We start from the raw sequence: 68381 nt of genomic DNA, 5'->3' as shown, positions 1-68381 counted from the left end.
GTCTTTCGAACACCATCCCTGTATGAAGCGTACATTCAAATATTCTTTAGCAGTGAGTGAGTTTAACCGTGGAACACTGTAAACAGATAGAGCCTTTAAATATTTTCTTCATCCTCTTTTCCCCCTCTATAGTGTATCTTTTGAAATTCGCTTTGGTTCTGCAGGGAAATATATATATATAATATAATATTTATCTTTTAAAATAATTCCAAATCACTCTTGATCTCTCGGAAGGTCGCAGGAAGCTTCCAAGCTCAGTTCTGGGGCATTGAAGGGCAGGGGGTGGCACCAGAACTGGGTGTTTTGGAGAACTTGGGCCCCTCATAGCTGGGGACCGCTGGCCAGGCCCGCTCCTCCCCTGAGCAACTCCAAGCTTCAATTAAGTGTGGCAGAGGCTTTGCCAAGCTGCCGCACTCCACAGGCATTTCCTGCAGAGATCCAGGGGCCAGCGGCCTGGGCGCAGCCTCTTTGCCGTTTGATGTCTTCCACCTTGGGGAATAGTCTACTCTGCAACCAGGCTTTAGGCTTGCCTGAGTGGCAGGCCGGGACGAAGCCCCTCAGTGACAGGATGAACTAGGTGGGCTGCAGGAGGCCACTGCTAAGCAGCTCGGGCCTGAGACAGTGCGGTGAGTGGCTCCGAGACGTGGAAAGCCACGAATGCCACCAGGAATAGTAGGTTTCTTTTTTGTTCTGCTTTTCCTTGGGGATCAGCAGCCCTCTCCCACCTCCTATCCATCCACCTCTCAGTCCAGTTGTCTTTCACATTGGCTCTGGAAAGCAGCCCCACTCCGGACACCTAGGAACCCTCCCCTGACCTCCCACTCCTGTCCCCAAATTGAACTGGGTTTGGAGGTTGAAAAGTTTCTTGGTGCAGGGGTCCTGGGGGTGGGGGAAGGCAGGCCCCGAGTGGAGGGTCCTGGGAGGTCGATCTCCACGGGGCCTGGCAGGGGAGACCCAGTCCCTCACGGAGACCACACCCAGCCTGAAGCGCCACAGTCTCCAAGACGGAACCACCAGGGGTCCCAAACCATTCTTCCCAGCTGCTGCACAACTCTCTGAATCCAATGATTGTGAGGAATCTTAACCACAGAGGCCCCCAGGGAGTCCCAGGCCACCTTCTTGGGGGCTCTCTCCCTGTAGCAGCCCCCTTCTCTTGCGCACCTCCTTCCTTCAAAAGTCACTGTGTGCCTTGACCTTGTCAAGGGCAAAATCTGCACGTAATCTCATGTGTACGAAGCCCCCCACCCAATTCCAACTGGCTGGAGCTTTAGAGGAGCGGGTTGGCCGAGTAATACTGTAACCGGTCCCTGTTAATTTTTTTTTCCTTCATTCTTCTGTTCTGAAACCAGATTTTGACTTGACGGTCGGTGAGGTTGAGCATGCGAGACAGCTGCAGGCGCTTCTCTTTGTTGATGTACACGCTGAAGAAGAACTCCCGCTCCAGCTCCCGGATCTGGTACTTGGTGTAGGGGCAGCGCTTTTTCCGGGTGCGTTGGCCACCTGCAGGGGAAGAGGCGGGGAGTAAGCCAGGTGTGGGGGCCGCAATGCATCCCTGAGCCCCGAGTGGAGGAAAGGGGCTGGGTCCAGGAGCTGAAGGCCCTGCCCAGGCCCCCTCGGGGTCCCTCCAGGCCCCTGCCTTCAGGCTTCTACTGTGGTTTGGGGACAGGCTGCAGGCGGAGGCTCAGCCCCAGATAAAAGTCAGCTCCCTAGACAGGCCCCCAGGGAGTCTGCTCCTGCTGCTTCCAGAGCAGAAAGGAGGGCTCCTCACAGCAAGGGAAGGGTTTGTGCCGGGGAGGCCCGCTTCCTAAGCAGCCGAGTGGGGGTTGCTGGCTGCCTCCAGCCTGGCCAGACTAAACAAACAGTCGCCCGGGGACATTTCACCTTCCAGCACCTGGGCGGCCGGTTCCTGAGGCAGTAAAGGCGGCCCCATCCCCCCAGCCCCCTGTCCCAGTCTTTCTCCTCCTTAACATGTGGGGCAGCTGCCGGGTCTTTTGTCAGCCTGAGTCCTGGCCACCAGCTCTGGCCTCCCTGGCCAGCCTCCTGGCTTCTGCGAGGTCAGGGGATGTCAGCGGAAGCCCCTACCCCAGGCCTTCTCCTCCTAGCACCGGGCCACACAGCTGCCCTGGTTCCCCCAGCGCAAGGCTGCTTTTTTAGATAGGGTGAGGGGGGAGAGGGGTTTCCCAAAACTTCGGGCAGGCTCCACTCACTCCCCCTTTGGATAAAACTCCACAAGACATAAAGGAAAAAAAAGCCCGATTTTGACAGATTGAATAACAATTGTGAGTAACATGCGGATGGACAGGAGGCGGCAAGTAATGGCCACAGTGCAGGAGGAAGAATGACTTCATTTGGACAACAACAAAAAAAATAGCCAACTTTGGGTTAATTTGTTTCTTTTAATATATTGCTCGAGCTAAGCGGGCTATTTTATCTGCTAAACACGCTTCTAGCGCCATCGTTAAACAGCGATGCCTTTGAATCCCGGCCGGGGCTGGAGACCCGGCGCAACACATGGTTTTTATAAAAATCTCCGGATTACCTCGCTATCAAAGGCTCCCGGAGCCCTTGCAGGGGGAATTTACAGGCGCCCACCTCCGGCTCCCCAGCCCCGAGCTGGCCCTGAGAGGGTCGAGCTGCCGGGCCTGGGAGCTGAGAAGGGGAAAAAAGGGAGGTGGTTTTTTTTTTTTCCTTTGGTTTTTTTTTTTTTTTTTTTTTTTTTTTTGCAGGCATGCCTTGGCCGGTGGGTATTTCACGGCCAATTTCAGCACTCGCCACGTGATCCCGCCTTTTATAACAAAGTTTTGTTGGGGGAAACCTAAAGGCCCTTCATAAACCTTATATGCTTATAAAACAGCATATAAAAATTTAACAGCGGTGCTGCGCTAGATTTCCAACTCCCCTTCCATAAAGCGCCGGGCCCGGCCTTTATACGTACTGGAGCCGCCGGCCTTGTCCTCAGTGTGGCCGGAAGAGGACTCGGGGCTGCTGCTGCTCTCGGGGCGCCGCCGCCGCTCCTTTTCCTCCGCCGCCGCCGCCGCCGCTGCCGCCTCCCGGCAGCCGCCGGCGCCGCCGTCCGAACTTGAAGTTGCCGGCGTGCCCGTGGCCGCCGCCGCCGCCGCTGCCGCCACCGCCGCTGCGGAGGTCGCCGCGGCCGCCGGGGGGCCCTTGTCCGCGGCGCTCTTGTCCCCGGGGTAGTCGGAGGAGGCGAGGCTTTCCGCGGTGCCGTAGGCCGTCTCGAAAAACTGGTCGAACGCCTGCGGCAGGACGCCGTTCCTGCCCACGGTGCTATAGAAATTGGACGAGACGGCGGGGGTGGGGTGGTGGTAGACGTTGGCCGAGCTCTTGGCCAGCACGTCGCCAGGCACGCCGGCCGCGCTGGGCGCCTGCAGGCAGTCTCTGTGCACGAGCTCCTCCGCGGAGTAGCAGTGGGCCAGATTGCCGCGGGGGTGCCATTTAGTGGCGGGCTCGATGGCGTACTCCCTGAAGGTCACCTCGCGCACGGGTTGGACCTGGGGCAGGTTGGAAGAGTAGGAGTATGTCATTGGGCGCGAAGACGGGGTCTGGGGCAGAAAAGAAGGGAGGCTGGAGAAATCTGGACCCGAGACGTAGTAAGTACAACTTGGCAAATACATGTTAGACGAGCAGGGACCACGCTCATCAAAATCCATCATTGGGCTACCTTGGGCTCTCCGCAGTAGCCGAGCTTAACATGATTCTCCACTGCAGCTGCCTCTTTGAAGCGGATCCGTGAAGTAGAAATTTGGAGACGTAAGCTGACGTGGAAATCTATCCCCATCCTTAGCAGGGAGGTGCTGGTCATGTGACCCGATGTTGAAATTGACAAGCTGCGAGCTAGTCGGGGCCTTTTTTTCCCCCCTTTCCTCTTTTTTTTTTTTTTTTTTTCCCTCCCCTCCCCTCCCTCCCGGATTTCTTTCTTTGTAGCTACCTCAGGGGAAGCAACAGATCGTCACTCGGTGTTCTCACCGAAAGCACGTAATCGCCGGTGTAACTCATGTTGGCTGGGGGGCCTCCCCGCGCGCGGTGAGGCTGGGGTGAGCCCGGCTTGCGCTCAGCCGCGCGGTCCTGGCCCTCCGGCGCGCCGTGGGCGGTGAGACAGCTCAGCTCCTGCCGCTCACCACTCCCCGGGCGAGGGGTGCCCCAGGCTGGGGGGGGGGGGTGTCCGGGTGGGAGCTCCTCGCTGCGTGGCCCATGCGTGGTCGTGGAATCAATTCACTGGGAGGATCGCGTTCGCGCCTCCTCCTTCGCTGTCTCGCTCGCACAGGTTTGCTCTGGGAGCCACCTCCGCCTCCGACCCTGGCCGGACCCTCTTCGGGGCCAGGGTTCGCAACTGCGGATGTGCCTGCCTCGGGGCTTGCCCGATTTGCACGGTGACTTGATTACACGCTCGCATTCACGGTCACTTCCGAACCGCTTTAGTGCCTTCCGTCCCCAAACCGCCAACGACCAGGCGGCGGCTTCCCCCGCGGTTTGTCAGGGATCCGCAGGTCCCGGAGGGCCTTCGTCCTACCCGGGATCCACCTCCTCTTCACCCTCCTGGGCGGCCTCCTCTCCCCACCCTCTCCTCCCCGCCGCCTGCGGGGGTTCGGGGTCACTCCGCAGAGCCCGAGGCGCGGGGGCTGCGCAGCTGCGCACTGGTCCGCCGGCCCGCCCGCCTGGTCTTCGGAAGCTGAGGACTCTCGAAACCAAGCAGTAGAGGCGAACCTGGGCTGCTTTAGAGGCGGTGACATTCGAGGAGTCTTCTCCTGGGTATGCTGCACCTTCAGGGACCCACCCGGCTCCTGGAGAACTCCAGTGCTGTGTGGATAGTGGGAGCAGTCAGAAGCGGGTGAGGGCCAGGGAGCGTGGCCGAGAAAGGGGTAAACATGCCTCCTCCCTTCCTTGCAAAACACGAGAGCCAGAGATGTGCAGGGCAGAAACGCAGAAGGTCCGGCGCCTTTCCTGCTCCTCTTCCCACAGGAGAAACACGATGCCAAGGAAGAGAGATGTATTTCCTAAACTCCCATCCCCTGGGGTGACAGGGCCGCCTTTAAAAGGCTCGGTTTGAGATAAATACAGAGACGGAGGCCGCAGCGGCTAGTGTGAGTCTAGTTTTCTTGGGGAGAGGAAGGGGGAAAAAAATGATGGTGAAAAATGCTCACCATCCTGCAAGACTGAATGAACAACGTTTGGGGGAACCGAAAGAAGAAGACGGAGGGCAGCCAGACAGAGCCGGGGGGCAGGGAGGGGTCCAGCCTGGAGGCCGCCCCTCACCTATCTTCTTGGAAGGAGCTGAATGTGTCTGCAGCAAAGTCGAAAATGAAAAAGAGTAACCTTTTCCCTTTCCCCATCCAGGAAATAGCTGAAGGTATTTATATATCTTGGGGAGATTTAGAGTATAAACGCTAACATCTTTGGTATTTAAGTGTCAACATCGATTTATTTATTTATTGCTGAGCTGACTGTAACGGACTCTATAACAAATCTAATCATGTATTGCACTGGAAAAGGAATATTCTCATTATGTATTTTCTCCAAGTGATGGCTCGCCATTGCATGTGAATGCCCACTGTAAATATCAATAATATCGAATAATTACTCTGCAGTGGAGTAAACTAATTTATCAGCGTTAATGTTTATGTGGTTCCTACTCCCCCCCCCCTTCACAGGGTAGCTTATCACAAATCACACTACTCCAACACACTGGTTTAATGAACTCTTTATTCAGGTTTTGCTGCAAGAACTTTCATGCCCTGTAATCCCTCAGAGCTGAACTCGAAATTATTTGTGCATCTTTAACGTGACAGATTTGTCCACTGTGGCCCGTGCAGAGGGCGGCAGCAGTGTGAAGGAAGGCTCTAGTGGGGAGAAAGATTGTCGGGGAAGGGTAGCTTGAGACCACCTCAAGCTGCGAATCACAATGATGGGATTTCCTTGCAGCGGAAAGAAAACAAACAAACAAACAAACTTCGATTTCCAGCAGCGCCCAACAAGGCGAAATATTTATTTCTCCACAGTATCTCTTTTTTTTTTTTTTTTTTTTTTTGGAGACAGAATTAAAAGGCGGAAGGAGAGGTTTTCAATGAGCAGTATTTGAGCCATTCCCTGGCTTGATTCTGGTTCTCCCAAACTCTCTCCCAAGAGCCCACCCAGTCCCCACCACCCCCCACCCTCAAACAAAAGGAATGCATGAGGGGCTTCGGTGACTGTGCTGTAACAAAGGCGCCACCACTGCGGGGCTTGCCCCGCCCCCGGGTGAAGGCAAACAAATTCTTGCACTTGTATTAGGGCTTTTAAGGCTATAATTGAACCCGGGGGCGTCTAGGGGAACCGAAAACAGTTCTAGACAGACCTGGGGTTTTATAGCACTTTTGGCAGTCAACTTCAGCTTGTGCCTGAGCAGACAGGCCGGGGTGGCCTGCCAGCGGGGGACGCCGGGCTGCCTCCCCCAGCCGTGCACAGCCCCTCTCCTCATTAGGTCGGTTATCCCTTGGTGCCAGGGAGAAGGGGTCCCCACAGAAAGGTTGGTATGGGGATGGGCTCTCCTCTGCATAACCCATGTCCTCCGTGTCCTTGCGAACCAAGCAGAGGGGGTGCCGGCAGGTCTGGATCCCATGGGTGTCTGCGGGAGACAAAGGCAAATTCCGGAGGAAAGGCTGGGGCAGAGGAGGGCGCTGGGGAGCGGCTGGCAGGGCAATTCAAAAGGCTGTACCGAGGTGGGGTGCCGGGCGGGCCTTGCAGCCTGGAAGGGGGTGTGTGGGGGCACAGCTGGGAAGATGGATGAGGCACAGGCTTCTGATGCCAGGAGAAGGGAAAACACCTAGGGCAGTGAATGCGTCAGTTCCCCAGCAGGGTGGGACAAGAGTGGGCTCTCAGATCCCCAAGGCTGTGGCACTGTTCCCAGCTTTGCCCATTCCTGCCCTTGTTGCCCAGAACACGCTGGCCGTGCGAATGTTTGGGGGAGGGAGTGTGAGTGAGGGTGGGCACAGCTCTGAGGATCAGACCAAATCTTGGGGAAGCAGGGGAGGCAGAGCCCGGGGTCCTTGGTTTTTGACTTTGCTCTGAGCCTAATTGACTCTTCCGCTTTGCAGGAGGCCCCACCGCGGAGCGGAGCCCACCCTGCTCAGGGCTCGGGAAGACCCGACGGGGACTAAGGCTAGCCCTGGAAGTCCAAGTCCGAGTCGCATTTCTTGAAGCGGCTGAGCCGGGCAACACTGTGACATTGGCCCTGGAGACGGGTTTCTCATGAGCTGTTCTTTCCCAAGACTTCCACGGCGCGGGGCCATCTCCAGAAAGCAATCTTCTGCATGCATTTCCTTCTATCGTCAACCCGGAGCCCCACAGCAGCGAATGCAAGAGGCCAAAAAATGTTTTGGAGGAAGAAAAACAAAGGCAGGAAGTGGCGGCGGACTGACGGTGCGTGCGTGTCTGCGGAGAAGGGAGGGAGCCCTTTCGATCTCTTCGTGTTGTTTTTCCAAACTTCTCTTCTTGTTGTTTTTCCAAACTTCAAGGTCTAGGCAGCCCTCGCAGGGCCGGCCCCATCGCTCCCCGCGCAGCGTTTGGAGATGGCCACCCGGAGCGGAGACGGCTGGCGCCCGCCCGCGCCAACCTCTTCAGGCGGAAATGGCTAACGAGGAGATTTGCTCAGCAAAGCAGACCTCGCCTTTCCAAGGCTTCGTTTGATTAGGCCCTAATGTTGGGGGGTTGCGGGGGCTTAGAGGTGTTCTGCAGCACCTCCGGACCCTTCTCCAGCGGGCTGAGTGCGCCTGGGCAGGGATGGGCTGGTTCCTGCGACCGCGCGCTCCCAGCGCTGTCCTAGGCAGGCTGTCGGAATAAAGTGTGTCCAGGTGCTTCTGCCCAGCACTGCCGCCTCCGCTTCTTCTTGCAGCCGATGGGTCTGGGCAGCAGCCGGAGAGCGGTTGTTGGCGGTGCCCGGGGTTGGGTAGCCTTGGCTGGTCCGTGCGCACCGGGGCAGCGTGAGGCCTTTCCCTGGGATTGTTGTGCTTGGGGATGTTTCCAGCACAGTCATTCGAGGGACGGGAGACTGAGCCCGAAAGAACTGTCACTTGATAGGCGGCTTAACACCTGCTCAGCAGCAAGGGAGGGTAGAGCTGGGGGCAGGGAACACCTCCAGACTCCGACGTTCCCGACCCCAGCGGGCCCTGGGGCGAGGCTGTGCACTCCTCTTTCTTTGGGGCTGGCTCGGGCTCCGGTGAGTGGCTCATGGTCCCCCCCACTGCCCGCACTTGCAACCCTTTGAGTGCTCGGCGTCGAGTCGGTAGTGCGATTCCAATACCAGACTGCCGGCTCACCCCATTTCCTCCCTAGCCAGGCCTGTCTCCCTGCAGCCACTCCCTGCCTGTCTCCTGCCCTGCCTCTCTGCAGCGGAGTCTCCCCGTCTTCGGCCTCCCGCCTCTGCAGATGCTTCTCATAGGCTGAGCCAGAACTGAGGTGCCACTGGAGGGCACCCCGTGGTCAAGCACAGAGAAGGGGGCCTGTTAGGTTCCTGGCTCTTCCTCCGTCCAGGCTTCCGCCAGGAATCAGAACTGGATTTATCCCCTTCTGCATACTCCATTCCAAGGCCCTACCGTGCCTTTTTTCTCCCCCTCCCTCTCTTCCCAGCACTTGCACCTTCTCTTCCAGCTTCTGCTTTTCTAGGCCCAGCAGCCCTGGGTGGCAGCTGCCTGGGAGGAGTCAGGCTCACTTGATAAATAAACTCCCTCCCAAAGATCTATGGTCATGCACCTATGGATCACTTGAGGCACCATTTTTTTTTCTTTTTCTTTTTTTTTTTTTTTGCCTCTCCTTGGTCCAAGCCTCTACCTTTCTTTGTTCTTAAATGTCACACCTGTTTCTAGAAAGCTACACAGAAAACTGTGTGACCACACTGCACACAGGTGCAACCGCCAGCTGGAGGGCACAGGGTGGAAACGGCCATACGGCCGGGCCACCACGGAGGGCTCTGTCCTTCCCAGTGGGAGGTGTTCTGGAGGTATATCTGCCCTCCCAGGTGAGCCTCGAATACGGATTGTCTGGAAAGGCCCAGGGCATCTAGCATTTGTCCTCAGGAAACTGGGAAATGGTCTGTCAGCAGATCAGTGCTGTTCAGAGGTGGCTTTGAGGCTGAGATGATATATCCAGGGACTCCTTTCCCTGCTAGGTAGAGGCAAGATCCACAAGCTCCTCTCCCCTTGCCGAAAGCATGGGGACAGGTAATGTCTTGAACTTGAACTTTGGGTTGGTTATGACCCACAGGCTCATCATCAGAGATCCCTCAATATCTGAAGAAGTCCACATTCTTTCCCTGGCCTCTGAGGGGTGGGGCATAGACCCCAACTGAAGGTCTCAGACACCCAAACCACCTGGTTATTATTTAGTTTAGTGGCTCCAAACTGGTGGGAGAAAAGGGGCTACTTTCTTTCAGAAGAACTATTACTTTTATTGTTGTGCATTCATTAGACACTTCCCCACCACCCACCACCGAAGGGGAACAAATGGGATGGGAGGAACTTTGAAGGGCAAATCCATGGTTTCCAGCATCTGCCTTCCATTCTCCCTGCAACTTCGGCCCAGACGGGTTTCCCCAGCCGATTATGTCTACAATAAAGGGGACCAATGAGGGCAGCCCAACCAGAAGGGGAGCTCTGGCCCTGGGGGCCTGGGTCCCCTCAGCTGTAGCTCACAGGAAACCCCCATGCCCACAGGGACAGTTCCCCAGCCTCCTCTCTTTCTACTCAGCCACAACTTGTGGCTCATGTTCCAGATTTGAGAAGGATGAGCCCCCGTGTACTCCAACCCTGCTCCATGCCCTGCAAGGCAGTTCTGCCATGGTACCCACCCACAGGCACTCTCTCCAGCCCCTAGTGTCCCCTCTAGGCCATGCCCCACTAGGGATAAAGCCCAGCTTTTCTGTGTTGGGGGGGATGGGGGGGCAGGGAAAGACAAAATCTTTGATTTACCTGGAACCACCAGCTCAGCAGCAAACCAGGCTTATGCTATTTGTTGACTGCTGGGCCTGGTGTGGTGACCTGCGGCCGGCAGGCCACAGGCAGAGGTAAGGGGCCCCCGCCCTTCCGGAACACAGTGCGGGCATTCTTGGGGCCGGGGATCACGGATATTTACCTTTGGAAGAATTCACCTCACTTCTTGGCCCAGACTTTAGGCAGGAAGAGGAAGAGCATCAAAGGTCTCACCAAAGGCCTGCCCCACACTGAGGGAGCTGCTGGGACTGAGACACCTCAGGAGAGGCTCCATTCAGGGTACTTGCTCCCTCAACCTACTCCTGGCCCAGTGGCCCGCTGGCCCTACCTGGTCCCTCCCTGGTCTCTTGTTTCTAAGGGGGTTAAGGACTCAGAACTCAGGCCCAGCCATCTCCATCATCTGTCTCTCCACCTTGCAGGCGTTGCTGCCTCTCACAGGGGATAGGCCTCACCCCGGCTCAAGTCTCCTGCACCCTGCTCTTCCAGGACTCCATGGTGGCACAGCCTGAGCCACCACTGGCTGCATTGGTGGCTGCTGGAACTTCAACAGGGCTGGGGGCGATGGAGTTAGAAACCGGGAAAGGACCCCTGCCCCAAGCCCTCAAGCCCACGCTATCAGAACCTGCTTGCCGCCGGCCAATTGTGTGTCCGGTTTTCCTTGGGCCGCCACTGCGCACCGGCCCTGACCGCGGAGACGGCCTTGGAGTGGAGGACTTGACCTTTGCGGCCGGAGGGGAGGTCGCTCTCTCAGCTGGAGGGAGGGGGATTCTGCCGTCTGCAGGCTCTCCCACCCAATAGCAGCCCGGACAATCCTCTCCTGCTGCAACCGTTCACCCCCATTCCCCATCCATTTTGCGCAGGGTCCGCAGACCCTCGGCCCGAACAAAGCACCCAGCAGTGCTCTCGCCACCGCCTTTTCGAGCTCTCGTCTTCACCTCCCCTAGGCCAAAAGGCTCAGAGATAAAGCCAAGCAGCCTAAGGCCCTCCCCGGGGCCCTCTTCTCTCGCTTGACCCCGGCCACCCTCAGCCAGCACCAGGCACTACTGTGTGTGCCAACCCGGCCCCTGGCCGTGCCAACTTCGTGCACTCGCGGGGACCTGGCCTCGGGCTGTGGACGGCGCCGGGGCCGAGCGTCTCGGAGGTGCGGGGCCTGGCGAGGCCGAGGCTGCCTCCCGGCCCAGGCGGAGACCCGTGGCCGCCCGGGCGACCGGACTGGGCCGCTCGGGTCCACAGCTTGGCCGTGCTTGCGGCTCGCTCTCCGCTCGGCTCCCTTGGATCTCATTCCGCCCCTGGGCCCGGGGCTCGGAAAACGGAAGTATTTGGTAGAGAAAAACACGATTTCTTTTCAGCCCGTCTCAGAACCCCTTTTAGAGAAAATGCTCCTGTCAAGTTTTATTTCCCGTTGCAAACCACCTTCCACGCTGCCAAGAATTAAAACCGGGAGAGATTAAATACTCAGTTCTTCTTTGGGGGAGGGAGGGGCGGGGCGCCGAAGGGGGCACCCGCACCGAACCTTCATTTCAATCGGCTTGTCCTCATCAAATAACGCCCGCGGGGCCCCGCTCGGGCGGCAGTGACGTCAGCCCGCAGCTGCGGGGAGGCTCCCAAGGCGGGTGCCCGGTGCCTCCGCGTCCACCGGGCGCAGGCCCGGGGTCCAGGGCCTCGAGTGCGGTCTGTGCGCCGCGCGGCGAGCCCCGAGCGGGGCGGGCTCCGCAGGGTTGGAGCCTCCATCTTGAGTCGAGGGTTCACGAACAAGCGTGGAGGGTTTTGGGCCTCGCTTCTGCCCCCAAGGGCATCAGGAGGCTCCGAGTCCGCAGCGGCGCTTCTCCGTGCACCCCTGCACCTGAGGAAGCCCCGCGCCGCCGCCGCCGCACAGCCACCCGCGGGCATGATTTGTGCCCCGTGGATCCGGCTCTTCAGCGGCGCGACGCGGCCGTGCAGAAATGAAACACGCAGCCTCGGCTGTACTAACCGAGGCCGTTTTCCGTGCCAGCGTCTATGCTCTTCTCTTTAAAATCCCATTAAAAACAGCAAACAGCTTTTAGGCCTCGGTGGACGCTGGCAGATGCCCGACGACGGAAGCAGTTGATCAGAAAGAGGGTGTTTTCATACAGAATGCAGTCACCTGTTATTTGCCCGGCGGCCTAGCAGATGAAAACTCAATTATTGGGTGCCTCTCCTGAAACCTAGGCAAAAAAAAACAAAAAAAAAAAAAACAAAAAAAAAACAAAAAAAAAAACCTCCGCAGGCCTCTTGGATAAGGCTACATTTTTTTTTTTTTTTTTGAAAAAATGGGATGTGAGCAGCTCGCTGCACGTTTCTCTGATTCTCCAGGTCCTGGGCAGCTGACACGCATTCTATCCACTTTAAAGGAATGCGCATAAATCAGCTCGCCCCCAGCGTCTCCTCCGTAGAGGTCCGCAGACCCGGAGAGGCGCCTCTGAACCCGCCGGGTCTAAAGCTGAGCGGTCCCGGGGCAGCCTTCCTCTCCCTGGAGCTTCCAGAAAGCGCCGGGAGCGCAGGAGAGGCCGCATCGTCGGCCAACGCACTCAGCAAGGTGTGAGCGGCACGCATAGTATCACGCGGTGAAATCTGTCACTACCTGCACGCGTCCTAGAATCACCCTCAGCTGAAATGCGCTGCCCCGTGAATTTTAAGAAAATATTTCAATTAGGTTTAAATTTAAAAAAATATTTTGTTTTCCCCTTTCTTTCTTAATTTTTTTCTTTTTGTTTTTTTTAAAAAACACACAATTTAAATGCATGACTTCAGCTCTGCATCAAGCATAAATAGTAATGACATTTTACAATCATCCACTTAAAATATCTTAATAAATTTGACAGAATTAAGAGCAGATGGAAAAAAATAGGGTTTTTCCCTCCCAAATTCCATATTTACAATTTTTTAAAATGGTAACATGACAGGCCATTACAGGATTTAAAATCTTTGCTAGTCTAATAAATGAAAAATGGTGTCTAGTTGTTTGCATATTTACAATGTCTTACTCAAAAAGCTTCCCTTTTAGAAAAAAAAATATGCTCGAATCAGCTATGCAACAACTCTATCCCAGTGTCTGGCATTATGTTTCCTAGATGGTGGCCGGCGTCCGCCTGGATGTCTTTTTCCCCTAAAGGTTTAGACTGGATGACTTGGGAGCATTCGGGAGCCACCATAATCCATGCTCCCTTCGGGCTGTCTGGCAGGTCCAGGGGAATTTTAAATAAGAGAGGAGTTAGGTAAGATCAACATTATTAACAACTATTTTAGAACAAGGAGGGAGTCATTTTAAAAAAAAACTCTTAAATATCTTCTGTCATTAGTTTCAAAAACCGTAGAAAGAGAGAGCAGGGGAAAAAAAAAAAAAGCTGACTACTTTACCCAGAGTTCCTGCAGTGAGGGTGGCTTGTGAAAGGGGCGGTATTCCTCCGCAGGGCTGCTCTTGGCCTCCTTCCTAGGCCTGAGGCTCAGCATAGTTCTTACATCTAAAGAAAAAAACATCTCCATCAACGGAAGAGTCCCCTTTGGAGCCGTTCGTAAACACGCCGTGCGATCCAGTTTTGAGGGGATTTTCCCACCACGTTAAACATCTGGGGTGAAGGCTGTTTGGTACTTTGGAACGATGGCAGCTCAGTCGGCAATGGAGTGCTGTGGCACCAGACTCGGGGAGGTGGGTCCGAGGCGTCGTGTCCATTGTGTTTCCACAGTGGAGTCGAGTCCCCGGGGCAGCGAGATTTGATTGCACGTCCCAAGGCCGCTCCACATGTGTATTTCAAGGCCGTGCTGTTTTTGAGACAGCCTCAGAGAGGCCTTCTATAATTCTCCATCGAGAAACAAGCTTTACGTCTTCGGGGTGGAGAGGTTTCCCGTCAGGTTTGAAACCAATCAATTATTTATTTTCCGTAAAATGATGAATACGTTTCTTCCGGTCGCAATGACTTTCCTCTAACATAAAGATAAAATTAACCTCATTTCAAAATTCTGCATTGTAAAAGGCTCCTGGTTCCACCAACATTGCAATACACATGTGCATAGCATGGGTCCCACAAAAACATTACCCTGTGTGTATATTAAATACATATCAACATACATATGTATTATTTATGACTCTAAACACAGCACCTGATGTGTTGTTAGGGGTCACAGCATATAGTAGAAACAATAATTACCATAGTTTCGATGGTGGTTATTAATATTAAATGTACACATATCTTCCACAAGTCAAATGGCAGCTTCGCGAACATCAGTGCGAGATTGCACACCACCCAGGAGCTGCACTCAGCTCTGAGCTGTCCCCAGATCACGCTCCTTCTGCGTCTATATTATGGTCATTTTGTAGATATGAGATCTTTAAGCTCTCCATACGAACCTCTTAAGAGGTGGGTTTCTTTGAATTTCTGAAATGTAACTCTAGAACCTTAGAGTCAGTGAGGCCTCTGAAGCTTTTTATTTGCTGTATAGACTCACCTATAGCTCTGATTAGGGTGGTAGACCCCCTTGGAGGGTGAGGGCCAGAAAAGACTGGTTATTTAAGAACACCTTTTAGACTGTGACAAGAAGGTACAGCTTTAAAGCAGATCTGCAGATATCTGATGCAGAATGAGTTGCTGTGAACACAAATTGACCTTGGCCATTAAAGAAGAGGAGCAAAACTTCATCATGTAAAGTACATTTTGTACCTCAACTCTGGAAATCACCTTAAATTACAACATCTCTGGTCATCAGTAATTAATGATACTATATCTGTACAGATTCTACAAATATATATATATATACACACACAAACACACACACACACTGATATGCATATATGTATACACATATATGATATATATTCACATATGTACAGGCACATGTATAAATTACATATATTGAAATTTGCTCCGTCTGGAGCCAAACAAATGAGTACTAAATCTCTAAGGAGTCAAGAAAGTTAAGACCTTTTGATTCCCTTGAAGCTGAAGAATTACAAGGAAGCTTGTCAACACGAGGTGGCGCCCTTGATCTACTAATCCAGCCCAGGCCAATTCATGAGCTGTCAAAAGTCAAGGTCACAAATTGTCTTTTTTTTCTCAAGGTCAAGGTTTAAGGCCTTTCCTAGTCCTGTCATTTCAACAAACATCAAAACCTGCCCTCTCAGACGCATGCAGATCCAACTGCAGATTTTAAAATACGACAGCCTGGGCATCGCTGATACTAGACAACTGGTTTTCATTTTCTACAGGGAGCCTGAGAACTTACACTATCTCTTCCTCTTTTCTTTTCTTTTTCTCGTTTTCAGAATGCCTGACATTTTAACCTTCTTGAAGCACTTTTATAAATTTTTAGGATTTTAGTTGTGAGGGATTTCTCCCTTTGCTTAAAAAATTTGGAGGAAAAAGAAAAAGCCCAACTAAATAATAAGAGAAAAGAATGGTCCTTGGTTTGTGTAGAACAAACCGGCTTCTTTTCTTTTTGTGCAGGGCACGTCCAGCATAGGAAAATAATGAGTATTTCTTGCAGCTTTTAATGGCAGTGACTATTTTATTAACATAGTTAACACCACTATAGCACTATCTACAGGGCTAAGGCTTTTGAATTATTATTTTTAGGAATATTTGGAAAGCAGGTGCACAAATACATTTTCACAGTGTGCTTAATGTCTTTATTTACAAGATAGCATTTTATAGTGAGCATGAACAAAATGAATGTGCTGGCTGAAGTAACTGCTGCATTAAAAATGTGCTGTGAAGATGAATTCCTACACTTTCTAATGCGGTCTTGTAACACAATAAACATGGAAAAATACGAATCCCTTAACAGAGCAAAATATAGAATGTAAACATCTAAATATTTCAGGGGAATGGATTTCCATTCTGAGTTTTCTAAAAGAAAGAAAAGAAAAGAAAAGAAAGGAAAGAAGGAAGGAAGGGAGAAAATTATTTCTCCAGCAATATGTTTAGTAAATATTGGAAAAAAGCAATGTAAATTTGAAAAATTAATTGTACTTAAACCAAAGTCCACCATGTTGGGGCGGTGCTTCTCTGGAGATCCGACAGAAAGTGAACTCTGTGAATGGGCTGATGCTTTGAATACTTTTTAAAAATTGTATCAAATACTTTGGAGAGTAAATGATGTCAGGGCAGAAAATACAGTCCCAATGCCACAGCAATATGAGTGCTGTAAGCACACACAAGTGATGATCAGAAGGACATTTCCCAGCCCGGGGCTCCCTTGCAGCCCCAGAGGCTCAGCGGGTTGCAGTGACTACCAAGACAAATGATCCTTGCACGGGCTTTCCCTCCCTGTCTCCCCCCCAACAGAAAACAGCCCCAAATCATTACTTCAGCACCGTCCCTTCTCCCATCTAAAGCTCTCCATGACCTGTGTTGCAGAACGCACAACAACGGTAGGGTTTTCACTAAGGTTTACCTGAGCAGTCACTCAACAACACGCCAAGGGGGTGGCGGTGGCGCAGGACACGCAGATGGTCACAGCGGCCTCTTGCTTTTGCCACCGGTGTTTGGATTCTTACCCTACACCATAATGTCCTAAAACACAACGGTCACATAAATACTTACAAGATCTCAGTAAATGCGTAACTTATCTGAAATGGCGTATTTGGGGGCTGACGTGTGACTCTAGAGTTTGTCATTTAGCGGTCTGGTGGGGCTGGCGGAAGAACTGGCAGTCTTTACCATGTCTTAAAGTTTTAAAATAGTCGATTCCACCAAGGAGAAAGAGATCCCCCCCTGGGAAAGCGAAATGCCAGTGTCTCTCTCTCTCTTTCCCATTCTTCAATTATTATTAAGCTTTAGAATCGTTATCTGGGTAAAGCAGTGAGTTCTGAAGCGTTCCTTCAAGTTGCCCTCTTCCTCCACTTTTAATCCATTAACTCGTGGTCTTCAGTTTGTTGATGACTTTTTTCTCTTTGACCCTCCTGTTCTGGAACCAGATTGTGACTTGCCGCTCCGAGAGGTTGGTGGTGGCTGATATACGCCTCCGTTTGTCCTTGGTAATGAATTTGTTTGTAGCATATTCCCGTTCAAGTTCTTTTAATTGCACCTTGGTGTAAGGGACGCGCTTCTTTCTCCCCCGCCTGTAGGAGCTGGCATCTGAGGGATGAGAGACCACGTCTGGAAGACAGGGAAGAAGGCAAGTTACACGGGGATCAGACCCAGGCCAGGACGCAGGCGGCAGCTCGATCGGAGCTAGCCGCTTTACCGCGCCCGCTACCCTTTGCCACGCTCCGCAAAACCCAGCCTTTAGCCCAAATCTGGAGGGTCAGTGGGGGAGAGTGGTTAGTTCTGCACTGGAGTGAAATTGCCCAGGGCTCCCATGCCCACCTCAGCCAGGCCTCCTGGGATCCCTTGATCGCCCGGCCTAGCGGCCCACACCTCGGCTCTGGGCTCAGGGGACAACAACAGTTCGACGCCTAGCTCCTGTCTGTATTTCCCAACCCCTAACACTTGATGCTTCCACACTGAAACCATTTCTGAGAGAACAAATACGGGCAATTTAGTAAACAGTTTCCAGGTCAATTTCCCAACCGTAAGTCGATGTCAAGGGCTAGGGAGGGCGGGGCACAGAAGGAGCAGGATGCCGACCAGGGTCCCAAGGAGCTTATTCCCAGCCATCCCTCACCCAAGGACAGCCAGCAGTCAGCCCGACCCCAGGGCAGTACGGGCAGCGCCGGTCAGCGGGGTCGGGCTCCCAGGGGTACGGCGCCGCTAGGGCAGGTCAGGAAGAACCAGCAAAGGGGCACCAGGGTGGCCCGGGAGCAAGCGGAGGAGAAGCTGGAGCAGAGCCGGAGGACCGGAGCTGAGAAGGGGGGCGCCATTTACCGGGCAGAGTGGACTTCCAGAGGTGGGGAGGCTGCGCCTGCTCTTTGGGGCAGTACATTTGGCCGTTCCAGCCGTTGGGCAGCGCCCAGGGCTGGTAGCTTTCCATGGGAAGACCCAGGGGCTCGTGGCGCGACTCGCCCGGGCCCCCGAGGCCAGGCACCACCGGCATATCCAGGTAGCCAGGCACGGGCTGATGGTGGTGGTAAGGCCCGGGCGCGTAGCCCTGGTGGTAGAAGGCGAACTCCTTAGCGCGTGAGCTGAACTCCTCGGCCGCCGGGCCGGCGGTCTCCATATACTTGTCCGCGAAGGCGGCGGCGGCGGCCGAGGCGGGCTGCGCGCACGACTTGATGGCGTTGGGGTGCGGGCCCATGCGGGCGCACGGGTAGTAGCCGCTGCCGAAATAGCCGTAGGGCAGCGCCGCGGGCCCCGACGAGCTCTGCGCCGCCGCGGAGCAGGGGCTGCACTGCTTGGCCGCCTCGGCTCCCGCGGGGCCCGCAGGGCCGGGCCCTCCGGAGGACGACGCCGCGGCGGCCGCGGCAGCTGCGGCGGCTGCAGCGGCGGCGGCAGCGGCGGCCGACGGGGGTGCCTCCCCCGGCGCGCTGCTGTACGCCGCCGCGGCCCCGGGCGCCAGGGGCGCCGGGTGCGCCATCAAGTTGCGGCACTGGTTGGCCGCCGCCGCCGCCGCCGCCGCGGCCGCCGCTGCAACGGAGAAGTTGCCCCCCGCGGCCGCGGCAGCTGGGTGGGGGAAGCCCCCGCCCCCAGCCCCGGCCGCCGCCGCCGCCGCTGCCGCCGCCGCCGCCGCCGCCCCTTCCATGTTCTTGTTGAGCTCGTCGGCCACGAGGCCGCCGTTGTCGTAGAGGAACATGACGGTGGGCTCGATCCAGCGGGGGTGAAGGAGCACGGAGGCTGTCATAGCCCGAGCCGCATGGAGAGACCCCAGTGGCGCTGTTTTAAAAAGCCCCCAAGAAGTGAAGAGCGCGCCGCGCGGGGCCGGGGCCCGAGCGAGGGGGGCGGATCGCGCCCCGCGGGGTCGCGCCAGGCGGCCGCCCATTGGCCCGGCCCCCCGCTCCGCCCACGGCGTATGCAAAGCGGGCGGCTCCGGCCCGGACTCTGTGCTGGGCACCCGCCGTCCGCCGCCGCCCCGCGAGGTCCCCCGCGCCGGCGCCCGCCGCGCGGCGCACACCCTCCACCCCAGGGAGAGGCAGGGGCCTGAGAGGGCGGCGCGGCAGGGAGGGCAGGACGCCTTCCTCACCGCTCCCCGTCCTTGCCCTGGTCCCAGTGGGGCTCCGAGCAGCGTCAGGCTGGGAGGGGACAGAAACGCGCTGTTGGGTTGCTACCTGAGGCGATGGGGACAGGGCAGGTAAATCTGCGGGCACCTGGGGATGGCCCAGTAGTGAGGCGGCAGGGTGTTCCTTGGGGCCTCGGCGCTGTTTTCTTTTCAGGTTTCTATCCACGCGTCTTTCTACAGCGAAACGCCACCGTGGACACCAGTGCTTTCCTCTTCTGTAGCGTCCCGGTTTGGCTCTCTTTCCAGGGGAACAGTGGCTGGGCGGTTTCGGATGCGCCTGGCTCATGGATCCCAGGACATTCCCTCGGGAAGCTTGGCCTGCATTTAGGAGCTCCCTCTACTTCCTGGTCCTCAGTGCTGGGGGGCAACTTCATACACTGGCTTTCAGGCCGCCGGGCTTAGAACCACCCATCACACCCACACCGACACACACTTAAGTGTGCCCCGATCACACATTCACACTTGCACATACAGACTGCTCCTCACTGCACCAGTAACAACTCTCCCCCCAGAGGCTGTGAGATGGAGAGCGAGATTGGTGGGCACGGTTCTCCAGGGCTTCCCCACCTCCAGCGGGGCCGGCCAGTCCCCGAAGGATTTTAAAAGGAACAGGCTGGTGGGGTGCTGGCTGGGACTCAAAAGAACCCCCTTTCTGGGGCCTAATGAAGCTTCATAGAGCCTGAGCAGGAGCTGACTTTCCAGGTACCTGGGCACACCCTATTTCTCTCTGTTCTGCGACAGGAGAAAGGGATTCTTGGGGGCCACTTCGCTCCTTCCTCCCAAGTGGGACTGGGGAGAACACAGTTTCTCTCCTGCAGAGGGTGCCTGGCCCTCCTCCATCCAAGAGCCAGCCCGAGAAGCCTTTCCTCTGAGTCTGGGGAGTGCGACCCTTCCTGAGAGCACGGTGGGATGTTGGTGCTGGAGAAGCCAAGCGGTGACCACGATTGGGTGAGGAGTTCTGCGGGTCCTGTCGCTTGGGAACTACTTCTACTTCCAATCGTGGAGGCTGTGATCTGGTCAGATGCCCAGGAGGGGAACACGCATTCAAAGCGAAAGTGGGTGTATTCCACGGGAATGTCAGGGTTGGGGAGAGCCCTCCACACCGCCCCTTCCAGCCCAGGTGGACTGCTGGGCAGCCAGGTTTGGACCTGCCCGCTTAGACCCAGCTTGCAGACTCAGCCCTAAGCTCAGGGCACTTGGAATAATACCCCTGGCCCCTGCAACCCCTCTCCTGCCTCTCCACCTCGGATCTCTAAGGCTCCCGGTCTTCCTGCAGGGTCTGACTGAGGAGGCTGGGCTCAGGCTTTTATCGATTCTGACCCCCAGGTTTGCCGGGACCAATGTAAGCATTGCCCAATAAAACCTTCTACGACTCATCCCCCTGCCCCCACCCCGGCACTCACCATACACATAACCAGTGTGTCCTTTTCCTCCTGCGTTTTTAGTAGCTCCGGGTAAATATTGATTTGCCCCCAGTTTACCTCCTCCCTGACTGTCCATTTGCAGGCTAAAGAACTGGCCTCTGTCGGGACCTGATTCCTGTGTTCCTTTCCGGGCCTGTTCATCCCCTTTCCTTCCTCCAAGTGGCATTGTAAAACTCATGGTGACAAAGGGGCAGGGTAGGGTTCAAGGCCCCAGTTCCTGAGGACTTCAGGGCTGTTTTACACACGGGTCAGACTCGGCTGGAGGCCAAGGTCAAGTTGAAAGCTGCAGTCTAGCCAGCAGGAGCACTGCCATGCAAGCCTGGAGACCCAGGCAGCTGTGAAAGGCCCACCACCCATCTCCCCTCATTCTTGACTCCTTTCTCCTTTGGAATTCTTGTCCCTGGCTCTGCTTGATTACCCAGCAATTTTTGCTGCCTTTGTGGAGTTTTTGGGGCGGTGTTTACAGACTCTTCTTCCCTGCCTCCGCCCTGCTCTTGGCCTGAGCTTCAAACCTCCTCTGTTTGCTAGCCAGACCCGGAAAAACGAAAACACAGCTCGGGGAGCCCCCACCAGCTGGCGCCTGTGCCAGCTCACCTCTGGTCGCGGCGCAGCTGCCGGTGCACACAGCGGCCAAGACCAGCTCTGCGTTCCCCCTCCCCCGTCCCTCTCCCCACTCCACTGGGGAGCGAGCCCTGCACGCAGAGGATGGGCCCCAGCTCCGCAGGCTGCCAGAGTCGACTGGGTCCCTTCTCACCAAAAATGGTGAGACGAGATTTCATCTTGACCGCTGAGGAGCCCCAGAGCAGGTTTGTCTGTGAGGGACGGCGCTGGGGGGAGGCTTTGGGTTGCATTTCAAATTAGGCTTTGCTTCTTAAACTTGGCAGCCCCCCCCCCCACTCCCCCCACACACCAGGGAAGGACTTCAGGCCTGAATTATTTATTGCGCTTTGTGGTGGATCTTTCGTGATCAAGTTATTCAAATCTTTTCTTAGTTCCCTATCAACTTTCAAAACCTTTTGAGACATGGCTACTTAGAGGGAGGCAGCCTGCTCATTCCCTTCATGGCTTGGATCTCGATATATATGAAGTAACTTTTCTATCAGGCGAGTCAACGGCGTCCTGGCATGCTGTCCCTGTGTTTAAAAGTCTGCAAGTTCCATTAGACATTGAGTCGTAGCCTCCAACCAGTGGGGATGGTTTGTAAAATGTGAATGAGCTCCGTGAATAATTTTGGGTCTCAATTTCTAGGATTTCTACTCCCTTGGAAGCAAGAAAATCTCTTTCTCTGTTGTCCATGTCGTTTGTCAAGGGGCATAAGAGATTTCTTAATGGTTCCCAATATTGTTTCTTAGCCTCTGAGCCCTGCAGGCAGCCACCGCACTGGCTTGCTGTGGGGGAAGAAGGGTCGCAGGGCAGCGAAGACCTGGAGTGTCCTCTGGGGAGCAAGCACAGCACTCCCGGCGCATTTCTCCTTTTTCCCAACAGCAAGGTCAAGGCTCACTGGCCTGCTCAGCTAGTTGGCCCTGACCCTCTCTCTCTCTCTCTCTCCTCTCTCTCTCTCTCTCTCTCTGCTTTGTGGGTTGTTGTTGTTGTTGGTGGTGGTGGTGGTGGTGGTGTGTGTGTGTGTGTGTGTGTGTTTGGTCTACATGCTCAGGAATTCCTATGGGATTGCAGAGAGGTGCCATCAACTTGAATCCTGGCCATGACAATTGTACCCCTTTGTGAGCTACACTGGATCTGCCGAAGGCAGTGGCCCTTGAGGAAGAGGGTGGCAGGGGTGGAGGTGTGTTCTGTCTGGTGTTCCCGGACCTACCCCAAGAGGCCCTGAACGGGCAGCAGGGGCGAAATGGAGGGCAGCAGCCGCCCGGTGGCCTGGCCTTTGTTCCCGGAGCTGCCAGACCCTGCGGGCGTGGCTTCCTACCTCTCAGGGCAAGCCGGGGTGCCCGGTGGGGCTTAGCTGTCCTGGAACCTCCGGCTGAAGAAAGAGACCTCGGCTGTTTTGGGGGATGTGGGGGTGAAGGGTTGGGGACTCCTTACCAGTGTGGGCCAAGGGGCCCTGGGCTCTCGGGGTTCGAGGAGAAAGGGACAAAGGGAAACTCGGTGTTGTAATGGAGTTTGATTTTCACTAGCACAGGAAATTTACCTGCTCTCACTTTAACCCGGAGAAGGCTGTCAGCACTGCTCGCTGGCACCGTTTCCCTGCGTCCATCCAGCATTAGGATAAACATTCCTCAGTTGGTTTTAAAGACACTTTGTATTTCAGGATATTCATGTGTTTCCAATGTATCCAAGCAACTTTACGAGCAGCATTTGCAGAACATCTTAACCCTCTCCCTCCCACAGGGGCTGGGGGCGCAGAGATAATGGCAAAGGAAGAAAGATACGGAGCGGGAGAGGGCAGAGGAGCTGGGGCTAGGGTAGAGGGAAAAAGAAAGAGAGGCAGGGGTGGGTGGGGGTGGGGGTGGGGGGCAACCAAACAGGACAGCACCCAGCACTGCAGCTGCCAGCTCATTTGGGGAAGAAAGGAGTGGGGGGCCGTTCTGCTGGGGCGGGGGGCTTGGTGAGTCTCCTCACCCTTATTCCAACCAGGGTGGAAGGTGTACTCGTTTTCTTAAGGAGAAAAGGTAGGTTCTGAAGAAGGCTGGACTGAAGCTGGTCGGTCAGTAGGCAGGACAATGGCCCATCCTGAGGGACTTGCTCGGGTTTTGGTTCTAGATTTCTGTGCATTTTGGAGCAGTCACGAAGCAGCGCAAGGCCGGAGGCTGTAGGAACAGGTTTGGACCCTGGGAAGTGGCTTGGCACTGTGGTGACCCAGGGCCAACACAGTGAAATGGAAGTGCAAGATCCGGGAAGATCCGTGCAGATCCCACGCGGTGCAAGATCCTCTCCTCCCGCGGATTTTGAGGACAGCAGGTTTTGGGAGGAGCAGATGTCCAGCTGCCTGGCAGGTTCCTTCGGTCCCGGCCTTCAAAGCCCCCAGGGCAGAGTGCCCCAGAAGGGACGGCGCAGGAGCCCAGGGAGGACCTCGGTTGTGCGCTGCCCTGCAGCGCTGCCCCCCGAAAGTCCCTGAGCAGGGACTGGGGTGCCCCCACACATTGTTTAGGACAACCAGCCCCGAGACCCAGGTTCCTCTGAGGAGCAGTCGCCTCGGCACAGTGCCAGCCAGTGTGCCCAGACTCCCCAAGGTCGGCGCAAACTTGGAATGGGGGCACTTTCCGCCTCCAAGACGGGCCGCCTTTGGGCTCACGGAGGCCTGGGGGATTCTGCCGGTGGCGGTGGTGGCGATGAGGGGAGAGATGCCTGCCCTGGCGGTGCCGCCCAGGCTCCGCTCTTCGTTGGACCTGGAGGCTCAGCCGAAGCAGGGGAGACTCGGGGGAGCGCTCCACTGGAAAGAGGAATCGCCTTCCTCAAGATCTCAGCTGGCCATGGGCGTGCCGCCCCTCGGAACACCGGGCTCACCCGCCCAGGGAGTGAGCTCCCCGTCACTCGGCCAGGGCACTGGCCCAGCGCAGGACGGCTGGAGGAATCCGAGCGGCTGCGACAGGAAAAGGCCGCGAGGTCTCCGTGTGGACCTTATCTGTCCCCGCCACCGCCCGAAAGCCGTCCCACCCGCCAGCCTCCACCCCCCATCCTAGCTCGATGCTGCCGGCCGCAACAAAACAGGAAACCAGCTCTGGACTGGGGATTCATTAAGTCAACAAATATCCTGAAGACATTTGAGCGTTTGGAGAGATTGGGGGTGGTGGGGTGGGGGTTAGACTTAAGCCTGGCCCCACTGCGTCCCCGGCTCTCTCGCTCAGGACCCGGTGCAGGCGGCCAAGCGGCCAGGCCGCCTCGACCCGCCTGAGTCCATTTCTCCTCCAGCCCTCCAGGCTCCCGGGTCCCCGACCCGGGTTGCGGATTCTTACTGCGCAGAGCAACTGGAGGAGGAGGAGGAGGACTCACCCGCGCAGCCGTGGGCAAAGGGGAAGTCAGGGAACCCAGAGGTGTGACCAGACTTTTACCAGCGCGTTCTGTGCTGTAATCGTAACGACGTGTGGGCCTCGATGTGAACATGCAGATTCACACATCAAATGCGCCCACACACAGTGGAAGAGACATGCAGCGTCACGGGGGCGCAGCCCAGGCTCCAGGGTGGAGGAGAAGGAAGCATCTCACATCTCACCCTGTCGGACCTGCCTGGCGACAGGCGGCGGGGAGGCCGGCGTGTGTGTGTGTCTCTCTCTCCGTTCTGACTGTTTCCGACCACTTACCTCCCCCTCCCCCGCGGCTGGGTAAATACACCTGTCCCCAGTGGAAGGCGAGCCCCCGACCGGCGTTTACCTGGGTGGGGTGTTCTCCCCAGGAACGGTGGCTGGCTCCGGCGCCCGGCTCGGAGCCGACGAGGGCAGCAGTCGCCGCTCCTTTGTCCCGCTGCCCCGGCCCTGCTCGGCCAGCGCTCGGGGGAACGAGGCAGCTCAATAAAAACTTTTGATATTAGCTTTTATGGGTATTTACACTCTGGTCAGGGGAGCCGAGGACGGAAGCCCCATTAATCAGCCCCCCCAGCCTCGGGTTGGGATGCTCGGTTTATGGGCTGGGAAAGGAGATGGCCGGAAAGAAGGCTCGGGCGGGCACGGCCGGCTTACTCCGGGCAAATGAGAAGGAGCGAGGTCGTTTTCCGCTCTTGGAAAACGGGGGTTACACGGGCGCCTCCAGGTGCTACCCAACTGGACTGTGTTTTTATTTGAGCCCCCCCGGCAGGGGTAATTTTTCCACCCTTGCTTACGACATTTAAAATATCTTTTTATTATGGAATTTTTTCCACACACACACACACAAAGTCTGACGAACCCCTATATACCCAATGCCCACCATTATCATTTTGCCTTTCATGTTTCATCATCCATGCCTGCTTTTTTGAGTATTTTAGAGAAAATTCTAGACATCACATTATTCCACCCCCGTCATGGAGTTTTGGGAATAAATTTCAAGGGGTCGGGGTGTTTAAGCTCGAGTTGTTGTCATCATAATCTAGGAAGAACTTAAGGGTCCACCCAAAAGAAATCTGGACAAAAAAAAAGGAGTTTGGGGCTTGGGGCATCTTGCTTGAAATTTCACCTCTCTTCTTTTTCCCATGTGCATATGGGGGAGCCTTACAGCACCCTCTTCCAGGAGGGTGTCATCCTTTAGGAGAAGGTTGGTGCTGCTGCCTCGTGATCTGGGGGAAAGACGAAAGCCATGGCTCAGTCCTGTCTGTGTCCTAAACCGACACATGTCCCCTTCTCATTGGGCAAGTGACCACTTTGTGCTTCAGCACACCTCCCCCGACAGAAACCAGAGGTTTCTAATGATTAAGCCAGGAAGGGAACGTTTGTACAGGATTGGTAGCCCATCACAGCAACCAGAGTTTTCCAAAAGAAATGTTCTTCAGTGTATTTTTTTAAAAATCTGCTCAGCAGTAAAAGGTTGTTTTTTTTTTTTTTTAAAAAAAGAATGATTAAAGGCATTGTGGTTTATTTTGTTTTAATCCGGTGATCTAATTGACAATGAGCGTGATCCTCCCCAGCAAAGTCTGAAACTTAGTGCTTTAACTAAAAGCCTTGATAACTTCAGAAAGCAAAGAGGCAAAAATGAAAAGCAGCAAACCATTGAACTTGACCAGTCCCACACCAGCTAGCTACTTCGTGAGTTTACTTGTCTCAGTGGATAGCTGTCACCCTTTCGGTAGCTAAGTGTAGGGTTATTTTCCATTTGGATAACTTCTGGTTCCTGAATCACCTTTTTTTGAGGGGTTGTGAAATATCTGGGATGCTTTTACTCAGGGTGCTCTTATGCTAACATATGCTAATATAACCACTCAATGCACTAGAAAAGAGCTTTTTGGTTGAACTCATGAGGAATGTTTAATTAAACAAGAGAACTGTGCGCACAGATTTTTTTTTTATATCTCTCTCAAACAACTCCAGCTACACCCGGCAGAAGCCCCTGAAGGCACTGCCTGCTCCCGAGTCCCTGCCCGGCCGCCTGTGGATCATCAGCCAGATGGATCCCTGCTGGGGCTCTGGGCACGGCAGCTCCTCCCCACATCTCTAGCCCCCTGACTCTAGGATGGAGTTCATCGCAGGGGCTAGTGCTCCCATCAGGGCCAGGTTGGGGGCTGCAGCAATGAGAGGATTCCGAGGAAAAGAGATGCCACCAGAGCAAAGCTGGGGGAAAAAGAGGAAGGGAGGGGGTGGGAGGGCAAAAAATAAATAAATAAATAAATAAGAAGCAAGGAAAGTATAATTCCCAACAAGAAGTCAAGCCCAGGCAGCCCAAGGCAGGCGTGTGTCTTTAAAGCTCTGCAGAAACTCATTCTCTGCGGACGCCTGTTTGCTGGAGAAGCCTGGCTGGGGGCTCCCCCGCTGTGGAGGAGCGGATGCTGAGGCTGCGAGCCCGCCTGTGACTTCTTTAACTGCACAATGATAATCTAGGTTTTTGAGAAACGGATTGGAGTCCAGCGTTCAATGTGGCCTTGAACTTCTGCCCACAGAGAACCCGAGCAAGGAATTCTGGCTGGAATCAGCTGTGTGGCACAGGCCTTTAGCCAGACTTGGGACAGCCCATTGAACCTGCTAGCAATTATGTGCTCTCAGCCACTTTTAAAAAGGCTATATTTCTTTACATTTCTAGGACCTGATGTGGGGTTATGTCAGGTCATGGGACCCTTGGCTGGTGCAAAGTAATTTGATGTCATTGAGAGCCAGCCGACTCGTTTGTCACCCTGAGGAACAGACTTCCCCACCCACCTGAGGTGGGAGCAGAGCCGAGTTGGCTGGGGCTGTGAAATCCAGTCTCGGGTCCCACCCTGGCTTAGCTAGGTGGGCTGGGAGGGGGCCTTTGAGGTGGCACGTGTCAGCATAGGGAAGGAAGGGGCCAGCTCTGCTCCAAGCACGCACATCAGCCCATGCAGCTCCCGTTGGACCTGGTCTGGTCCGGGCCCTTTGATCTCAGGTTCATTTGCTACAGGATCCAAATCTCAGCTTGTCATTCCTTTACGTTAAAGCTGGTGAGTGCATCGGCACTCCTTCCTCCCACACACCGCTGCTCCAGAGGTCTGTGCCGGATTCAAGAAAATGGAAGGGAGCCTGTCTACCTGTGAGACAAGGTTCACCCGGCAGAGAGGTGGGGAGGAGGGGTGGGCAGAAGGAGCCAGAACCCTCATGTCCCTCTAGGGATGCATTTCAGCATGTGACAGGCCTGGCTGAATGTCATGGGCTCCAGGCATTTGCCCAGAATGGTCTCATCCACTGTTGCCCGTTACTTTCAGTGTTTTTATTGGGGGGTGGGGGTGGGAAAATAACAGAAAGCAAAAATAGAGGGTCCCCTGAGCTCTCTTTTGAGAATCGGGGAGGGACCAGGCCCTAGAATACAGGCAGGTGTGGAGAAAGCAGCTTGATGAGCAGGAGGAGGAGGAGGGGATGAGGCCACTCCTGACAGCCCTAGACTGAGCTTAGGGGGTGGGGGGCAGGGGCTCCTACAGAAGGCAACTCCCAGCAGTCATCTCTGTCCCCAGCAGAGGGCTGGGAAATCTACCAGGAGGGCTGCGAGCCCACTGCTGGGGCCCCAGTGGTGACCCTCAGGTACCCCTTGGCCTCTGCATCCTCAGAAGGCTTCCCGGTGCTGCTCTTGCTACCCGCCAATTCCAAGACCGTGCAAGGCCACAACGCACGGAGTAAGCTGGAGAACTTTGACCTAGCTTAAGTGGTCACCCAGGGGGGTCTGAGTAGGGCGCCCCCGCCGGGTACAGGTGAAACCCGCCGATAGAGATGCGGCGACGGGCAACTCTGAGGAAGAGGGGGAGGCCAGCTGGGAGTCTGCGCGTCCTTCCCGCTGCTCTCAGGTTAGAAAGAGGCGCTGGTGTCGCGGAGAGAGCTCAGGTAAGGGACAGCATTCCGCACGTGGGGTGTATTCCCCAGGGCTCTGAGAGATGCCCCGTCTCCATAGAAATTAGGTATTCTTGGCAAGAGGAAGTGGACAGGGCAGGGTCCGACGGCCCCACGATGAAGTGGGGGGCGGGGTGGTAGAGAGTACCGCCTAGGATTCCTGGGAAGAGGGGCTCCTGCCGCCCCGCAGCGCGCTTGTCCCGCACCAGCCCGCAGTCTGCAGGGGTGGGATGGCCTTCGGGCCTCGGGCCTCACACGGATTTCTGCAACGACCTCTTGGTCCCCAGAGTCACTGAGGACCCCCGAGGAGAACGCACACGTGGTCGCTCCAGGGCTCCTCCCACTCTGGATTCAGAAACCCCAGGATGAGTTGAACGAGGAATCCGAAAATCTGGGACCCTTCGTGCCCCCAGCTGGCCTACCAGGACCTCGGCCTGGAGACGGGAAGGCCTCTGAGAGCTGGGCCTTTCCCCTCCGAGGTGGAAGTCGCGCCTGGCTCTTCCAGACGGTCAAGTGCTTCAAAGGGGCGGTGGGGAGGGAGGGTCTCAGGTCTTCGCCTTCCCGCCCCCACCCAAGTGCAGCGGCGGCCTCTGGGCGGTGGCAGCAGCCCGAGGATGCGCGTGAGGCCCCGCTGCAGTTCCGGCTCTTCCCACTAGGTGTCTTCCCAGTTAACCAGAATAGCAGGGTGCTGTCTGCTCCGGGCGCGCGAGACTCGGTTTCCCCCGCCGCTCTGGGGCGTGTGGCGTTCCTCTAGAGAAAGCAACCCATTTTCTTTCTTCCTTCCCTTCTTCTGCCCCCCTCCTCGCCCCTCACACCAAATCCTGGCTCTGGAAATACACCACAATCAAACGCTGGCTCCCTGCGGGCTTGCGTCGGACCGCTCTCGCCATTGGAATCTTTTTATGACCTTTGATGTGTTTAAACAACATAGCGAGGCCGAGTACACACCTCGGATTAAACTTTAATCGGCAGCAGTCAAGGTCTCCCAGGTGGTAAACGCATTTCCTCCAATGTCTCCTGGCGGACACTGCGGGGTCCGAAGCCTGGGGCTGTGGCCCCCACTGTGCCCTCCCGCCCCTGCCAAAGTCCGGGTGGGAGTCGGGGCGAGGGCCATCCCATCCAGCTCCGAAGAGGACTGAGGAAACAGGATCGGAGGCAGACACCCAGGGTGGGCTAATGACCTGAGCCCAGGTTTTATAGCTACTAGACAGCATAGTTAAAAATTCCAAGAGGCACTTGCAATTTCCCCTGACTCCAGAGAACGGTTGTGGATCCAAAGTCATGGTCAGTGCCTTGATTATTTCCCCCCGGGGTTGCCCACGGAAGGGCGGGGGAATTGCTGGTAATGATGGTGCAGGCCAAGTTAGATGGTTGTTTTGAAGGTCGCCAAACCCGGCTGAGGCAGGTCAGGATCTAGAACCCAGGCGACAGCGGCCCTTCCCTGTGCCAGACCATACAAGGTCAGCCTGAATTCCAGTGGGGCTGAGTCACTGGGGCTGAACACAATTTTCTGAGCCAACGTACTCATCATGGAGAATTGTCTTATGCAGTTATTTAGGAAAAAATCCGAGGTCGGAGCAGCATGTATAGTGAGGGCTACCAGTGCCCTCTTAAAAAGGGGCTGTGTACATGGAGCTGGAAGGCTAGACAGACCATCTTCCTCCGGGAGGAGGGGACTGAGGTTCGAGAGTCCAGTAGAGAATTCAGTTTTTGCTGTACATTCTTTTGTATTGTGTGTAATGTGCATCAGTTTCATGCATTAGCCACAGAGGCAACACTTCTCAGAAAATACGGTTTTTCCTGTTTATCCACCGCCAAACATACGTACACCTGGGGAATTCCCTTTGCACATCAAAGCAGACACTGAAATAAGGCACCGAAGCTTAGACCTGAACCTTATAGGCTATCCACGCAGATTCTCATCTCCTGGGAGGGGCTCTCAGGTCTTTCTCTGTGGGGTCAGCCCTAACCTGGAAACCAACAGGCGCTAGCCCACAGTATGAAAACCCCAGCGATTCCCAGCAACTGAACTCCACTGTCTCAAAAGGAATTCAAGCCTGATCGATTTCCCCCCAGCCCCTGAATTCCTGAGGGTGTATACACAAGGCCCCTACCTGCTCCTTCGTATTAGAGATTCCCAGAGGCCCTAGCCATGGTGTAAATAGTAACTATCCTTACTGTGTGTGTGTGTGTGTGTGTATATATATATATATATCTGGTGTGTCATTCTTGTCCCCAAGTTTCAGGAAGCTCCGCATGCTCAGCCAGGGTGTTGACTGCTCGAGTTAGATACAATAATATGAGCACCGATTAAAGTTCGTTTTAAAAAGTGCTTCTTCACGGAGCCTGTTGGGGTCTGGTAACATTCTATATCAGGATCTGGGTAGCAGTCACACAAGTGTACACACATATAAAAATCCGGCGGGCTGGGTGCTTAAGATTTTTATGCTTTGCTATATGTAAGTTATATGGCAATAAAAAAAATTTTAAAGTGCTCCCTCATAACGACCTGTGAAGTAGGTCCCGAGGTTGTTATAATCATCTCCACTTTACCGACAAGGCAACTAAGACTCAAGGGCAGCTAGACTGTCCCAGGCCTCTGGGGAAGAAATGAATCCCTCCCGGCTTCTCCCTCCCAGCCTTGCTGCTTCGCTGGGGAGCACTTTCTTCTCTGGCAGTTTTCTCAGGTAGCGGGAACCAGCTCAGTCTGGAGATACCCTTCTCGGGGTGGTTGTGAAGCAAGCACAGGATGAGCTGCAGCTTTCTTCAACTTCTGTAGCTTTTGAGGAGGGAGAGGATGGCAGGCCGCTGTGCCCAGAGGCTGTGTGGAGAGACCGGTTTGTGTCCCTCTAAAGAGGAAGACGGCCACTGGGGCTGGGAACATCTTTTCTTCTCCTTATATTCCAGTCCCCCCCCCCCCCAACGCGGAGGAGCACCCCACAGCAGAGTGCATGGCCCAGGAGATCCCTCCAGGCAGCTGCCCCTCCCTCGGGTCCTGCCCCTCACCTTGTTTCCCCAAGGCATGGGGCAGGGGTGGGGGGTGGGAGTGGGGGTGTTCTGAAATAAAGGTGGCTGCAGTTAGATGGCGGAGGGCATAGAAAGTGGTTGTTATTTATTCCAGGCACAGTCGCAAAAGGCTTCCAAAAATATCGAGCCGAGATATTTTATTGTCCAGCCTGTCTGCAGCCTGTAATTATGCGTTCAAGATGTTTAATGTGTGCAAATGCATTAGCCGCTTTCGCTCGTGAAAACCCTAGCCGGGAGCGGGGGAGAGGCAAGTCTGGAGATAATTATGTCTTACAGTCGCAAACATTATTCCGCTCTTACTGTAAACGGCCCCGGCCACCTTTACGAGAAGCCAGGAAAACCTTGAGAGTGATCTGTACGGTCTACACGGGCAAACTGTTTTCCTCTCTCCCGTATTGTTCGAAGTGCCTATAGGGCGGCTTCTGTGCCAAGTTCAGGGGCGCGCTGGAGAGAAGGCAGCCGCAGAGGAGAGGAGCCGAGCGGCCTGCGCTGGTCCACGGAGGCCCGGCCCGGCGTACCCCCTGGCACCCGAGGTGGCTGGGGCTGGTGGCCCGGAGCCCTCGCGGCCGCGGGCAGCCCCCACCGTGGGCAGCCCTGAGCACCCCCCCTTTTCCGGGCTGTCCAGGTCTCCTGGGGCTCCTGCCCGCCTCCTCATCGGGCGCCTCTGGGCACTCGCAGACCCCACTCCGAGGCTGCTCCAGGTTGAATCGCGACCTCTAGGCTGAGGTCCCGAGCCCCAGAACAGTTCTCGAAAAGGCGCAGGCCGAGTCCTTGCTGCGGTGGGGTGCGGGGTCGGCTCTCGCAGGGTTGACTCGGGGTGAACGCACTATTTTGGGTCCTGGGCGCTTCAGGGGCCAAGAGAACAGCTAGGACGGGTATTTCTGCCTCCACCCCCGGGCGGGCACGTCCTCCTCCAGGGGCGGCCTACCCCCACCTGGACTCTCCGGAACCTTGTAAGGTCTCTCGCTGGCACCTCCCACCCCGCCACACGTACACATCGGTCCCCTTATTCGGACAGCGGCTCAGCCCTCCCAGTGAGAGTGACCAGTGCGAGGACAGCAGCCCGGGATGGGGCCAGGCCCCTGAGGGACAAAGGCGTACGTTTGCCAGCCAACAGCAGCCCGCATCTCCCCAAACTTCCATTGCAGCTCAGGCTTTTAGGCCAAAAGCCACAACAAGGCCTCGGTGTGGCGCGGGACGGAGCTCCCCGCTTGCCAGGCTGGTGCGCCTGTGGTTGGGCGATCCCCAGCCCCGGCAGGCGGGCGGTCGGGGCTGCTGAGGTGCCCGCGCCCGAGGGCTTCCCTGCTGGAGGTCCGCAGACCCGGCCCGGGAACCGCGGGCCTTCCCGTGAGTGCAACATTCCGCCTCGGGCCTGTGTCCTCTCGCTTCTCCTTAGGAAACGACCCGGTTTTGAAACTCACTTTAGGCCGCTGATTTGAAACAAAACAAAACAAGAACATTTGGCGTTCGTTTCGTGCTGCAGGGCACGTAAGAAAATCTGCGTGGGAGTCGGAGGCCTGGCAGCGCGGCTGCCGGCCCCAGGGCATGGAGCACAGGCGGTGTGGAAGGATCTGGAGGGTGACCTAACACCAGCGGAGGGAACGTTCACGCAGAGGGAGGGGTGGGATGGGGGAAGGAAAACCACCAGAGTGTCATTTTTTCCTGCTCCAAAGGCATGGTCCAAGGAGAAGCCATCCCCTTGGGCTTGAGTTCCTTGGGGTCTGGGGTCTGGGGTTCTCACACCCACCAGTGGTGGGGGAAGTTCTAAGTTGTGAGCTCCCAGCCTCCTCCTTGAGGGTGCAGGCTCTGGCTACAGGAGATGGAAGGGAGAGGAAAAGCCTAGAGGGGGTCCTGGGTGGCTGCAACCCCAAATAAACTCCATGCCTTGGATGCCTGGCATAAGGCAGTTTGTCACAGCTCCCAGACCTGGAGAAGGGAGTTGGTTACTTCTGCAGCAGCTAGAAATTTGGGGGCAGCAAGACCCTGGCCAGAGGTGCAGATTAAAGCTTGAGACTTTCTCCCATTGCTCTTCCTCCCTCCTCTCGTGTCTCCCTTTCTCTCTCCCATCTGTTCCCCACCCAGGAGACGTCAGACCTCTAGGTGCCAGTGGCTTTGCTTTCAGGTCCAAGTTGGACAGGCTGGGGACACTGGGAAGTTTGAGGAAGGGTTTCACTAGGGTTCAAATTTCAGACACCCCAGAACTGACCACAACCCAAAGCTCCAAAAAAGAAACTTGAACCACATGGAGTGTCCCCCAGGTGTGTGGCCTGCAGGGCCTTAATAAGGTCATCTTCTAACCCAGAGGTTCCTGGTTGCCTGTGAGGCTGAGCAGAATTTTGTAAGCAGAGGGGCATGGGGGTGGGGAACGCCGGTGCTTCTGCAGATTTCCTGGCTCCGTGTAAAATCAGTGCTCACAGAAGAAGGGCATGTGTCTTGTTACTGCTCTTTTGAAAGCAATGTTTCATAGAATCAAGGGTTTCTAAATGCCCACAGAGCAATCCAATATTTGATCCTCCCTCTGGGAAGCGTGATCAGGCCCTTCCTTGTCTTCCTGTGCCTCTGCTTTTTTCAGCCCCTCAGAGGAGCCCACAGAAACACAGAAAGAGCCTGGGGGGACTCTTGCCTCTGGAAATGACTCTGTCTGGGACCCAGAATTCAGCAATGGCGAGTGGTGTCTCTGCCTGGGTCCTGGGACTGGGGGAAGGCTGGGCTGGGCTAGGGTGGGCTGGGCTGCCAGGGGCCCCCCCTTGAAGCTGCACCCAGCCAGGGAAAGGGCTGGTCTCTGGGGCGGTGGGGGGGTGGGGTCGGGGAATGAGTGAACAGGGCCACCTGGAAAACCTAGATTTCTCAGCTGTCTGGATTCCCTGGAGGAGGAATTCTCTGCCTGGGAGTGATTGCTGCCAATTCCAGTTCCCAGATTTGGTCTTCTGGCCCAGGAAAATTGGGGCCTCGTTTAAATCTTTTCCTAGAAGTTATATGCTCATTCTTTAGCTTTCTGTTTTCTATTAGGCAAACAGAGACTTCACATAAGATAATCTTGGTTTCTCCCTGCAACCTCTGAAACATGTAATTTGGGGGAGATACTGTATTTAAAATGCCAGTCCCCGTAATGAGCCCCGCTTAGCAGTGTGAGCTCCACCCTCCCCTTAATGAACAGTGCTGTCGAGAAATAATTTCACTTTGATCTAGTTTGTGACCTGATTTTTTGGCTTAAAGAAGACTGGGCGGCTAATTGGATTCTTCAGTTGCCTTTAATCTCCACCTCAACACTTGGAACCTGACCAAGCTGAATTAAAACAAGTCTGATAAACAAGATGTAGCTGGCTCCCAGGTTCACAGCAGTGAGAACCGTCCCCCCACCACCACTGTGGAGTTTAATGATCACAGCGTGGTTGGCACCTCACAAAAAAACAGGAGGCTGCAGGCCCCCAGAACCTGCAGCACGGAAGTCCTCAGAATCCTTTCCCCTTCCCTCCCAACACCCTGGATGTGCTTTAATTAGAAAGAGAAGGCGAGGGGTAGAGGAAGGCGGGGAAGGAAAACTTACAGTTGGTGAAAGAGGCAGGGTTGGGGGCTCATCTCAAAGGGAGGCAGGACGTTGAGGAGACTTTGTCCCTGGGAGAGGAAGCAGGCCCAGCCTTTGAGGGCCGGACAGTAAAGGTTGCAATTCCAATTTCCAACTGTGCTCCAGGAGTCGGGGGTGGAGGGTGGGGGTGCAGGAGGGAAATAGGATATGAGGGGCAGGGTTATGCAGCCCGAGGGGGCTGGGAATCATGGGTTTTATTTCATCTTTTCGGATGCCAGGGGTTTTCGTTCTGGGAGGCGAAGCAGAAGGAAGAAGGAGTGGGCTGAGAAAGGGGCTGAGAAAGGGCTCTCTCCGGCTCTCCATGGTCCAGTCTGCTCTCCGCTTAACAAGCTGGGGTGGGGGGGGGGGCGTTCTCAGGGGCGACTTCCTCCCAGGCACGGGGAGTTTGCTCTCGGTCAGGATCTCTCCGCCGAGACGCTATTGACACTTCGGGCCGGTACTTCTTGGCTGCGCGGCCTGTCCCGTACATCCTGTAGAACGTTAAGCAGCATCTCTGGACTCCAGGACCTATCCCAGTTGTGACAATCAAAAGTATCTCCAGACATCGCCAGCTGTGCCCCGGAGGCCAGGATTGCTCCCAGCTGAGAACCACCAGTTTAGGCCCCTGTGAGGCAGGCCTTTCTGGGGGAAAAAAGGGGGGAAGTGCTTTGTTAGAAATAAATGACCTGTGTAGGGTTTCAGAGAGCCTGGGGAGCAGGAGAGAGGGCTCCCTCTTCTTGTCGCCTCTCTGGGTAGCTGGACCGTGGACACCTTCTCAGAGCAGCCTGGAACCTCCCCTGCAACATCTTCCTGCAGATTTTGCATGTAGCTTCAAGGGCATAGACTCCAAACCTTTAGACACTCTAATCTAGGATAAGTGTGCATGCGTGTGTGTGTGTGTGTGTGTGTGTGTGTAAGATAGCTGCTTGGGGAATGGATCCAGGCCTCGCCTTTTCCTGCAGCCTTGAGTAAAAGAAAGCTCCTTTTCTGGGCATATCCGGCCTGGAAGTGGGAAATGGCGGGGCTTGGTGCCACCTGTGCCTTGGGTGTATCAGGGAGTGGAGAGCCCATTGCAGGTGCTGAGGTGAGAGTCAGTCTCTAGGATGCTGTTAGGCAGCCTCTATCCAGTACGGAGTCTTTTTTTTTTAATTGTTGTTCAAGCACAGTTGTCTGCCCTTTATCCCCACCCCAGCCCATCCCCCAGGATGGGGTCTTATAGCGCCCCTCCTTCCTCTAGCTCTGAGACCCAGCCAGCCTCACTCTCTGAGCAACCTCTGCTCACTAGCTGTTTGGAAAACTCTAAGGTCCAGGAAGGTATGAGTGTGGCATAGTTTATTGAACATTCAGCATTATTACTATAACACTGATGGAAAATAATTTAAAAAATAAGAATTTTACCACAATCCTATCATCTCAACCAGATCCTTCCTCTTTGCCCCTTCCCCTTCCTTCCTTCCTTCCTTCCTTCCTTCTTTCCTTCCTTTTTTCCTTCCTCTCTTTCTTTTGAGTTTTCCTTCCTTAATGTGTGCACATGAAACACAAATGAGGGAAAGTTAAGACTGAGAGAAATGGGTTAATTTACAAGAACAGGTCTTTCAGTCTTGAATATCAATAAGAACAGGGTTAAACTGGATCATTCGTGTGTGTGTATCATATATTGTGTGTGTGTGTGTGTGTGTGCATCAGGATCCCCAGATATATTAAGTTTCAGGTATTTGACAAACATCACTCATCGAGTGCTTACAGAGTGCTAATTATTTCACAAATATTAACTCATTTAATCCACCAGACAACTCTAGGAACTGTAATTATCATTATCCCCATCTCCTAGATGGGGAAACAGAGGTACAGCCAGGCTCATCAGTTTGCCCAAGGTCACCCAGCTACTAAGGGGCAGTGCCAGGTGCAAACCCAGGCACTGGGGATCAGGGCCATGTTTTCAGCTGGCATTCCCTGCCGCTTCCTGTTCATGCACTGGGCAGAGACAGTGGCCCAGGGGACGGAAGTTGGGGAGGTGGGCATCTTTGTACTAAGCAGGTAGCCAGTGCCCTAGAAGCCTAACTCTGGGCTCCAGAGCCAGAGTCCCTGTCAACAGTGGATCTACTAATAGCTGCTTTTCTGATCATTGAGAACAAGCTATGGGGACTTCAATGCGTCTCCCTGGTATTTACTGCCTCAGGAACACAGGAGATGTAATGAAGGAGGGAAGGTTGTAACCGTAGAAAAACACCACTCCTAGTAACAGAAGTCGGTGGCAGCCAGAGACGTTCTCCCCAGGTTTCCGGCCCTGCTGGTGGCCCCTCCACCAGGCTCCTTGCAGGCAGGAACCCCCCAGAGGAGGAAAGGGGCCTGTTATAGGAGTCATCAACCTGTCACCACTGCTAGGGTGAATATGGCTTCTGAGTTGGGGGGAGGGGGTGGAAGCTTAGTATTTAGCACCGCCAGCTGCAGGGAAGGGGAAGGGGCTGTGCGGTGGGGACTGAGCGGGGGAGGCTGGAGGTGGAGCAGGCTTTCCCTACCTGTGGCCCTGGAACAGACACGCATCAAGCCAGCAAGGCTCCATGCTCAGCACTGCTCGGCATGTAACACGAGAAGAGGATACGTACCCTCAAGGAGCCTTAACTCTCTATACGTGCGTGCATGTGGGGGGTTGTGTGTTAGAGAAAGATGAGGTGACTACATCAGTGATTGCACTGAAGGCAGAGGCAGGAACCCACGGATGGAGGAGTGATGAACAGAGTGTGCAGGTGTCCCTGGCAGGTAGCTCATCTGGTTGGAGCGTTGTCCTGATATGCCAACATTGTGGGTTCAATCCCCAGTCAGGGCACATACAAGGATCAACCAGTGAATGCATATATAAGTGGAACAACAAACATCTCTCTCTCTCTCTCTCAAATCAATCAATAAAAGGTTTTTTAAAAAGAGTGTGCAGGTGTGGGAGTCTGGTTGGGGCAGGTGGAGAGAAGGTGGGGTGCTTGTCCTGGACCTAGAGGGCCGGGGGTTTTCTTTGGTGGAAATGCACAGGGCATTTTGGAAACAAGCACAAGCCCAGTTTGGCCGGGGAAGGTAGGGAAGACTTGTCCACACACACCCGTGTGTCCCAGATGCTCTGCTTTGTAGGGATTATCTCATCCAGCCCTCACAACTCTGAGGAATTGGGCACTATTGTTATTCCAATTTTACAGATGAGAAAACTGAGGCAGTGGGTCAGTGACTTGTGCGAGGTCCTACAGCTGGGTGGCAGAGGCCTTGAGGTGACTCGGGGGCCCCCTCACTCTCTCTCCCCACACTCCGAACCAGGTGTACAGGTGTACCTGTGCAGGTAAGTCCAGGTAAAGGGGAGCCCCAGTGGAGGCTTTTGTTTGTGGTTAGAATAAGAAAGAGCTGCATTGTTCTCACATTTCTGCATTTCACCCTGCCACCATCACATCCTGTGGAAGACATCCAATAATAATGAGAAATTCGGTCTCCTTTTCCGCGGTGGGTCCCTGGGCCCCATTGCTCAGGGCGTGGAGGCGGGAGAGGAAGCTGGGAAGGCTCCGGTGGACGACACACGGACGGAAGCACGGACGGATGCAGCCTGGAAGACCAGCGGCCGGGCAAGCCACAGCGAGACCCCAAAGCCCAAGGGAGAGCCAGGGCGGAGCTGGCGGCGACCCCGCGGGCTGGGCCCGGGTGCGGTGACGCCTCCTCTGGACCCGGGCGGCTTCCCGGGAGCTGTCTGGGGGCTGCGGGCGGGCAGAGCCGCCTCCGGGCCGGGGGCTTCCTCCACCGGACTCGCGGGGTTGAGTCAGGGCGGCCGCACTGCAGCAAAAGAGAAATGGGACGGGGATCCTCCCTCTGCCAGCTGCGGGTGGGTGCAAAGGAACCCCTACTCTGTGAAGGAAGCCGAATGCCGACGACACTACCAGCATCTTTCGCGTTGGCTTCCCCTCCGTGGGGGGATCTGACGAGGTCATTTACCCCGCGAATGCGTGCGACGTCCACCTGCTACGTGACAGGCAGTGTCCCAGGCTCTTCTCTTTCCAATATATTTATTTTTTATTTATGCCCTTTTGGAAGAATTTAACGGAAATACTGCGTACACAAAAATGCATCCCTCACAGGATCAACAACATGAACACACCTGTGTGACCAGCCACAGATCAAGGATCAGAACGTAGCCGGCCCCTCTCCCCCCCACCCCCCCCCCCCCCAGCCGCTATCTGGACAGCTAACACCAGCAAATAGTTATTTTCATCCAACAAATAAATGATGCTGTAAAAGGTTATTACACGCAGACCATAAAGTGCTAGGAGCGAGGGGCTACCTAAGTTAGGCTGCTCAGAGCCTGGGTGGGATTTCTCCAAGTCCGTGCTTCTCCCAGATCTTTTCTAGGGAGCGGAGGCCTGGGTTCTTAGCCCCGCCCCCCGCCCCCCAGGGCTAGCTGCCAGAGCGCTGGGGCACCTCCTGCGATCTCTGGCCGCCCCCACGGAACGCCGGGCTGGCTTTCACTCTGCAGACCCTTGCTTCTGTGGCTGACCAGAGTGGCTTGGGTATATCTCAGAAACCATAAGTCAGACTTGGGGTGTGACTTGTTACAGTATTTATAATTACTAAAGCAAATATTAATACATTCATAATAGTAATAGGTGTTTGAAGGGGAGTGTCTCCTGCTTGAGGCTCATCATCAGTGTGGGGACTGATGCCCTGGCTGGTGTGGCTCAGGAGATTGAGTGTGCTGGGCTGGTGAACTAAAAGGTTGCCAGTAGAATTAACCAGTCAGGGCACACGCCTGGGTTGCGGGCAGGCCCCCGGTTGCGGGCGTGCAAGAAGCAACAGGCAACCAACCCACGTTTCTCTTTTCTCGCACACATCAATGTTTCTCTCCCTCTCTTTCTCCCTCCCTTTCCCTCTCTCTGAAAATAAATACATAAAATAAAACAAAACTGACCTCCTTATTAAAATAAATAAATGTGGGGCCTGGGGTTCATCATCAAACTGGAAGAGGTTCTACCACCTTGAATAACAACTGGAGAGTTCCCTAGAGAGCTTTAGAGGAGGGTGTTTCTGCCTGAGGCAGCAGGAGCTTGCTGCTGAAGGGCCAGTCCCCTCACGCCCCACTGGGGGGTAGGTCGGAAGGTCCATCCTCATTGTTACAATGAGCTGCCATGATCTGACCTGAAAAATGTGGGGGAGACCCCAAGGGGTATTATCTCTCACATATTCATTCCCTGTTGGGGTGAAGGGTAAAGTCCAGCCTCCCTTCCTGGGCTGTCTAACCAGCGCCCAGGGCAACCTCCGCAGAGACCAGAAACCCTAACCCAACAGAACTGAGTCCTTTATGCCGCCAGCTTTCCCCCAAGGGAGCCAGACGCCCTCCAAACGGGGGCAGCCTCAGGCGTGGAGCAAAGGGTAGAGTAACGATTCCTGATGTGGGAGTGGAGAGTTACGGTTAGCAAGGCCCTGGCCATTTTTCTCCATCTGTTCTGTGGGGTTACTATGATCACTTCCCTGAGCTTTGTTTCTGTGGTGATGGGAGGGTCCGAAACACAAAGACCCTTGTAAATGTTGTCGTTCAAGGTGACTCAGGTGACCCTGGCTTTAGCTTTGGAGTCACACAGACTTAGATTTGAGTCCCTACTCTGCCACCTGCTTGCTTTGTGACCTTGGACAAGTCTGTTCACATTTCTAAATTTAAGTTTGTTTGTTTTTTTAATTTAACAAAGGCTATAGTGTCACCTAGATAGCCCATAAGACTGTTCTATGAGGCAGATAAACCACTTAAGCCAGTGTCTAGAGGTATAATAATAGTTAGCTTTAATTACTTATTATTAATATTGTTATATAATATTCTTATGGGGTGTCAGAAATCATTCTGATGTACAGTGATGAAACAGAAAATATCGAACTACTAAGATATGCCACATCATGGATGAACCTAAAAGCTGATGCTAAGTGAAAGAAGTCAGACGCCAGAGACCACCTGCTGTATGATCCCGTCTACCTAACATGTCCAGAAAAGGTAAGCCTTTGGATACAGAAGATAAATTGATGGTTGCCTCAAGCCGGAGGTGAAAAGAGAAATTAAACTATACAAGGGCATGAGGGATCTAATGGGGGGGGGGATAAACATGTTTTAAAACAGGTTTATTTTGATATTTGTGCTACTTGGTAAAGTTACTAAGAATCATTGAATTGCACACCTGACATGGGAGAGTTTTATGATATATAAAATATACGTCAACTCAGAAAGCACCGCAGAAGAGGGAGAACAGCACACAGGTTTCCAACCAGGTACTCTTCTTCAGACTGTGATGCTGTTGGGTGGGAGAGGGAAGGCAACCACTAGGGAGGGGCTGCTGTTAGCACCCCCATCAAATGAGGGTGGAACCAAAGCATGCTGGGGAATGTGGAGGTCCCAGTGTCTAAGAAGGGAGAATGGGGGACGAATAAGCTTTTTTTGGGGGGGGGAGGTGTAAAAGATTAAATAATAATTGTGGCTTTTATTAAGTTCCTTATTTATTTATTTATTTTTAGAGAGGGAAGGGAGGGAGATAGATAGAGAGAGAGAAACATCAATATGCGGTTTCTAGGGGTCATGGCCTGCAACCCAGGCATGTACCCTGACTGGGAATCAAACCTGGGACACGTTGGTTCGTAACCCACGCTCAATCCACTGAGCTACGCCAGCCAGGGCTGGTTTTATTAAATTCTTAGTAGCCTAAAAAACTTTATATTTGAAAGGTATATTCTTAGTATCCTTAAGAGCTTAGTGTTCCAAAAGCTTCACACAGATCACCTCATTTAAACGGCACCACATATTGTAAAATGAGCAGTGTTGTTATCTCTATTTTTGAGGTGACAGACTTGAAGGACGGGGGAGTTCCACAATTGGACAGAGGCGGTGAGCTAACATGTGGCAGAGTTAGGCTGGAACCCAGGTCGTCTGTTCCTGGGCACCTGCATTTTACTGATGCTATTCACGCCTGCGGAAGGAGGAGAGGGATGTCATGGGGCTGAGCAAAAATCTTGAGTTCTGTGTGTGAGTGTGTGAGCCTGGAATATTCTGAGATTTTGCCTAAGAAAATATGTTTCGTGTGTAAATGAGAACCATACCAGATGCCTTGGCGGGGGCAGATCCTCTGCTTATTGCTGCTGGGTGCCATTTTTCTACATGAATATTGTAAAATGCCAGACAGACCTTCATCTCTGCTCGTTTAAAGCGTGGCCATGCTCACTTCTCCTAGTATGAGCTGAGCTCATGTTTCTGGAGGAACATTCAGACGGGCTTAAACAACCCTAGAATTATAGCCTCTGCCCCAAATCACAGTCCCCTCCCAGCCTCTTCCCCAGTGTCCCTTCTTCAGCCCAGAGTGCCCAACCCACTCCGATTTCTGACCTGGAAATGCTGTTCTGACTTTCCAAGGCTCTGCCTCCATAAAAGACGAAGCCTTTCTGGATTAAATAGACAAACGCCATGTTCTAAATATCTGCTTTCATGGTTGGCTGCACGGGACAAGAATTTGTGCAGCCAGAGGACAAAACAGGCCACATCCACACAGAATTTGAGAAGTGACGGATTAAAAACTGCAAAGCTTTTAGGGGCCAAGAAACACTATACCTAATCTTTTCATTTGGATTATAGGATAGATTGAGCGGAAGTAACGTTCTCACTGCTTTCGTTCTCTTGGTTGAAAGGATTTAAAAGTTGTTTGCACATATAAACCAGGCAATTTGTGAGTTGAAAAGAATGCAAGTTTCTTGGATACAGTTCAGGGGTGAAGGGCAAATTAACATAATAATAAAAAGATCAGAGAGGAGGGGATGAGTGATAACTATCTGGTGGTCTCAAAAAGAGGAAAGGGTATGATTTTTAAAAATCTTTATTGCTTTATTGTGGGTGGGAAATACAAAATGAATGCATGCTTATTTTTTTTAAAAGAAGCAAACTTTGAAAAAATATACCGTGGTGAGTTAATGTTGCCCATACTCCCCTCTCATCACCTTGAAGGTAGACAGTGTCACATTTGGGTGTATATTCCTCCAGATGTGTGTGCACATGAAATATGTGTATTTTCCTATATAAAAATGTGCATATAAAATATACATGCATTGCCTATGTAAGAATTTCCACCTATGACATAAAAGGTCACTAATTATATCTGAGTGTGTGGCAGACATTTACTCACAACTTCTTTCTGCATTTTAACAAATGTGGAATCACACCATATATACTGTGTTTTTTTACAACCTCCTTTAAAAAAAATTTAATGTAAGCTTAAACCTGTTCGCCTGATAACAGATGTCCTTTTACATAGAGTATTTCTCAATGTGTATATTCATGATTTATTTAACTATTTTATTTATATGTCGATGGAGAGTTATTTGCACTTAATCATTATCACTAAAATGTCGTAGTAAATATTTTTAATTCATTGTATAAGGAAAATTTGAAGATTGTGGGGACAATGGAATAACTGTAAGTTCATATATGCCAAAATTACCCCCAAAGAGATTTAATTTTTTTTATGTATCACCAATAGTGTGAGTGTGACAGTATCCTTATATGCTATCATGACTCTTCGAGAGTTCTTTCGCACAATCTGAATTGCATAGAAAATAGGCTTCTTTGTTGGAAGTGGACAGAGCTTCGCCAACGGGGAGGGCAGGCTGGGAGAGGTGAGGGGTTCGCGAAAGGACCACGGCCTCAGGGAGCCCCGCTGCGTGTCCGACGGCGGCAGCGAGGGCTCCTGGGGGTCGGGGTGTCTGCAGGGCTCCGCACAACTCACGAGGGCCGCACACTGCCGCCTGGAGCCCAGCGCTTTCTCAACAGATGGAGAATCCATTTTTAAACTAAAGCTAGAATGGGCTTCCACGGTGCCTCAAGGGTCGAATTTCCTCCCAACGAAGGAGTGTTACTGGTTTTAGGGAATTCCCTGGCTGCAGCGCAGGCCCCCCTACCCCGCCCCCTGTCCGCCCCGGCCCCTCCCGCGGGCAGGAAGTCGCGCTCCCTGCGGTTTGTGGGCAGGTACGGCTGTGCGGTGTCCCAGACACCCCGGCCCCCCCCCCCCGCCCACCCCGCGCCACAGCCCTCCATCCCCCACCCCCCACCGCCCCCTGCGACGTCACTCCGCACCTGCTGGCGGTGCTGTTTGCAGCTTGCAGTCGCCTGCGTCTCAGGTGTGGCTGGACTCAGGAGTTGTGATTCAGGTGTGGCTGAACCCAGCACGCTGGGGACCCACAGCAGACCCTTGAGCGCCCTGAGGGTTCGTTCCTGCCTTCCGGGTCCTCCTTTTTCCTCCTGCGACAGGCAGGCCCACCTGTGGGTAGAGGAAAGTAGGCCCAGGCTGACCTGTAATACCACTCAGGTGCGCTGAGGAAACTGAGGCTGGGGTAGGAGCAGCAAGGTTGCGAAGCCTTGGCCAGGACAGCTGCATCCACCCCTGGCCCCAGGTCCCCAGCCTGTCCCTCTCTTCCTTGGGCCTGCAGATTGCAGAAGCCTCCAACCGCCCCAGCACACTGCTTCTGGCCGGGAGTCACTGGCCAATATGGAATTTTATTAACAATTCAGATTAGTTGCCAACATGTAAAAACACTGAAAATGAAGTATCTGGCAACACTATCAGCTGGAGAATCTGCCATCCCGGTCTGCTCAATTTCTAACGTGACCCAGGCGTGAGCTTTCTCATTGCTACTCCCAGGGCACTCCCGCAGGCATCGGAGTTTGTCCCCTGCTGGAGTCCCAGACTGCCATGGGGGAGGCACGCCGGAAAACAAATCCTTGATTTCCTCTGATACTCCATGCTGTGAACTGGCCAAGGTTGTCCAGTGTGCAGCAGAGTTGGGACTGGTACTCTAATGGCCCAGAGGAGTAAAGTGACTTGTCCAAGGTCACCCAGTCAGGTAATGGCAGAGGCAAGACCAGAGAGCCCACCTTCCTGACCACTGGCCCATTCTCCTGGCTGCCCCAGGGACCACCTGTATCATTAAAACAGCCGGTGGCCAAAGATGGTGCACGTGATTGTAACCTGGGCTGGAGAGAAGCCCTAAGAGGGTGGCACGGCTCTTCCTTTTAGGAGCTGCTTGGCACTGCGGGCAGCTGTTCCCCGTCCTCTCCTCCTCCTCCTCCTGCAAAGTCCTGAACGTGCTAATCTGACCCCGTTGGAAATTCGTGCATCTAGCCATGAGGGGAATTTTCCCAAACGTTCAAACTTGCCAACTATAGGGTGGATGGCGACCAGAAAAGTAACAGCCACACCACAGTGCCAGCCCTGTCATAATTCTGGGTTCTGTCCCCATTTTTCACTGCAGGAGACAGAAAGAATTGGCTAGACGAGCAGAGGGCCTACAGTGGTGGAGACTCCCTATCGTAAACCCAGCACAGGGAACCACGGCGGGTGGAAAATGAGTTGTTAGAGATAATGACTGGGGTGGGAAAGAAGATGTACAGCTGGAACAGTTTCTGATTTTACTCTGAGGCACTTCCCACCCGAGACCAAAGCACGTAAAAGAGGCCAGAGACCCTGATGTCTCTCCATCAAGGAAGTAAGAGTCCGAGGCCTTTCTGTTAAGTTGGCACGTGGACTATCTATCCGTAACAGCACTAGCCCCTTAGATGCATCCTCTTACCTCCCAGCAGCAAGCGGACTGCTTACAAAAGCGACATTTTTGCGAGGAAGGCCCAATTTGGATTTGCAATCAAGAAGGCTTAACAATACCCACTCTATATGAAATTACCACCCCATTTTAATAAGGTCCAAGATGTTTAACAGCTCACTGAAGGTCTCACAGCAAATTGAGAACAGAAATAGAAATAGAAGAGGGGGCTCTTTCCTGAGAAGTGCTAGCTCATTTGCTTTCTATCTCCAGAAACACTTCTCCGTTGCCCGCTTCACAATCCCCCTGCAATCCCTCTCTGAGGTGATATCACTGTCAGGTAAAATGATTTTAGTTTTTAAAGGTGGCACATTGTACATGTAAAAATAATTAGGTCACTGGTTGTGCTTTAGCACTGTTGTTTTTGTGTGTGTGTGTGTGTGGCTGCCTGCCTGGAAAAAAGATTTAGGGTACCCTGAAGTTCTATGAAGATATTGTACAACTTGACAGTGGAAAATATCACACACACACACACACACACACCCTTTTATCACCACCCAGAAAAAGTTGGGAAATTTACATTTTCTTATAGCACTTTTTCTCTTTCCCTCCCTCCTCTTTCTAGCTCTCTGCTTCTAATTTGGAAAACATGACTCCTTAATCTCCCGCTCTCCTGTAGGCCTTTGGTCTGTCTGGTGTGCCGCTCCTCAGCGTCAGAGACCCAGGCTTCCTCCACCTTGTTCCTCGTCCTGCGTAAGTCCAGCGCGTCAGCAGACGAGCTCCAGGCGGTGGGACAGAGGGACAGTAGGGGAACCCTGTGCACAGCGCTCATATAGGGACCGGCAAAGTAGGCTCACAGTTGTGAGTACAGGAAACAGTTTGTTGGTACTATTTGTATCAATAAGATGTGTTATTATTTATGAATTATTCCATGATTCGCCACATGAACAACTGTAAACCTACTTTTGCTCACCCCTGTACATTTCTGTCCTAGAGAGAGGGCACCTGGACATTGTCACATCACGTTTCTGCTGGCAGCCGAACACCACTCAGCGAGTGGAGTGAGGGGCAGAGCTGAAATGAGAACCCAAGCGTCTAGGTTGAGCCGGTGCACTTAACTGTTGGGCTAAATTGCCACTACAGATAAGAGGGCAGTAACAGCAGCTTATTATTACCTACAGATCACTTGCCTATGCCTGTACTCTGCCATGAAGAGACCATTCCACCATCACACTAGGTATATCCCCATTATCCTCACTATCCCAGATCCCAGTGAATAAGGTTACAGAAAGGACACAGGGTCGTGGATGCCATGTACGATAGATAGCACTGCAAAGATGCCGGCCAGATAATCCTTTATTTCAGCCGTGCATTTACTATCTCTGGATTTGCTGAATTCCAGCAGATGCATGAATGCACCCTCGTGCTGCTACGTGCTTATTTGTTTCTTGGGAATGTTACCACCACATAGGGAGAGGGGCGTACACATATTACTGGTTCCCTGGTACCATTCTTCTTTACTTCAGAGTCACTGCTGGTTCTCACGCACCAGGAGTGTGATGTTGAGAAAGGAGAATCGCAGACACAGTAGGGTGAAGCAGGGACACAGAGAGGGTGGGACAAGAGGGAATTTGCATTTATTGAGGACTCACTGCAGGTCGCACACTGTGCTAGGCCCTTTCTGTTTAGCATTTCGTGAACTCTTTAGAGCAGCTCTGAGTGGCAGGCCTAGTGTTATCTCCCTGACAGGTGCACCTTAGATCTGACCTCCTGCAGCTTTGGCCTGCTCAAGGCCACAGGCTAGTAAGGGCCAGAGCTGGGGTTCAAGCTCAAGTCTGTCTGGTTTCCAAGTGCATGCTCTTACCTGGTCATTGACTGTTTCTGAAGCACCAGAAATGTTGGCTGGACACGCTTGGGAGCACTCCCCCACCATCAATCCTGTTCTCACAGCAGTGACAGATCATCTTCTGCCTTCCCAGAGGTCCCTAGGATCTGGCTCTCTCCCTCCAGACCTCGCTGCGCTTCAGATCAGCTCCTCACTGCTCTGCTCCTGCTGGATCAGAAAATCTCAGAGTTCACACAGATGCGGAGAATAGCCTGCTGGTTGCCAGAGGGGAGGCGGGCTGGGGAGCCGGATGAAAAAGGTGAGGGGATTAAGAAGCACAAAATAGTCATGGGATTTAAAGTACAGCAGGGGGAATACAGTCAACAATAATATAACTATGGTGCCAGGCGAGTACTTGAAATATGGAGCGGACCACTTTGTAAAGGTTATGATTGTCTAACCACTATCCTGTACACCTGCAACTAATACAAAAATATGAATGTCTGGCTGGCGTAGCTCAGTAGATTGAGCGCCGGCTGCAAACCAAAGTGTCGTAGGTTCGAGTCCCAGTCAGGGTACATGCCTAGGTTGCAGGTTATGACCCCCAGCAACCACACATTGATGTTTCTCTCTCTTTCTCCCTCCCTTCTCTCTCTAAAAATAAATAAATAAAAATTAAAAAAAATTAAATGTAAATGGTAACCAAAAAATAAAATGTAAATAAATAAAACAAAAACAGTAACAGCAGGGGGGCGGGGGGGAGGTAGAAGAGAAAATCTCAGAGTCTATATCCATAGAGAAAATGGAGTCATAGTTTTGGGAAGTAAAATTTGGTATTTACAAGCCTGGGTTTTCTCCCGGCTCTCCCATTTACTACCTGCGTGACCTCAGGCCGGTTGCTCGACCTCTTTAAGCCTCAATAGCCTTGTCTGTAAAATGGGAGACCCATCCTTCCCTCTGAGGGGTGAGGCTTAGATGCAAGTGGGCACATCAAGCTTCCAGCTCAGAGCCTGAGGATGCGGGGGTTTTCTGTATCCATCGCCCGGGCTGAGAAAAGATGAAGACGGTGATGGAAGGAAGGTTCTGATAAAAGGAAAATTCATCAGTTGTTGGCAGGGGAGGGGGGTGTTGGGCTCTTCAGTAGTCGATGGGCCTTATTTCAGATTGAAATCATGGCCTGACTATTGCCGCCTACGAAAGTGCAGACCGTTCCTGAGGGCCTAAGACTGGGGCAGAGTTACAGCCTGGATGCGGGCTCCTTCAGCCCTTTCGGTGCCTATTTTAAAACAAGGACCTTCCTTTCCTCTTTTAATTATTCCCAAGCACAGTAAGGCGGACTCTAGAATAATTAGAAAAACATTCCCAAGTAGACATATTGCCAATAATGGAAGTTATGAAACCACTTTAAGTCCATTAGAATAATAACAATTTGCATTAACAGCACATCATATTATGTACACTTTTAAATTGTCGGTAGCATTTCACAACTGTCTGCCTTTCCTTTGTGCCTCTGTCAGTATTGCTGGGCTTTGAGGATGGGTGGCAATTAAGAATAACTCATTCAATCTGTAGAATTCTCTACAACATTCATCCAGTCGTCTGTGAAGAGTCTGAGACGCCGATCCTTGCTGTGTCTCTGCGACCTTGGTCGGGGCCCCTGAACTCTTTGAATCTTGGCTTCCTTGAATCTTGGCTTCCTCAACTGGAACCTGGAAAGAAAAGCTGTGGCCTTTTCTACCTCATTAGGGACCTGGGAGAAGCAAAGAATGTGTTACAGAGAGAAGCCTTTGCAGCAGCCTACAGTAATGGAGAGATATCAAGGATTAACCTGGCTGGCGTAGCTCAGTGGATTGAGCTCAGGCTGCGAACCAAAGTGTCGCAGGTTCGATTCCCAGGCAGGGCACATGCCTAGGTTGCAGGCCACAGCCCCCAGCAACTGCACACTGATGTTTCTCTCTCTCTTTCTCCCTCCCTTCCCTCTCTAAAAATTAATAAATAAAATCTTAAAAAAAAGGATTAAGATGATAATTAATGAATATGTGTCTCAAGTGAGAATGAAAGAAAAAAATAAGAAACAAAGACAAATATGTCCAAAGGAATAACAGTGTTCCTTGCTTCACCTGACATCAGCAGCTGAATGATTTTGGGGGGAGGGCAAATAACCTCGTCAGGCCTCAGTTTTTTCATCTATTAAATGGGGATTACCGTATATTAACAGTTGTTCCTATTACACAGAATTATGGTATCCAATGGGAGAGTGTGAGAATGTTACTGGAGTAAGAAAAGACCATCCAACTGTTAAACTATTATTGACGATGGTGGTAGAAATGCCCGATGAAGTTGCAGTCTTCTCGGGGCTTTGACTAGTGTAGCCACCTTTGGGAACGAAATCTGTCCTGCGAGATCACAGGGCATGGCCTCTTAGCTTCCTCAGGCCGAGTCCAGTGAGTGGGGGCCTGGCCTTGGGCATCCCACTGCTGGGATTCAGATCTCACCCCTGCCACTCACAGGCTGTGTGACCTGGAGGAAGCATTTAACTCTGTTTGACTGGGTTTCTCCACCCCACCTCGCAATGGAATTGTGTGGATTAGTGACAGGCTAGGAGCAAAGCATTTAGAGCCGTCTCCAGGTCCCAGAAGATACCGCTATCTTCATGTGTGGGTATTCTTGGTGGCACCGTGGCCCCACACTGCCTAATTTATAACATTAGCTATAAAGTTGGCTGATTAAATAGCATCCCAGAGTATGTCTGATACTAGAAAAATCTGACTCTGTGAAAAGGCATCTATATTTACAGACACATGGCCCAGGCCATTTTGGTTCCTGTTAAACCAGCTTGCTTTCCACCAGCCGCAGCAGATGCCTCAACCACCCTCTGCCAGCGGGAGGCGCTGGCAGAGCCCCTTCGTGTCCCCGCCCAGAGTCCCTGGGGAGCCCTCAGAAAACCTGTTTCTCTGCCTCATATTTCCCAGTCCCCAGGCCCTCTTTCCATTCTCTCTGTTCTCTGGCAGGATAGGGGTACCCGCACACGGCAGATCTGCTTTGTTCCACCCTGGAGACAGCAAGTCCATCACCCGCCAAGGACCCTGATGCCCTTTTGTGAGAGACATCTCTGGGTGGGGCAAGTGTTCCATTCTGCTCCAGACGCTTCCATTCCAGAGCAGTTTGTAACCTGCCAGGAGGGAGGCGTGTCCTTGGTGGATGAATGAGAAGAAGAGTGAGGAGCTGAATGAGACATGACACCACTGAGTGACAGGCTAGTGCGCCAAGAGGTCCGTGGAGGCCATAAAATGGAAACAACAGGAGTGAGTAAACATGAGTAGCAGAGGCATAAAATTCTGTATCAGGGGTGCCAAAAAAAAAGGACATTCCAGGCACAGTGGAGAATCATGGGAACATAGGAACCAGGGTAATGAAATGAATCCATAGGGTAGCAATTCTCAAACCAGAGTGTGAGCCCTGGCTGGTGTAGCTCAGTGGATTGAGCGCGGGCTGCAAACCAAAGTGTCGCAGGTTCGATTCCCAGTCAGGGCACATGCCTGGGTTGCAGGCCATGGCCCCCAGCAACCACACATTGATGTCTCTCTCTCTTTCTCTCTCTTTCTCCCTCCCTTCCCTCTCTAAAACTAAATAAATAAAATCTCTTAAAAAATAATAAAACCAGAGTGTGCACCAAAACCTCTTGGAGGGCTTGTCAAAACAGATTGCTGCAACCCCCCTCAAGAGTTTCTAGTTCAGTAAGTCTGAAATTTACAAGGCTAACAGGCTCCCAGCTGATGCAGGGACCACAGTTCGAGGAACATGGTCAGAGAGAATCCGAGAAGAGTATATTGTTCGTAAATGGGCTGCAGGACGAAATAGAGCTGAAGCACCAATCGCTGGAGGTCTGCAGGGACAGGGGTGTCCCAGGGGACCCCCAGTGCCTTAGTTTCCGCAACAGATAGGGTCAGCAAGGGTGTGGGGGCATGACTGATCAGACTGGCTGACCAGGGGAATCTACAGGGGCACCCCCACCCATGTGGCCCTCCCGTATGACAGCCAGTCTCCCCAAGTGTGTGCTTAGGGGTGGGGAGATTCCACGCCCCACTCCCAAAGGAGTTACTCCTTTCCTCCACCCCTCAAGGGGCTGCTCACGGTTAGTTACCGGTCCCTAGAAGCCTAGGCTAAGGTGGTGGTGGTGGTGGGGAGGGGGGGTCGATCTGCCACCGGTTTCTCCTGGGGTCCAGCTTAGATGGTGGGCGGTTAAGACGGGGTGAGGCTCCCTACCGATCAAAGGTCAGCTGCTCCCCGGGGAGCGCGGGGTGGGCTGCCGCTTCGGCGGGGTGGCGGGATTGGAGCCAGCACGGACGCTGGGACTCACCACGATTTCCGCCTCTGGCGGTCGGCAGTGGGGGGCGCACCGAGACAGCAGTTCGGGAGCTGCGCTCGGTCACCGCCGGGCGAGGGGCGGGCGGGGAGGAGGGCGCAGAAAGGGCCACGAGCTGGGACGGGGTGGTCGGCCGGATCCCAGGTCAGAAAAGGGAGCTGGGGGGGTGGGAGGCTGCGGACTACATTCGGCTCGGCCCCGCGTGGGACAGGAAGGGACTGAGATTCCAGGTCCAGGCCAGGTCTGTGCACGCACTCCAGTCCTGAGGGTGGGTGACACCCCGTCCTCTGGGCCGACACCCCTCCTGCTCTCCCTCCTCTACAACGAGCCCCTCACAGCCCGCACCCCACCCTCTGAAACCCTGTGCCGCAGGCGCGTGCGCACCCTCACTCACTCCAGCCAAGCCTCGGGGACAGGAGCGCACAGTCCCTCCACGTCGCGGCGCCCTCTGGCCCTTCCTGTTCTCAGCCACCCTTCCCGGGGTGTCCCGCTCCTCTGAGACTTACGGTGACAGCCCGACAGCAGTCCTGTCCGTCGCTCACCCGGACAAAACCCACGAGAGAAGGGTGGCCCCTGTCCGTGTCCTTCACGCGTGCCCGGGGCACCACGGTCGTCCGGCTGCGGCGTTAAGGAACGTTGTGCTTCGGCCCTGGGGGACACAAGGCTCAGGTCAGAGAGAGAGGGAGAGTGTGGCTTCCGGAAGCTGGACAATTGGAGTTAAAATCCCAGCTCGGCCCATTCCCAGCTGTGTGACCCCGGGCAGGTTCCTGAACCTCTCTGAGAGCCCGTTTCCCCCACACAGTGGGTGGGGGGGGGGGGGAACTGTACGCGATCGGGGCTCTGCGAGGTGCAACAGGAGGACGGGGACTAGTCTGCCCCCCCCCGCCCCCGCCCATGCCCAAGGGAAGGAGCTCGATCCAAACCCGTCCCCGAACTCCTCACCCCAGGGTTGTCCCGTTTCACGGAGGGAGCGGCTCAGCCTGCCCCGCGGGTAGGACTGCCCCGCCCGAGGGCGGTCCGTCTGCCCCTCGCTCGGGAGACTGAGTCCTCCGCTCGCAGCCTGGCGCCACCGCGTCTCCTGGCCCCGAGAGGCCGCGTGGCGGGAGAGGAAGACGCTTCGGCGCCCCCCTTGGACCACGAACCATTAGAGACAGACAGACACGTGGTCGGTGGACACGCAGGAACAGATCACAGAGAAACCGCACCGGAAGGGAGCACGCCCGGAGGAGGGCTGGTTAAATCGCGGAAGAGAGTCCCACCCGGGAACGGCTCCACCGAGACACGGATCGCCGGGTCGGACCACCCTGGCCGGGTGTAGCGGCAGGCGGGGCCCCCTCCCGGAGCTAGGCTGCGAGCGTGGGGCGCTCCATTGGGTAGGGCCGTCAGGCTTCTCTGGCGCTTGGAAAGCGTTGGTGCCCAAACGAAATCTATAAAAAACAAAACCCGAAAACCTACTGGCCGGGTGCCCCTCCTCCCTTGCAGAAAAGGAATTCCTGGTGTAAGGGGACTCCATGACCACTGCCTGTTCCCTTGGGATCCTCCTTATCCCAAGGGAAGGTGAGGCCTGCTTTACAGGAAAAGCCTCAAGACTGGTCATTCTCTGCCCCAGATGCACCTCCAGGGCCTAGGTTTTGGATGAAGGCATGTGCAGAGCCAGAAGGCTGTGCTCAGTCCAGGGTTCAGGGTGGAGGGCCCTGGCCAGTGCCTTAGGTTTTGTGACTTCGAGCAGTCAATCCTGGGGAAGTAGCTGTCCCTCGTAAGGGAAAAATGTCCTGGTAAAGTCACACCCCCTATCAAAGGGAGCAGGCAACTGTGCCTGGGGTTTGGGGGCCCTAGGGGGCTGTAAGGGTTAAGGGAGTCCAGGAAACTGAAGGCTGACCTCAGTGCGTGGAGGTTTGCCAGATGTGTGAAAGGGCCATGACTCTCGAAAGGTTAAAACTGGCTGGGTGACCCTGGACAGTTTTACCTCTTCCCAGATAGGTGCGTGGGGCCACAGTAGATAGTGATGGTCAAAGGGGGTCTAGACTCTGTCTCTTAGGGTCTCCAGAATCAGCTGCTGCAGGGGCAATTCTGATATTTTAGGAACTCAGGCCCTAAAGACTCTTCCCACCTGCTTGGGCAGGGCAGTTAGCCCCTCCTCCCCCACATCCCTGAGTGGCTCCAGCCTCCCTGCGGGTCCCTGCACAATGCCCACCTGGCTTCTGAGCTCTGTTCTAAAAGAGGGCAAGGCTTGGGGGGGGGGTCTTCTCCGGGAAGTTTCCAAATGGTCTGTGGGCCAGTTTTTTTTTCTTTACTCTCTTTTATGCCCAAAGCAAGTGACCAGAGGTTGGTTAATTGTCTGCCCCTCAACCCCCCCCCCCCCGCCACCACACACACATTTCTCCCAACTGGTATGACTCCACCTGGGAATGAGGAGGAGGAGGAAGGACTTTGGCAAAAACCACAAGAGTTTTGGGAAGGAAAGGCTCACAATGCAATGCCTGGTGTTTTCTAATAGTTCCGATTGAAGCTGGAGAGAGGGGGGTTAGGTCTGACTCTGTCGCTTGTATATGAGCCTCCTCTCTGGGCTTCAGATTCCTCAGCTGCAGACTAGGCATGATTCTGAGTATCTTTGTCAGGCCTCTTGTGAGGATGGAAAGAGGTAGGACAGGTGAACTGCCTGGAACAGTGACTGCTGTTAAATCACGTGGATTTCCCAGACTCTCAGATGGAGTTTCCCTTTGCCCTCCTGGGAAGTCACAGTGTAGGCTCTGAGCTTTCTCTTCTGAGGGCAGCTGTGTACCTTTTCTGGGTGGCCCCTGCGCTGACCTAGATCCCAGAGAGGGTGGGGGGCGCGTGGAGGCTGCCTTTTGGAAGGTTCAGCCACTGCTGGGTGTTGAGCCATCCCTGCAGGCCAGGAGGGACAAAGCCTGAGAAGCACTGGTCCAGGGTCTGACACTCAGCTAGGACCTGGCCATTTGAGTCAGGACCACTGGGCACTCTACCGTTGTGGGAGAAAAGGCACGTCAACTTGTTAAGGCCTTTTAAAGGAATGGTATATAGATTACACAACAAATGGGCATCGATGCCCTTCGTAATAAAAGCAAATTTCAGGAGAGTAACAGTGAAGGAAAAAACCTCTATGATCTCTGCCAGGGTGAGGAAGGGGGCGTGCCTGGGTCTTTGGGGTCTTGGGGAATTGCTCATTGACCGGAATGTGGGCCCTTTCACGTTGCTGGCTTGAGGCAGGGGCAAGCCTTGAGTCTGGGGAGGTGCTCAGGGCTCCAGTCCCGCCCTGGGTCCTCCAGCTCTGGAACGGGCAGGAGGTGGATGTAAGGATGTGGGCCGGCCAGGCCTTAGGGCACAGCTCAGGCTGGGGAAGCTGCAGAGTTACTGGCTCGGAGGACCTGAGGAGGAGGAGGCAGCTGGGTCCAGAAAGCATCCCGTTTCCTGCCCCAGAAGCCTGGCCCTTTGCTTCAGGAGGCACGGGGACAAGGGAGCCCTTGTCCAAACCAGAGTTCCAGAAGCCGCAGGTTCTGCCGGCCTGAAGGAGAGACTGTTCTGTGTTCCCCACCAGAGGCTCTGGAAGCCAGCAACTACCGCTGCAGGGTGGGCAAGGAGGTGGGGGAAGGCATCCAGGAGTGAGCTTCCCCGGGGCAGCGGGACCCCTGGAGGGTCCATCCCGCGGTGCCTACGAGCTCTGGGTTCCCAGATGGGCCTCCCCAGCTGCAGGGACCAGACGGGACCCCTCACCGCCCGCGATCCCTGCCTGGAGACCCAGCAGCTCCGAACTTCGAGGGTCAACCCTCTGCACCACGCCTGGAAAGATGACCGAAGGCCCCAAATCCACAGGAGCCGGGCGACGCGTATTGTTTGAAGGGAAGCTCCCTTTGTTCTTCCCAGGTTTTATCAAAGTGGAAAGCAAAACCAATCGTCTCCTGAGCAAAAAAAAAAATTTTTTTTTGCTGGCACCGAAGCAGCAAACCAGCTCTCGGAACCCTGTGTCCTTGTTCCAGGTCTCCTCGCCCCTTCCTTTCGGCGGGGACGCTCGATCGCGCGCGGGGAGGCCCCGCATCAGGCCGCAGCAGGTACTCAGGCCGCGGACCTGCGCACCCGGGGGGCCCGCAGGCCTCGGAGGCGCTCCCCGCCCCCGCCGCCGCCACCGCTCTCCCGAGGCGGGTTTTCTGGGGAAGCGAAGTGACTCCGCAGGACCAGCGCTTCTGGTGGCCCGGACCGGCTTCCGATTCCATTTAACACCTCGAGCGCGTCTTATCTCGGCGTCGCCTCCCGGGGATTCCCACCCACCTCCCGCGGCCCCGGCGCGGCCCAGCCCGGGAGGAAGCGGGGCCGCGAGCTTTTGAAGTCCCGAGAATTTCAATCCCAGAGGAGCCGCCGGGACCAGAGCCTGTCACCCAGCGGGGAGGGGGCGGCAGGCCAGGGAGGTGAGAAGCCGGGGGTGGGGGGGGCTGGGCCGTACCCTACTTAGGCCGCCGTATCACCTCCACTCCGACTCGGTGGGGTCGCCCAGACCCGCCGGCTGCCGGCGACACTCCCCCTACGAATGTCTCCTCCTCCCCCCGCCGCGTCGGGAGGAACCGTCAGGACCCAGTGATAACCCCAGCATCCAAGCACCCTCCGGACCAGCGCGTCCGAGACTGTGTTCATCCAGCCCCCTCCTGCGCGCTTCCTTCTTGTGTCAAAAATACGACCTCTCTTCATCTGGTGTTGACCGAAGGATGCTTTTGGGAGTGACATTTGGTTAAAAAATTTTTTCCTCTTGCGCCCGGGGGTGTAATAGGCCCCTCACGAAGGGGGAAATTGAGGCAGCTTGGAAAGGGTGGAGGCGGCAGGCGGGAGAGGAACTGGGGCCGGGGCTGGGGCTGGGGCTGGGGCGGGGTCGTCCCTCAAGCCTCGGCCCGAAGCCCAGAGGAGGCAGCCGACCTCCTGGAGAGCCTCTGTCCTAGCCTGAGGCCCTTCCTCCCCGGGAGGACCCGGGAGGACCACGCCAGTGGCACCTCTTGATCTCTCAATCCTGCCCGGCTTTCATCCAGAAGGGAAAACCCGGAGGGGAGGATCAAACGCACAGCACTCCCCATTGAATGCAAAACGGGGGGCGGGGCAGGGGGGCCGGGAGTCCCTCAGAGGACCAGGCCCCACGGAGGTGCGCGCAGCCGGGAGGGGGGGTGCTCTTTGAGAAGGTGGAGGGCTCCCGAGGACGGAGGGGGTGGCCCCACCCCGGGACCAGCCTTGGGAGGAGGGCACCACCGAGGGTGGGCGACCTCGGCAGCTCTGACACAGATGCTGGGGGCTCCACTTGGACAGGAAGGGGAGAGAGAAACCAGATGGTCCCCCAGGCTGGGGCTGCTGGCTGGGAAGAGCAGGGTGTGACAAAATCCTCAGAAAACTCGGCACCGCAGCAAAAGGCCCTGGGGTTTGACCCCCTCCCGGCCGAAGCACTCCTCTCACCTTTTAAATATCCCCCAGGATTTGGGGGCTCGCGATGCTCAGCAGATGGTGGCTTTGGGAGCCCCTGGAGGTTGGGGGGGGGGGGAATGTCTGTGTGGACATGACCCTCTGAATCTCTTCCCCAGGTTAACGAGAACCTTACTGAATGTGGGAGATGAGCCGGAAGCAGGAATGAGAGGCGCTCTGTCCTCTCCTTGAACCCCTTGCTTCCTCCACCTCCTCCATTAGCCCACAGACAGGAAGACTGAGGCAGGGAGGAGAGTAGAGAAAAAGAAAAAAGAAGAGAAGAAGAGAAAAGTAGGAGATAGAAAGACAAAAAAGGATAACGATGTAAGGACTTTCCTTTAAAATCTCAGAAATTGGGGCTCTGTCTTGGGACACTGGAGAAGGAGGGGGTGCAGGGGCAGCCCTCGGCGGTTTAACGCTGGAAGGTCCCAGGGGGTGGGGAAAGGAGAGCTGTAGGCGGTGGTGCTGAGAAGGGCCAGCCTCCCACCCTCAGCCAAGTGGGGGGAGACCCAGCCCACCAGCCTGGCCCTGACTGCTTGCTCGGAGTTTCCTAATGGCTCCTGGTTGGTCTTCCCTGGAAGAGGACCTGTGAGGGGACCCGTGGGCTGCGGCTCAAAGAGACATCAAGCACAACAAATGTCCCCCCTCCTCCCCCAGCTCTGCCACCGGGGTTCTCCTTCTGTCCTCAGAGATTCATGGCAGCCCTGGTCACTTGCTCTCTCTGGGCATTTTTGGTGATGTCTCTCTCGGGGTCGAAGATCCAGGTGGGGGGAACCCCATGAGTCGAACTCTGCGCACCCCGATGCTGTGGCTCAAGGACTCTGAAACCCTGGCCCAAATCTCTGGGAAGAATAGTGCCTTCTCCCAGCGAGGGGCCTTTGGCACTGCCGCTGTTGGGGCCCTATTAGTGGGTGCCTTTCCTCTCAAATACCCCGTTTTGGGGGTGGCGGTGAATGCATTCATTCTGAATATGGGCAAGAGAAGAAGGAAAGGCCGCTCTCAGGACCTCTCCCCACCATACATACCTGAAGTGCAGGTGAGACCCGATCACACGGGGAAGCACTTTCTTCTGCGAATACACCTGGAGGTCCAGTCGGGCTGTCTTGAGGCCACCTAGAAGGGAAGGGGGGAGATAAAAGAAAATCTGTGAACATTTTGAGTCAGCAGCCAAGGCGGGTCTTTAAAGAAGAAAATTTCAGACATTTATCTCTTGCCCTGGGGGGGGGGGGTGAGGAAGAGCAAAGTTCTCTTTTGATTCCCAGGAAGAGGGAGATAGCTGGGGGTAGGAGGTGGGAGGAGAAAAAATGGGGAAAGGATGCCCCAGGCTCAAGCTCTCCAGACAACTTGGGGCGGGGGCTGGAGGGAATATGTTTTTGGATAGCTTGCAAAAAGGCTCTGGAACCCACTTGAGGTTAGCGCGCCAGGGACAGGACATTGTAATAACGCCGGGAGAAGCGAGTCTTGTGACTCGGCCTTCACACTCCTAAAATACAATTACGGATTCTTTTGCCAGTATTAGCTCAAGGCACCAAGTCAAGAAAACCAAAGCCGAAGCAATGATTTAAAAAAAAAGCATCAAAATCATAGTCAATTACCGAGTCCCGCGGCCCCTGCGGAACTCGCCGAGCGCGTTAAGCTCTGTTTTCTTTCTGCGGAATTCCATTTGCATCCCCTCTGCCTGGGTGTCTCCCTCTCTCAGTGTGTGTGTCTCTCTGTTTTCACACTCTCCTCCCCATTCGAGCAAGGCCCACACCTGGCGCATCACTGCCGAGCCATTAGCTGCGGGTCTCCTTTCATCTTCGCTGTGGCAGACGTTTCTATTTATCCACTTGAGCTCGCCGAGTGGCGTCACCAGCGGTACTGTAATGACGATTGCAGCAGGAGGATGACAGCTTAGAAAGAAGAGGGCAATGGGGCTTCCTCCCAGAGGCGGTGCGGCGCAGAGGAGCGCTCGCAGCACAAGGTGACCCCAGCTCCCCACCGCCGCCACTGCCGTCACCGTCGACATTGCGCTCCGGCCGCTCCGCGCCTACCCAGTCGCCTGGCTTCCCTTTCTCCCTCCCGCAGCGAAGATCTGTCGGACCTCTGGGGACCCAGGGAGCCGGGGGCTAGGAACTCACTCGGGGCTCTCCCCCTCCTTCCTCCTGAGAGCCCCGGGATGGAGAGCCGAAAGGACATGGTTATGTTTTTAGATGGGGGACAGCTGGGCACTCTGGTTGGCAAGAGGGTCTCTAATTTGTCGGAAGCCGTGGGCAGCCCGCTGTCGGAGCCCCCCGAGAAGATGGTGCCCCGCGGCTGCCTGAGCCCGCGGGCCGGTCCTCCGGCTGCCAGGGAGCGCGGCGGGGGAGGTCTGGAGGAGGAGCCGGTCGACGGACTAGCAGGAAGCGCTGCGGGGCCGGGCACCGAGCCGCGGGCAGCCGGGGCAGCCGTGCTCGGCCCCGGACCTCCGGCCGCCTCGGCCGACAGCCACTCGGGCCAGGGGCAACCCAGCAGCTCGGACACTGAGTCGGATTTCTATGAAGAAATCGAGGTGAGCTGCACCCCGGACTGCGCCACGGGGAACGCCGAGTACCAGCACAGCAAAGGTAGCCACCGCGCCCCCTTTCCGGGCCTCCCACCGCGCCCACCTTCCACTTCAGTTCGGACGGGAGGAAGACGCTCCTTTCCCTCAGGGGGGGCCGGGGGGACCCACTTAAGCAACTCTCCCCTGCTATCTGCGCCCTGGTGGGGGTCTCCTTCTGTGCTCTGGCATTGGCGGGACTGAGGGTGACAGCTGTGCTTTGCGGGGAGGAGGGAGACGAAAGCCCTGGGTTTGAGGGGGAATCGAAGTGCACCCCATCCTCCCAGAGTTTTGTGGTACTGCTTCAACTGCGTCTGGAAGATACCTTCCCCGGGCGTGGGCGAGATCAAACGCGGGCTCCGGCAGTTTGTGGCTGGCGGGGTGTAAGGCGCATCCAGGCGCGGAAGCGCGGAGTCCATAAAAAAACCGTAAAATCGCCACTGACCCGGGCCGCCTGGGTGCTCAGGCCCTTCGACCAGTTTGCACGTCCGTCAGAGGTCCAAATTACCTTGTCACTTCCCGGGCTCGGTGGCGCCAGGTCGGAAATGGTCCCAATGATCTAATTGCCTTTGGTCTCCGGTTGCATTTGAAAAGGCAAAGCTCTGGCCCTCCCCCTTTCCCCTTTCCTTCCCAGTCCCACTTCTCCACCCTAAGGAAAAGGAGCTGCAGGGGGTGGGAGCCCCACCCTTCCTTGGGTTTGGCCCAAAGGAGGGGGGGTGGTGGCTGTCACTGCTTGAGCTGGAGATCCCCTCCCTGACCAGGGGCTAGTGTGGGGTGGTCGTTAATGGCCAGGAAGGGAGTCTCCCTGAGAGGGTGGGAAGCTAGAGAACCCCCCAGCAGACAGTCCTCCACGAAGCTGATGGGGTGGGTGGGAAGAGCCTACTAGGGAAGGAAAACCATCCCCTGTTCCTGGCAGCCAACTCCTGGTGGAGCATCCACGTTCACAAGTTACCACCTGGACCCTGACTCCCTAACCATAGCATGCTCTTTGAACAACTCATAGTCTACTCGAATATTATAAGGGGATAGCGTACTCGCACACACACTCCTCTGCCATTCCTGCAACACATGCCTCCACACAAAAGCAAGGAAGACAGTTCGTGCCCAGCATCCCACAGTGCACTGAGACCCAGAGTCCACAGCACTCCAGCACAATGGTGCATGTCGATTCACTTGCCTGTCAAACATTCACGGCCTTGCCCACGCCTGGCAAGAGTGGGCAGAAGGCTCAGAGGGGCTGCATTTCACCTGAGCCCCAGGGCAGGTGGGGCTTCTGTGCCCAGCAGGGCATACTGGCCTCCTAAACAGCAGCCCAGCCAGGCCTAATGGCTGCTGTGTGTTCATCTGAATGGTGAGCCCCTGCCCTTCCTTCCTGGGTTCTTGAAGTCCTCAGCACCCCAGCAGAAGCAGTGACTGAGCCTACTGAGGGGGGAGGGGGAGTCTCTTTCCACGCTGGGCCTACAGCCCCCATCAGCAGCGTTTTTGTGTGTTGTGTTGCTTGTGTGTGTGTGTGCTCTGGGCTTCCTGCGCAGGGCCAGGCTCCGAGGCGCTGGCCAGCAGCCCCAACAGCGGCAGCGAGGCCCCCAAGAGCAACGGCGGGGGCTCGCAGGGCACCCTGACCTGCAGTGCCAGTGACCAGATGCGCCGATACCGCACCGCCTTCACCCGGGAGCAGATTGCGCGGCTGGAGAAGGAATTCTACAGGGAGAACTACGTATCCAGGCCGAGGAGATGTGAGCTGGCTGCCGCCCTAAACCTGCCGGAAACCACCATCAAGGTATGCGGTCTGGAGACCAGGGAGAGGGGGTGCGCCCACTCGGGAAGTAAACACCATTGCCCAGTTCCTAAATCGCGGGTGAGCCAGCAATCAGGGTCTGTGGTCTCCCTGCCCACGTGGCAGCTGGGGGTGTCCAGGCCTGGGGCAGGCGCCCGGTGTGGCAGATGTACCCTCCCTGAGGTTGACTCTGTCCCCTAGCCAGATAAACAGCAGGGTTGGGGTGCCCATGCCCGCGACCAGGAGGCGCCCCGAGGGAGAGCGGCTGGAGGGCGTGTGTTTCTGGGGACGCACTGCCTGCGGCTTCAGACCGGTGCCCCCACTGCCCGGGGTGACGCGTGGTTCTGGCGGTCCAGCGGGTTCTGGCTGCGGGGGCAGAAGAGGGCAAGGACGGACCCTGGCGTCACTCTCTGAGCCTCGCCCAGAGGGCTTCCAGCTCCAGGTGGCGGTGGTGGGCGGGGGGTGGTAGTGGGGGACAGCCCCCGCCCAGAGGCTCTCCCGTGGCTCCTCCCGGAGCTGCGGGCTGCGGACGTCGCCCCCGCAGCGGGCCAGGACTCCCGGCCCCCGCGCCCGGGGCCGAACGCGGCTCCCCAGCCCGCGCCTCTCTCCCCCCTCCACCCCCCCAGGTGTGGTTTCAGAACCGGCGCATGAAGGACAAGCGGCAGCGGCTGGCCATGACCTGGCCGCACCCGGCCGACCCCGCCTTCTACACGTACATGATGAGCCACGCGGCGGCCGCGGGCGGCCTGCCCTACCCCTTCCCGTCGCACCTGCCCCTGCCCTACTACTCGCCCGTGGGCCTGGGCGCCGCGTCCGCCGCCTCGGCCGCCGCCTCGCCCTTCAGCGGCCCGCTGCGCCCGCTCGACACCTTCCGCGTGCTGTCGCAGCCCTACCCGCGGCCCGAACTGCTGTGCGCCTTCCGCCACCCGCCGCTCTACCCGGGCCCCGCGCACGGACTGGGCGCCTCGGCGGGCGGCCCCTGCTCCTGCCTCGCCTGCCACAGCGGCCCGGCCAACGGGCTGGCGCCCCGCGCCGCCGCCGCCGCCGCCGCCTCGGACTTCACCTGTGCCTCCACCTCCCGCTCGGACTCCTTCCTGTCCTTCGCGCCCTCCGTGCTCAGCAAGGCCTCCTCCGTGGCGCTGGATCAGAGAGAGGAGGTGCCCCTCACCAGATAAGGGGCTGCCCGCGGGCTGCGGGCTCCAGGACGTCCGTGGGGGCCGCCCCCCAGACTCAGCCGGCGCCCCTCCCCGCCCCCAGGGCACCGAGGGGACAGAAGAGGGCCACCAAGGACCAGCGCGACGCGGCCTCGGGGATGTGGACACCCGGGAAGTGGCCTAGGCCGGCGCGTTTGGGCAGCAGGATCGGGAATGGGGAGGCAGAGGCCGAGGGGCCTTCCCCTGGGGCGACCCCTCTTCGCTCTTCTTCCCTGGACCCACTGCCCCGCACCCGGGGTGAGGCCGTGGCTGCAAAGCTAAACAAACTTAGCAGCAAAAGCAACCAAGATCCAGCCCCTCAGCACACCCCCCCCCCCCACTTCACACCCCTTCCTCACCGGATACCCCCCTCCCCGCGCCCCCCAAGGCCAAGCTGAAGCACTGGAAAGGGAAATTGCTGTCTCTCTAAACAAAATGCTGTGTATGCAGAGCGGGTGGAGATTAATCTTTGCCAGCTTTCCCAAGGCATGGCAAGGGGCTCGTGGATGGCAATGCACCGGCCATCTAGGGGGGAGAGTGAAAGCGATGATTTACTACCACGGAGAACGCTGGCCCTCCCTTGGAACCTGGGGCTCTCCTGCCTACCTGAAACCTCACTTCCACAACCTCTTCTGGTTCTGCCACCTACCAGCACCTGACCTCTTGCCTCTCTCCTAGCTTCTTGATAACTCTCAACTTGCAACTTCATCTCCAACCCCCCATGCTGCCTCCACCCTACCCGCACTTTTTTTTTAAACATTGTCAGGGAGGCCACAGAACACCCCCACCCCGCCCTCCCAGGGTCCCTTTTTGGCTTCTACCCAGCCTCTTCTCCCTGGGCCTAACACACACCCTGATTAGTCAGTGATGTGTGTGAGAAGGGTTTTTGAATGTTGAATGTATAATAATGATCACTATGCAGCCAGCCACGGGGGCCAGAGCTGAGCTGTTAACAAGGCGCCCAGGGAAGAGCTTAGGGAGCAGGGCCTCCTCCTCCCTCAGTATCTGGAGGCCAGTTGGAGGTTATTCCCAGCCTTTGCCTTCACCAGGAGCTTTCTGGCCCTTCCCTTTGCACTGGGCATTTTACATCATTCATCCTTTCATTTTCCTCCCAAGCTGCCACGGGAGCCAGACTTTTACATGCTTGTGGGAGTCTGCCCCTTTTGGGGACCTTGTCTTTCTCCCCTGCCAGGGTGTGTTTGGGAGCCACTCCCTAGCTCTCACTCCCACGTGCATTCTTGCAGCCAGTTTCTGAGGTTTAGGAGAACCTGTAACCCCCAGTGCAAGCTTCACCCTGGCTGGGAGGGAGTGGTTCTTCCTGTAGGCCGTGAATTGGCTTTGGTTTTCCTTGGAAGCCCAAAGAATTTGCTGTTACAATTTGTTGACCATATTGCAATAAAAGCTGGACATGATTCTCACTTTAGCATTTTAATTTTTTTTTTTTTTTTTGGTAGCAGGCAGTAGGTTGACTCTTTGAATTGCTAGTTCAGCAGGGAGGGAACCAAAAGGTGGACCCACAGGAAGGGAGTCTCCCAAATTTTTGTTGGGCACAGGCAGGCTCCAAACCGACATTGCACAGAGGTGGAGAAGGCAGGTTCCAAGCTGCCCTGGGGTGCATGTCTCCTTAGTTCTTTGCGTGCTGGGGGCCTTCCAGGGCTAAACTGGCAGAGCGCTGACCCCACTTGGGGCTCACCCCTGCCATGCTTTCTTCTTCACTTGCTCCAACCCTTTAAGGAAAGGTGACTCTGGACTAGAGTTTTTGTGGCTCCTACTCCAACCCAAGTAGAAACAAATGAGGCCGTGGGGGTGGAGCTTGAGCACTGCAGAGAGAGAGCTGGGTTTGCTGCTCAGTCAACCTGGCTCTGAAAATTAGGATTCAGGAAATGAGGGAGGATTCCTTGGTTGGGATGGAACTGTCTGAATCCTTTTCAAACTGAAAGTCATCTACAAGGGTGGATTTCTGGGCTTGTTGGGGCTAGGGGACAGACAGTCCTCAGCAGCCACCTCACGCCCATCTTCCATCCCCGTAGGAGAGCCACTGTGGCTGCCTCTGAGGTCATGCTCGAGTAGGGGAGAGATGGGTGTCCTCAGCAGGCTGGGGGTTGAGCATGCATGGACTCCAAGGGTTATCTGCGGGTATATTCTGAGCAGGTGTGGACTTCTCAGTTGGCCTCCATCCTTCTTTGAGCTCCAGGGCAAACACTTCTGCACACAGAGATGCCTGCTCTCCCAGACGCAACCTGTGCTGAGGTTTCCCGCATCCTCCCTGCCACTTTGCCATCCCCCATCCCCGCGTAGCTCCCTCTGCAGCTGGGAAGCTCCGGGTGCCAAATCCAGGCAAATTTCTCGGTTACTTTGCATCGGGCCGAGATTGCTTGCGACAGGTAAATGGGCTGAGGGTTGCCGTAATGCCAGGCGTATTTTCAGTTAATAGGGAGGGAAAATGAGGTGTCTGCAGCGATATTGGAAAGTACAAGATCGATGATCCGGCCTCGTGTCCAATCAGCAGCCTTTAATTGACTGTATTTTCTGGGTAATTGAGCCTCTCTTCCTCCAAATTGAAGTGGAAGATATAACAATACATCTTGCCAGGAGGAATTACTCATTACTTCATAATGAAATTTCCCTTTTGCCAAGGTTTGCGGTTTGGCGCTAGGCACTACTACTCACACTCCCTCCCCCACCCAAGCACCTAAAAACAGGTTTGCCCGCCTGCACCCTGCAGCCACAAGTGGCCTGACACCTCCATTAGGGTGGTGGGGGGGGGTGGGGAAGACCATGAATAAGACATTGCCTTTCCACAGCCTCAGTCTCTTCATCTGTAAAATGAGAAGGCTAGACCAAGCAGCAGGGCAGACATGGGATTGTCCTTGTCCTCTTTCAACTTTCTGAGCACCTTTTGTCCCATTTCAGTCCCATTTTGCAGGTGGGAAAACGGAGGCTCCCCATCTCACACAGCTAAATAGTGGCCCAGGCAGTTCGAGCTTCAGGCTCCAGCTCCCTCTCCTTTGCCCTGAGCCTATTTGGGGCCCGTAGGCCATGGGAATCCCTCGCGAAGTCGGACTCACACTTTCCCTGGGCTCCTCAATGCAGCCGGGCAGGGTGGGCGGGGTTCTGTTAGCGCAGACCAGCGCTTAACCGCGGTCCGCGGGTCCCGCAAGACCCGCCGCCTTGCAGCCCCCGTGCGCGCTCAGCGCGGGCCGTCGCCCGCTTGTTAGCCAGTGATTGATTGCCTTATTAAAGCGTGTTCTTGTAAGTGTGACCAAACTGATTGCATTGCATATGTTTGGGATAATGCTCATTTTAAACAACAGGATAAAGAGGATGAGCTCGGCACAGCCTCGAAGACGGAATGATTCTGGCCAGAAGCTCTAACTCTGGCATTAAATTGCCCAGTTACATAGCAAATCACTCGGTTCCTCCATCCTTGTCCCCATTTTTTTCCCTGGCTTGCAGTTCTATTGAATCCTCCGATGTGGTCTGCCCCTCCCAGGCTTCTGTCCTCCCAGCCGAGAACCCTGCACCCACACACCCCGGACACTCACCCCCCCCCGCCCCCATCCCGGGCACAGGGAAGAGTGATTCAGAATGCCCCCTTTCCTCTTTTCCACTTCTTTTTTCCAGTGGCGTGGGAAATCGTGATCAGCACAGTCCCCTGTACGAGGCGGTGCGGAAAGTCCTGCTCAGGAACCTGCACAAGCACCAGAAGTTTCTGGCAACGGCAGAGCTGCAGATCAGCTCGAGGAACTGTGACCCTCAGAAGGACAAATGCCTCTGGGGCACTGTCAGGCTTAAATCCAATCCCTGCCCCACGTTCTCCATATCTGTTCTGGGGGCCCAGCAGCACTGTGATGAGTTCGAGACCACTGACACCCCCCACATGGATATCCAGGTGCCGAAGAAACTCAGAGAGAGTAAGAAAAACTGGTCACGACGCTGGCCAAGAAGTATGATGCCTTTCTGGCTTCAGAGTCTCTGATCAAGCAGATGCCACGAATCCTGGGCCCAGGCCCGAAGAAGAAGACTGCCACGTTCCCTTCCTGATGGGCCCACAACGAGGACACGGTGGCCCAAGGCGAAGAAAGAGGTACTGTGCCTGGCAGTGGCTGTTGGTCCCATGAAGATGACACAGGATGAGCTCGTGTCCAACATCCACTTCGCTGACAATTTCCTGCTGTCGCTGCTCAGAAAGAACGGGCAGAACGTCTGGGCTTTGTCCAGCAAGAGCCCCGTGGGCTAGCCCCAGAGTCTGCACCAGGGCGCAGCTTAACAAACCACCCTGCCACCATTAAAAACAAAAAAAAAATGACAACGAAAAGAATGTACCCTTTCACCCCAGGTCTCCCTGGGGAGCGTGGCCCTAGGGGTCACAGCAAACATGAGCTCAGGGCCCCGTAGCAAGCCCTGAGTCTCCCCACCCCCACCCTCAGACCTTTCTCTGAAAGTTGAAAAGATTCTTTTGTTTCCCAGGTTTCTCCCGCTCGGTTGCTTCCATTATTCCTCAATTGAGGGGCCCCCCCATCCCCCACAGGCACCATATGTCTGCCCCAGAGCGTGGATGTCGCAGCAGCGGGCAGTTGTGGAGGATGGCCAGGCAGACAGGATGACATTCTCCACGTGGGAACAGCTTTTCCTCCTCAGCATCCTCCCCACGCACATTGTCCCGGAGCGAGACAGCACGGTTGAGGAGTTCATGAGTGGTGGGGAGGGAACGGAGGCTGGTGCACAAAACTGGGATTCCTCCTATTTACTATTTAACTCCACCCTCAGCCAATCGCTGTGGCCAGGTTCTCCTTCCTTGCCCGTTCCCTAACAGAGACATCCTCAGCCGGCCTCCACCCACTCCAGTCGACTTGTAGGGGAGCCAAGTGCTGGCAGATTGAACTTCCGAAGGGGCCCCTTTGGGATACGCTGGAATTCTGATTTGTTCAAGATGATGACGGTCGTCAGAACCAGTCAGAGACGGTGCCACTGTTCTGGGTGTCACTTGTAAGTGCCATTGTGTGGATTCGTTTGCAAGACCCAGCGAGGATGCGTCTGGATAAGCAGCTTGATGCGAATGGCAAACCCCTTCCATCGCTCAGCTCCTCCCTGGCTCTGTGGGGGCAGGCACATCCGACTGCACTAGGGCAAAGCTAAGGCCCAGCTCACCATTTGTGCCAGCTTGCAGGGCCTGGAAATGTTGACCCTGGTGGGGTGGGAAAACCACCCATCTACAAAGCAAAGAGAAACACAAAGTCGTTCCCAAAACCACCTTCTCAGCAAATAAGCATGTGAAATCCTGAGCAGGCGCAGGAGGAAGAGAGAAAGATGACTACTTAAAAATAACATGAAAGCATTAAGTAATTACTTAAAACAAGGCTGTTTGGAAAAATATTTGTATTTATTGCAGCTGCTCAATTGGCCTCGTTAAAGTCAGCAAGCATTTAAATTGTGTTACAATCTCATTTAAATCCCGCTCTGTTCCAGCAGGCTGAAGAGCTTGAATAGACCAATCACTTCATAATGATGATGAATGAGAAATTAATTCAGATACAAGCAAGACAATTTAGGCCTTCATCTGTTTAAATAGCCTTCCAATATTATTCGCGATTGCGGGTCACAGATTGAATCAATTGTCCAATCT

The 68381-nt window shown here is 55.0% G+C and overlaps 3 protein-coding genes, 2 long non-coding RNA genes and 1 pseudogene across 6 annotated transcripts in view; 3 read left to right on the top strand and 3 right to left on the bottom strand.

Moving 5' to 3' along the window:
* HOXA11 (homeobox A11) overlaps positions 1–3693 on the bottom strand; it is a 4067-nt gene extending 374 nt beyond the window's left edge. Inside the window, exons 1-2 of the mRNA XM_028525590.2 lie at positions 2936–3693; positions 1–1500 (exon numbers count right to left, since the gene is read on the bottom strand). The exon at positions 1–1500 is cut by the window's left edge and continues 374 nt beyond it. Of these exons, the coding sequence (XP_028381391.1) occupies positions 1268–1500; positions 2936–3671 (969 nt within the window). The 5' untranslated portion in view covers positions 3672–3693 and the 3' untranslated portion in view covers positions 1–1267. The remainder of the gene's footprint in view (positions 1501–2935) is intronic.
* Positions 3694–4681: 988 nt separating this feature from the next.
* Positions 4682–7860, top strand: LOC118497032. The gene is made up of 3 exons (XR_004899574.1): positions 4682–4767; positions 7089–7413; positions 7509–7860. It is a non-coding gene; the product is annotated as an uncharacterized LOC118497032 (long non-coding RNA).
* A 5247-nt stretch (positions 7861–13107) lies between these two features.
* HOXA13 (homeobox A13) lies at positions 13108–18747 on the bottom strand. The gene is made up of 2 exons (XM_028525629.2): positions 17798–18747; positions 13108–17089 (listed from the first exon to the last, which is right to left on the bottom strand). Exons 1-2 carry the CDS (start codon positions 18708–18710, stop codon positions 16845–16847), a joined length of 1158 nt encoding a protein of 385 aa, XP_028381430.1. The 5' UTR covers positions 18711–18747; the 3' UTR covers positions 13108–16844.
* Positions 18748–41993: 23246 nt separating this feature from the next.
* Positions 41994–52424, bottom strand: LOC118496979. 2 transcript variants are annotated; one of them, XR_004899518.1, is made up of 4 exons: positions 52284–52424; positions 47451–47639; positions 44127–44310; positions 41994–42257 (listed from the first exon to the last, which is right to left on the bottom strand). It is a non-coding gene; the product is annotated as an uncharacterized LOC118496979 (long non-coding RNA). The 2 variants fall into 2 exon arrangements; XR_004899519.1 differs by having other exon boundaries at positions 47451–47636.
* A 6947-nt stretch (positions 52425–59371) lies between these two features.
* On the top strand, positions 59372–62838 carry EVX1 (even-skipped homeobox 1). Its single transcript, XM_028526011.2, has 3 exons — positions 59372–59813; positions 61321–61565; positions 62189–62838. Exons 1-3 carry the CDS (start codon positions 59387–59389, stop codon positions 62735–62737), a joined length of 1221 nt encoding a protein of 406 aa, XP_028381812.1. The 5' UTR covers positions 59372–59386; the 3' UTR covers positions 62738–62838.
* A 1975-nt stretch (positions 62839–64813) lies between these two features.
* LOC114507964 lies at positions 64814–67025 on the top strand (annotated as a pseudogene).
* The last annotated feature ends 1356 nt before the right edge of the window (positions 67026–68381 follow it).

This window comes from Phyllostomus discolor, chromosome 10 (assembly GCF_004126475.2).
Source record: "Phyllostomus discolor isolate MPI-MPIP mPhyDis1 chromosome 10, mPhyDis1.pri.v3, whole genome shotgun sequence".
Classification (NCBI taxonomy): Eukaryota; Metazoa; Chordata; class Mammalia; order Chiroptera; family Phyllostomidae; genus Phyllostomus; species Phyllostomus discolor.
This window is presented reverse-complemented; position numbering and strand designations above follow the sequence as displayed.

Excerpts from the sequence above, each read along its gene's own strand:
- HOXA13 (XM_028525629.2), bottom strand. The coding sequence starts at position 18,710 with ATGACAGCCTCCGTGCTCCTTCACCCCCGCTGGATCGAGCCCACCGTC. Across the intron at positions 17,090-17,797 it reads CTGGAAGTCCACTCTGCCCG|ACGTGGTCTCTCATCCCTCA; the intron begins GTAAATGGCGCC and ends CCTGTCTTCCAG.
- EVX1 (XM_028526011.2), top strand. The coding sequence starts at position 59,387 with ATGGAGAGCCGAAAGGACATGGTTATGTTTTTAGATGGGGGACAGCTG. Across the intron at positions 59,814-61,320 it reads CGAGTACCAGCACAGCAAAG|GGCCAGGCTCCGAGGCGCTG; the intron begins GTAGCCACCGCG and ends CTTCCTGCGCAG. Across the intron at positions 61,566-62,188 it reads TGCCGGAAACCACCATCAAG|GTGTGGTTTCAGAACCGGCG; the intron begins GTATGCGGTCTG and ends CCACCCCCCCAG.